The 71,450-nt window shown below is 48.7% G+C and overlaps 2 protein-coding genes across 2 annotated transcripts; one reads left to right on the top strand and one right to left on the bottom strand.

The window, feature by feature from the left end:
* Positions 1 to 30,375: 30,375 nt before the first annotated feature.
* LOC132212676 (NUT family member 2G-like) lies at positions 30,376 to 36,483 on the top strand. Its single transcript, XM_059658699.1, has 7 exons — positions 30,376 to 30,406; positions 32,191 to 32,908; positions 33,051 to 33,179; positions 33,651 to 33,790; positions 34,247 to 34,491; positions 34,960 to 35,076; positions 35,632 to 36,483. The coding sequence occupies exons 1-7, from the start codon at positions 30,391 to 30,393 to the stop codon at positions 36,481 to 36,483; spliced, it is 2,217 nt and encodes a 738-aa protein (XP_059514682.1). The 5' UTR covers positions 30,376 to 30,390.
* A 15,027-nt stretch (positions 36,484 to 51,510) lies between these two features.
* On the bottom strand, positions 51,511 to 69,164 carry LOC132212675 (putative spermatogenesis-associated protein 31C2). The gene is given in 8 exon segments (XM_059658698.1): positions 51,511 to 51,791; positions 51,793 to 51,950; positions 51,953 to 55,195; positions 55,198 to 55,406; positions 55,653 to 55,713; positions 56,279 to 56,342; positions 57,222 to 57,434; positions 69,069 to 69,164. Coding segments are annotated over 8 exon segments (4,239 nt in total). The 3' UTR covers positions 51,511 to 51,596.
* Positions 69,165 to 71,450: the final 2,286 nt, after the last annotated feature.

Here is a 71,450-nt window from a genome sequence, read left to right as displayed (position 1 = left end):
ATGCATGGGTAGGGTCCCTAGGCCTGGCCAGTGATCAGGGCCAATCCAGCTGCTGGCTGGGGCCTGCCTTCGTTCTGCGCCGCCCCCTGGTGGTCAGCGCATGACATGGCGAGCAGTCAAACTCCCGAGAGGGATGCTGCATATTAGCCTTTTATATGTGTAGATACTGATTTCAGAGAGGGAGAGAAGCATCAATAATCAGAATCATTGACTGGCTGCCTCCTGCAACCCAGGCATGTGCCCTGACCAGGAATTGAATCATGACCTCCTGGTATACTCAACCACTGAGCCACTGGTAGCACTTTGAAGAATTTTCTTAGCAAGGCCACCTGATGACTCTTTGTCTCAATTGGTACAGTCTTTCACACACCAGCTGAAAGGAAAGCTGGGAAGTGGCTTAGGCCAATTGCCAGGCTGAACAGAATCAACCTCACTAGTAAGGAGACAGAAGGTGAAGTGCACAGGTGATTACAGCAGCAGGCATTAGGAAAAAAGGCATGAAGATTTTGACAGGTTCTGTTCTACCCCTGCCATTAATACCTGGGCAGCCTCAGTTGGGCAGGATCCTTCCCAACCCCTCTGGGCTTGGTGAGAAATTCTCAGTTGAGACAAGAGGTTCAGTCAGAGGGCTGTATGGGACTTGACACCTTAGCAGAGAGTTGATAGGACATATGTATATTACCTCTGGCACAGACTGGTACATAATTGGAACTAATGGAGCATTTTTTCCCTTAAATTGTTTAGAACAGATTTAGGTTTACAGCAGAAAGTACATAGTTCACATATACCCTGTGTCTAGCCCCCACCCGCAAACTTCCCCCCTATGGACCACCTGAAGACAGTGGTACATTTAATAAAGTATTTTTTTATCCTTTGAAGTTCTTTAACCATTACAATTAGGCTAAGAGACTTAGCTTATTGTCCCGTGGAAAGGACGACAACTCAGCAATGACCAAAGGACAGTTTCTTGGCTCCGAGTGCCAACGTTGACTGGAAAATTAGTGGCAGAAGCAGGTAGTTAAATTTTTTTAGAATTTTGCATAAACTTGTCAAGAGCCAAACCTGGAGGACTGAAGACAGTTGCATTAGACCAGCAGAGTAGGAAGAAATGCACAGTGAGTGTTCTCTACTGAAGACATAAACCAGCAAGTAGTGCTAGGCAAAGAAACCTGTAGACTTTCCTGAGTGCTGGAGGCCTGGTCCCTGTCCTCTTGAGCTCTGGAATGGGCATAGTGGGACTCCCTGGGTGGCAGGGGGCTGAGCCCAGGGACAGAGGGTGTTGGAGTTGGTGAGACCACAAACCTAGTGAAGCCTGTATACAGCATGGCACCTCAGCAGTGAGGCCTGGAGGCATGCTGTGGCTACCGACTGGGAGGTGCTGGGAAAACACTGGCGGAGGCCCCCCCTCCCCCTGCAGGAAAGGACTTCCTGCTAGGGGAACCATGATTTCATTGAGGTATGGAGTCTTAGGTAAGGTACCCTGGCTCCTGGTCTAGGGTAGATTGTGACCAGATCTGACCAATGAGATAGGAGTGGTGAAGGGGGAGGGGTTTCATAAGAGGAAGGTTCAGGAGGAGAAACAGCCTTGTGCTGCATTTTGCTGCTTTGAATTTGGTTGTGTGTGGACCAGAGCTACTGCAGCCATCTTGTGACCAGAAGATGAACTACCCCACAGTGAGAGGGTGTGTCCATATAGCTCAGGGAAAGCCCCCGTGTGCTGAAGTGTGAGGGAGAAGTGAAGGTGCTGAGGCTGATGCTAGGAAGCAGCCCTGTGATTGGGATCAGGACTATAGAGACTGGTTCTCTGGCATATGGAGGCTGTGGTGGGACCCTGAACGTGAGCACGTATGTTGTGGGGACATTTCAGAAACCTGGACCTTAGACGTCAGCCAGCAAGGACCAAGCTCAGATGATGTGTGAACCAGACACATTTCCCTGGTGCTATGTTAGCCTTTGGAAACTTAGATCACCCTCAGGGAGGAAAAGAGTAGGTGGAAAACTCTAAATTTGGTAAGACTACTAAAATTGCTTAAATAAAAAGTTATCTAAAATAGATGAGATTTCAGTTTTCTGCCATTAGCAGAAATGGGGGCTCAAGATACTCAGAAATAAGAAAATGTTTTAAGTTACATTTCTGTGCAACTGCAAATTTTGAACCTCTGCCATTGCCCCAATCAACTTACTATTCATAAGTAGAGGGCTTCTTTGATGATTTGCAATGAAATACTGATATAGAAACATTTTTAAAGCAAACTATATAGGGGATCTTTCTCACAGGTAATGTAGACTAAGTTTCTTGCATCATCTCATTTGATACACCTGGTATGTTATTCAGAGTACTTAATATCAGCCTGTTTCACACAACGGACTCTCGATAAATTTGGTGTATGTGTATGCAGTTCACGCTTTTCGTGGTACCTTATTAATAGAAATTTATGCAGTTGTTTCCTTCCTTTGCCTTGCCTGGTAGAGAACCATGCAAAGTGAGAACAGGTTCCAGTGTGAATGTACTGGGCAAAGCAAAAACTGCCTACATATATACGGACCCTTTGTTTCCTAAAGTGTGCCCAGCTCTCCTCTATGCCTTCTCTCCCCCTCCCCCCCCCCCACCCCCTTAGTCTAAACCTATTGGTCATGGGTCCTAATGGGGAACTAAGTCCTCCAAATGTCTAGGTTGCATCATCATCCAGCCCACTGTTAGCTGCGTAGGAAGCCAAATACCTAATCCTGAGGTGTATTTCAACCAAGTCTGAAAGTAGAGGAGTAACCAGCAGAGGTAGGGCACTAGTCAAAATGAGAAAAGGGATGGTTGAGAGAATCTGAAAAGATACACAATATTTGAGGTCTAGCAACTTCCTAGATTGTAAATGAGAAGCCTTATGATGATTTTATAAAGCATCCCCCAATTCCAAATCCTAACATAAGTGTAGGGGGACAGTGTGGTGAATGGCAGAGCAGAACATATTTGGATAATGGGGAAATACACTCTAGTTACTGGACAACTCCATTGAAAAAGAATATCTGGTTAATATATATTTTGTGATTGAGGGAATGGTGACCTAGTCCCTAGGAGAATCATGCAATATGCAATCCTTTGAACATGGCTTCTTTCACTCAGCTTTTTAAAAGTTCATATATGTTATATATGAATAGTTTGTTCTCTTATTGCTAAATAGTATTCTATTATATGGATAAATGACTTTATTTATCCTTTCACTGGCTGATGGGCATCTGGATTGTTTCTAGATTTGGCTTTTGTAATTGGTATTGCTATAAACATGTGCATATACATTTTTTCTGTGGACATCCGTTTTCATGTCTCTAGGAGACATACCTGGAGTGGAATTCCTGGGTTGTATGGTATGCTGATGTTTAACCTAAGGCAGAGAATTTCAACTGCTGTGCCATGGCAGGCACACGAGTGTGCCTCAAGAATTTTTAAAACATGTAATAGCTGACTATTTAGTTCAAAAACCACACAGTAATTCACACAAGTGGGTTTTTAAATAAGATTCTTTTCACTCAAAATAAAACTATGATCTCCATCAAATTACACAGAAATATTATCAAAATGTTTTATCAACATGACCAGCCATTACCTTTACTGCATGCCTCAGAGCGCCAGGCTGGGTTGTGGTGGTCACCTACATGGAAGGGAGATGTGAGTAGTCCCCATTTTGCAGTGTGCAGGTGGACACAGCCCTGCTTCCCTAGGCTTTTGCTTCTTCAGGTATTAAATTGCAGGGGTGGCCTAGATGGCCTGTAAGATACATTTCAAATAAAAGAATCTAAGTCGCTTGAGATCCCATCTTGAGGAGACACTTAGACTGCCAAAAGAAATGGATGAAAGTCAAACCCAGGTGCTGGAAGGGAAGTTTGCGAATCCGAAGTTCAGTGGACTTTTGATTAACATCTCATTTCAGGAAGTGCCACGGTACCAGGCCTGTAATGATGAGCGTTCTTCACCCCTCCAGTAGAGGGTGCACTCTTGCAAGCAGCTTGGTAGCCAGTTGCTTCCGCTGTGCTTTATCACTGGTTGATTTCGGGGCAGTCAACTTTGCATGAGTCATGGTATAGACACCTCTTTACTTACCCCCTTCTCTTTCAGTTGGAGCTCTGCAAGCCGGAGGCAGCACAGGCATTAGAGAGTGGTAGCTGTGCTATGAACATCTAGGTCTAGTGGTGTTTAAATGTATTCTTATAGATTATCTATAATAATAAAGGCATAATATGAACATTGACCAAACGGCCGAACAGCAGAACGACCATCCGGACGACCTTCTGGACAGAGCCACGGCTGCGAGGACCGAGGCAGCCACCAGGGCTGTGAAGGCCTACTCTTACACAAATTTTGTGCATCGGGCCTCTAGTTTTTAAATATAAAGGATCATGTCATTTGTTAATAGAGATAGCTAGCTTTACTACTTCTTTTCCAATTTTCATGACTTTTACTTCTTTTTCTTGTCTAAAAGCTCTGGCTAGAAGCCCCAGGATAATGTTGAATAACAGTGGTGTTAGCAAAGTAATGCTTTCAATATTTTATGGTTTAGTATGACAACTGTAGGTATTTCATAAATGCCTTTGTCATGTTGAGGAAGTTATCTTCTATTTCTAGGTTTCTGAGTGTTTTTCTTAAATTATTATAAAGGATATATTTTTAAATTATTATAAAAGGGTATTATATTCAGGTATTTTGTGAAATTGTTTTCCTGCCTCAATTGAGGTGATTCTGAGTTTTTACCCCATATATGCATAACCCATGGACCCAGACAATAGGATAGTGAAGGCCTATGGTGAGGGTCAGGGGTTGGCTAGAAGAAGTTAATGGAAAAAAAGGGGACATATGCATTACTTTCAACAATAAAGATTTAATAAAAAAAAAAGATGTGACTTTTATCTTTTGGTGAAGATGTGAGAAAAATTATCAGTATCTAGTGCTAATAACATTTATCTCCAAAAGCATTGCAAAAGTTTATAAAAAGAAAAATGCAAATTTTATTTTAAAAAGAGTAAAGAAGATTAAAACTAATATATACCTTGGGAGTGTGTACATCTTTAGATTTGAGAATGGCCACTGAATCAATCCCACACCGTCTTAGGTGCTGTCACACTACCTGCGCACTGTCCTGGGCAACGAAAGGATGGAGAACTGTTTCTTTAGGCTGGAGAAGTATGTGAGACTTTTTAAAAAGATGTCCCCTTGTATCTTACCTGAAAAGGCAACATTTTTATTGTATTCCCCAAGTCAATTATGTTTGTGATAATATTTCCAATCCAGACAAATTCATTGATAAATAAAAAAGAAATGCTTCAAGGGATTCTGTTGTTTGAAACATTGATGCACTTTTCTCAGTATTAGAAAATGTAATCAATATATTTTGAGACACCATCTAAGAGTTACATCCATTGAGCATTTGGTGACCTTTATCTGAGATAAAGCATAAATAAAAGTTAACATCAATTTCACAGAATTGTATGATATGTGTAAAACTACAGTGTAAATTAGTGTTGTACTGACATAAAGACAGACAGATTGAAATGGCCCCCAAATACACCCTTGACTCTATGGGCAAATGTTCTTCCAAAAGGTTGCCAAGACCACTGAATGGGAAAGAACAGTCTCTACAACAAATGGCAATGGGAAAACTGGATATCCACATGCAAAAGAATGAATTTGGACCCTTATATTAAACCATATACAAAAATGAGCTCAAAATGGATTAAAAAGTGGAGGCTTGCTCGGGGTGGGAATGGCTGGGGGTGAAGGGGGTTCAAAAGAGACATATGTAAAATTTAAAAAAAAAGATTAAAAATCTAATGTAAGACCTAATACGATATAATCCCTAAAAGGAAACAGGAGAAAAGCTTCATGACATTGTGTTTAGCAATGATTTCTTGAATATGACACAAAAAGCACAGGCAACAAAAGCATATATAGACAAACTAGAGGCCTGATGCACGAAATTCATGCAAGAGTAGGCCTTCCTTCCCCCGGCTGCTGGCACTGGCTTCCCTCTGGCACCCGGGAACCGGGCTTCCCTCCCTCTGGCTGCCGGCAGGCACCCGGGACCCGGGTTTCCCTCGCAGCCCTGGCTTCATCTGGGAGGACAGGAGGACATCAGGGAGGACGTCTGGTCTAATTAGCATATTACCCTTTTATTATTATAGACTAGAGGCCCAGTGCACAAAAATTTGTGCACTCGGTGGCGAGAGGGAGTCCCTCAGCCTGGCCTGTGCCCTCTCGCAGTCTGGGACCCCTAGGGAGATAACAACCTGCTGGCTTAGGCCTGCTCCTGGGTGGCAGAGGGCAGGCCCAATCCCTAGGTGCAGCCCCTGGTTGGGCTCAGAGCAGGGCCAATTGGGGAGTTGGGGCGCCGCCCCCTGTCACACTCAAGGCAGGGTCGAAAGGGAAGTTGCGGCGCCACCCCCTGTCACGCACAGAGCAGGGCCCATCAGGGGGGTCGGGGAACCACCCCCCGTCACACACAGAGCAGGGCGGATCAGGGGGTTGGGGCGCCACCACTGTCACACTCAGGGCAGGGCCGATGGGGAGGTTTTGGCTCTACCCCGTCACACACAGAGCAGGGCCCGGGGGGGGGGGGGGGGCGGGGGTTGGGGCGCTGCCCTCTATCACCCACAGAGCAGGGCAGATCAGGGGGGTTGGGGCGCCGCCCTCTATCATACACAGAGCAGGCCTGATCAGGGGGTTAGGGCACTGCACCCTGTCACACACAGAGCCGCAGGGCGATCAGGGGGTTTGGGTGCTGCCCCGTCACGCTGATCCCGGTGCCGGGAGGCCTTGCGGCTCCACTGATCCCGGTGCCGGGAGGCATATTACCCTTTTACTATATAGGGTAGAGGCCTGGTGCACGGGTGGGGGCTGGCTGGTTTGCCCTGAAGGGTGTCCTGGATCAGGGTGGGAGTCCCCACTGGGGTGCCTGGCCAGTCTGGCTGAGGGGCTGAGGGCCGTTTTCAGGCCTACGGGTGACTGAAGCTCCCAACTGCTCCTTTTTTTCTTTTTTTTTCTTTTTTATTCTGGGCCAGCTTTAGCTCTGAGGCCTCGGCTGCTGAAAACAGGTTTCTGGCCTTTGTTTACCGTCTGTATTTGATACAATGTTGCAGTCCGGCTGGCTGAAGCCCTACTGAGTAAAGCAGGTTTCTGGGGTTTTGTTTAGCTTCTAAATTTGCAACATAGTTGCTTAGAGTTGCAGCGGAGAGGCCGGCAAGGTAGGCGGGGAAACGCTGGAGTCCTCTGTCACTGAAACAAGCAAGCCTCATGTTAGTTTCAAGCTGCCTGGCTGCCGGCCGCCATCTTGGCTGACAGTTAATTTGCATATCTCGCTGATTAGCCAATGGGAAGGGTAGCGGTTGTACGCCAATTACCATGTTTCTCTTTTATTGGTGTAGACTAGAGGCCCGGTGCATGAAAATTTGTGCAGTGGAGGGGGTCCCTCAGCCCGGTCTGCCCTCTCTCACAGTCTGGGAGCCCTCAGGGGATGTCCTACGGATGGCTTAGGCCTGCTCCCTGCAGGGAGGCAACTGGCCAATCAGGGGAAGGCGATGCTCCCATCATGCCTCTGCTGCTGCCATGGCTGCCTGAGCCTCGGCCTGGCCCTTGTTGCCTGAGCCTTGGGCAGCCGCTGCAGCTTTGTCCAGAAGACGTCTGCCCTAATTAGCATATTACTTACCCTTTTATTAATATAGATGAGGCCACATCAAATTGAAAAATGTCTGCACACCAAAGAAACAGTCAACAGAGTGTAAAAGCACCTATAAAATGGGAGAATATATATATATTTTTTATCTGATAAAGGATTAATATCTAAAATATGTAAAGGACTCATACAAATCAACAACAAAAAAACAAATAAACCAACTGAAAAATAGTTAAAGGACTTGAATAGACATTGGAATAAAAAGAGGAGGCCTTGTTCACTGTTGGTGGGAATGTAAAATGATGCAACTGCTATAAAAACAGTATAAAATTTCTTCAAAAACATAAAAATAGAATTATCATCTGGTCAGAAATTCAACTTCTTAATATAATTAATTTAAAGCAGGATCTTCAAGAGATGTTTACATACTCCTATTATTTGCAGGATTATTTATAACAGTGATGAGATGAAAAAGACCCAAATGCCCATTGATGGATAAATGGACAAGAAACTGGTATATGTTACAATAGAATATTATTCAGCCTTAAAAAGGAATACAATTCTGTTGCATGCTACAACACTGATGAACTTGCAGCTGGCTCCTGGCCATGTTTGCTGTGTTCTATCTATACAGTAGTTGCACAATGTTTGCCTAAGGTCCAGCAGAGATCCAGGTTCATAGGATAATGAAACAGTAATGATGACACGGTAAGTTTCTCTTAAAACAAATTTTGTTCAGTTACAAAGTACTGTGTTTGATTCTGAAATTATGCACGTTTTAAATGTTCTTTGAATAGCAATATTAAATTTTTTTCTTGAAGGAATAGAAATCATGATAGAGCTTTTTAAATCTCATTTGAAAAAAAACACATAAAAGAAAGAAAAAGAGACAGAAGAGCATGAACTTAATTCTGGTGCACCAAGAGTTGTTTACTGGCCCAACAAATACAAACAGTGAGATTACTCCTCCTATGCAGAGGTCTCCAATGAGGTACACTGTGCCCCAGGAATTACACAAGAAAGTCAATTTGGGCGTGAGAAGAGCATATCAGAATCTACCTTTCTATACATGTATTCTTCTTTTAAAAAATGACAATGCTTTTCTGTCTTTACTGGGCAGAGCAGCAGTGGTACCCTCCCAAGGTTCCTGTCAGGTGGTCCCCGTCACATGGGACTCATGAGGCTTCCTAAGGGAAGAGGCTACTCGGAGAGTCCATCTGCTGTGAGCCCTGAGCATCCCTGTGCGTTCTGGATGAGTAGGACAAGGCCTAGATTGTACTTTATGTAGGTAGTTCTCAGGTTGTGTGTGCAGCAATGAGTTGGTCATGTATGACTAATTCTCAGCTGAGTGATAAAGTGATCCTAGAACCAATGGAGGAGAACAGCCTGGCCAGAAACAGAGCCACATATGTATGGGGCCAAACTGCCCTCCGCAACAAGGGAGAAAACCATGCTGAGACCCTGGGGCCTGCAGTCCAAGTTCTGGGACTCGGGCTGGAGCAGGTGCAGGGGCCTGCAGGAGAAAGCCCAGCCTGGGCTGGCTTCGGACCTGGTCCTGCCTGGACATGCAGGGGCCCAGCCTGAGGGCCACCAGTGCTCTCCAGTTGTGCAGAATCAAGATAATAAATTTCTTTTACTCAGAAAATTCCCTCAGGCAACTTTTGATCAAGCCCCACCTCCCTGCAAAAGCAACCAGTGATGTGCTTCCAGTGTCTGTAATTTTCCTGTTCTCAAGTTTTATGTAAATAGAATCTTAACGTGTGTACTTAGTGTCCATATTTCTTTCACTCATCATGTTTTGAGAGTCAACCATGTAATATGGATATACGAAAATGTATTTATTAATTCACCTGTGGATGGACATTTGAGTCGTTTCCAGTTTGGGACAATGAAGAATAAAGTTGTTGCTTTGAACATTTGTATCTTCTTTGGTGAAGTATCTTTTTTTGCCCAATATACTTGTTTGCCCACTAAGTTATGAGTTTTTTTTACCTGTAGTGTTTGAGTAAAAGGTAGGAAGAAAAGCAAGTTTGGCCAGATTGCCACAAGCAAGGGGGGAGAATGGTGAGGAGACATGGAGAAGGGGAGGCGATCAGGCAGGACTTTGGGGCACAGGTAAGACTTTGGACTTATGATTAGGTGGAATGCCATTGGATGATTTTGAGTGGGGAGTTTCAAATCAGGCTTACATTTAAGGGACCACTTTGGCAGCTCTGTGAATGGGCGGGGAGGTGGAGTGAAGACTGGATTGACTAGAGGTTATTGCAGCAGTCAAGGAGAGAGACTGGGTAGTTAGTTGCACTTCTGAATGGTTTCTCCCCTTTTTTGTTCCTGACATTCCAAACTGCATAATTTCAGATGCAGGAGACTGAGTGATTCCTTGATATTATCAACGAAATATAACCTCCTGGAGGCTTTACCTGGAACACAGTTTACTTAGGGTTGAGAGAGGGCTGACACCAGTGGCTCACTTAGCTGAGCCCAGTGGTTATGGTTGTAGTTGCAATATTATGGCTGTTTATATGGATCTTTTAAATTAGTGTTCTGTTTTTCCATTTTAGGCTATAATCTTCACCAGAATGGGAAATTTTTTCTCATTTATTTATGTATTTATTTATCTAATTCTCACCCAAGGTTATTTTTTCTATTGATTTTCAGAGAGAGTGGAAAGGAGGTGTGGTGGGGGAAGAAAGGAGGTGAGAGAAAGGGAGAAACATTGATGTGAAAGACACACATCAGTTGGTTGCCGCCTGCATGCACCCTGAAGGCGGCTGGAGGATCTAACCTGAAACCCAGGTATGAGCCCTTGACCAGGAATCTAACTGGCAACCCTTCCCTGTGTGGACCCATGCTCTATCCGTTGAGCCATACCAGTCAGGGCCAGTTATTTCTCTTTTAACTCACCATTGTATCCCCAGTCGTAGCATGGTGCCTGCCACATAGCATTTCCTTTTCTCAGTGTATTTTTGGAGAGAGAGAGAGAGAACCCACACAGGAAGTGGGGGGGCAATGCTCATTGCAAAGAACCTCGACAATGTTTCGACAATGTTTTCTGTTAGAGCAGCGGTTCTCAACTTGTGGGTCGCGACCGCTTTGGGGGTCGAACGACCCTTTTACAGGGGTCGCCTAAGACTATCGGAAAACATATATAATTACATATTGTTTTTGTGATTAATCACTATGCTTTAATTATGTTCAATTTGTAACAATGAAAATACATCCTGCATGTCAGATATTTTACATTACGATTCATAACAGTAGCAAAATTACAGTTATGAAGTAGCAACGAAAATAATTTTATGGTTGGGGGTCACCACAACATGAGGAACTGTATTAAAGGGTCGCGGCATTAGGAAGGTTGAGAACCAGTGTTAGAGAAACACCAAGAGGATGTATACTGTGTTCTTTTCTACTTTCTCAAGTTAGATGTATCACTTCATGAATGTTCTTTATCTAGCCCCAAATTATCTACATGTTTTTTCCTTATAACCATAAAGAGCAAGAATTGTTTTCTGGGAAAGTCTAAATGTCTCACAACCATTCAAGTACCATATTTAGTACATGTTTCTTTTCTACTATTTGTGTTTCTTGAAAATGTCCCAGTATTACTGTCTTGCATGAAGGAGACACTAACTAAAAATTTGTTCTTTGAAGCTGTGGGACTCTAAGTTGTAATGGACAGAAGGCACATTTTCCTAGTTCTGTTTCTCCAGCGTCCACCCTGTATCATGACACATATATCCATCTGATATAACATAAAGCCTCTGTAATTTTCAGCTTAAAAAAAAATAGAGAATAGACGAAAAACCAAGATGCTGGCATAGGTAAACACCAGAGATTGCTGCCTCACACAACCACTTCAAAAATACAACTAAAAGATGGAACGGACATCATCCAGAACCACAGGAATGCTGTCTGAGTGGAAATTCTACAACTAGAAGGAAAGAGAAAAGCATACTGAGACTCAGAGGAGGTGCGGTGCGGAAGTAAAATACAAAGGTGCAGAGATGCATGCGGAGAGGGCTGGCGGCTGAGGTCATGATTGTCTTTTTCAATCAGGAGGGAGTCTCAGGCTCTGAGCTCCAGTTCCGGGCAAGTTTCTAGGGACCCAGGCTCATACGGGAGAAACGGGACTGTCTGGCATCGGTCAGAACTCGAGGGCAGCTTTCTCTCAGAGGCACACACAACGATTGCTGGGGCCTCTGAGGAAAGGACTGAGAGCAGCCATACTGCTCGCTCCGCCCGCCCAGTTGATCCCCTGGGGCTCCGCCCCACCCAAGCCGTGCATGGAGGCTTTTGCATATGAAAGCCCTGCCCTTTGTAATCTGAAAATTACTTAACAAACTGCAGCTGCCCAAGGCCCCAGGGCAACTTGCATTGCTTTACAGCTGACTTCTGCAGGGTAGCCTCAGGCAGAGGCTAGATTAGCACCTCCTTAGATCCAAGAGCCAGTGTACCCAGTGGTCAGAGGGGGACCATCCAATTATAACTCCACAGATCCATAAGGGACACACTCGGGGGCAGACTCAGTGAGCACCAAAGCCCCACTGAAGCAAGTCTTGCCCCATAAGGGTGTCTTCAGCACAGAAGTTCTCCCATCGTAGACACAGCTGATTCTCACAGCCAATTGGCCTGGAGGTCAATTCCTCCCAGTGTTACCTACAACAATCAAGGCTTAACTACAACAAGACTGTGCACAAAGACCACAAGGGGGTGCACCAAGAGTGTCTACCTCAGGTAACTGGGGAGGCTGAGCCACCGGGCCCTATAGGACACTTAGCACAGAAAGCCACTGTATCGACACAGTGAAGCATAAAAAATGCTGAGACAAAGAAACAGGACACAAATGACAGAAATGGAGGAAAGCAAACAACTGGATATAGAGTTCAAAACCACACTTTTAAGGTTTTTCAAGAACTTTCTAGAAACTGCTGATAAATGTAGTGAGATCCTCAAGAAATCTAGTGAGACCCTCGATGTTGTGATAAAGGACCAACTAGGAATTAAGCATACACTGACTGAAATAAAGAATAATATACAGAGATCCAACAGCAGACCAGAGGGTCGCAAGAATCAAGTCAAAGATTTGAAATGCGAAGAAGCAAAAAACACCCAACTGGAAAAGCAAAAGGAAAAAAGAACCCAAAAATACGAAGATAGTGTAAGGAGCCTCTGGGACAGCTTCAAGCACACCAACATCTGAATTATAGGGGTGCCAGAAGAAGAGAGAGAGCAAGATATTGAAAACCTATTTGAAGAAATAATGACAGAAAACTTCCCCTACCTGGTGAAAGAAAAAGACTTACAAGTCCAGGAAGTGCAGAGAACCCCAAACAAAAGGAATCCAAAGAAGACCACACCAAGACACATCATAATTAAAATGCCAAGAGCAAAAGACAAAGAGAGAATCTTAAAAGCAGCAAGAGAAAGAAACCCAGTTACCTACAAGGGAACACCCATACGACTGTCAGCTGATTTCTCAACAGAAACTTTGCAAGCCAGAAGGGAGTGGCAAGAAATATTCAAAGTGATGAATACCAAGAACCTACAACCACGATTACTTTATCCAGCAAAGCTATCATTCAGAATTGAAGGTCAGATAAAGAGCTTCACAGAAAAGGAAAAGCTAAAGGAGTTCATCATCACCAAACCAGTATTATATGAAATGCTGAAAGGTATCCTTTAAGAAGAGGAAGAAGAAGAAAAAGGTAAAGATACAAATTATGAACAACAAATACGCATCTATCAACAAGTGAATCTAAAAATCAAATGACTACATAATCTGATGAACAGAATGAACTGGTGATTATAATAGAATCAGGGACATAGAAAGGGAATGGACTGACTATTCTTGGGGTGGGGGAAGGGGTGTGGGAGATGTGGGAAGAGACTGGACAAAAATCGTGCACCTATGGATGAGGACAGTGGGTGGGGAGTGAGGGCGGAGGGTGGGGTGGGAACTGGGAGGAGGGGAGTTATGGGAGGAAAATAGAGGAACAAATGTAATAATCTGAACAATAAAGATTTAATTAAAAAAAATAGAGAATAAAACATTAACTTATTGTTTTGCTTAACCTAAAGTTTTCCACAGAATCTTCTGACAAAACAGTATTCTTTATCAACCACCTATATATTGCTCTACAAAATCATGGCACAGGACCACTGAGTTACTGTGACCTATTAATGGAGGAGGTCAAAAATCGGAAGATACTTTGCAGGGTGAAGAGAATAAATGCAAATACAAGAATGTTTCCTTGTAGGATTGTGAACAGCTTTCAGATTATGTTAGTTTTAAATAAGCAAGTCTACCCTGCTTTCATATAAACGTTCTACTTTTAAGCCACTTCTGATAAGATAGTTATTATCATGAGAACATTATAGTGAACCTTTGCTATACTGGGGGTTAAGACATTAGGGTTCCAAGGCTCCCTCTGATTGGAGGAGGAGATTTTAAATTCCGTGAGTCTATGGGTCGTATCTCTAAGTAGCAACCTCTGTGCCTTACCAAACCTCAGGGTATTTGCTTCTCAACGTGATGCGTGTTACCCGCTGCCACTGCTTAGCTCTTAGGTCACAGTGACCTCTAGTCAGGTCTCTTCAATTGACTCAGTTCACTATAAAACTAAGCTCGACCACTGCTATGGCTGAGTTGTGTCCCCTCCCAGATTCCATATGTTGAAGTCCTAACTCCCAGGACCTCAGAATGTGACTGAGGAAACAGGGCCTGGAAAGAGGTACTTAGGGTAAAATGAGGATTTTGTATCCTGCAACTTGACTGTATTTGTTTCTTACAGTTTTTTGGTGGAGTGTTTAGGGTTTTCTATATACAGAATAATGTCATCCGCAAAAAGTGACATTTTAACTTCTTCCTTCATTATTTGGATGCCTTTTATTTCTTTCTCTTGCCTTACTGCTCTGGCTAGGAATTCTAGCACTATGTGGATTAAGAGTGGTGAGAGTAGACATCCTTGTCTTGTTCCTGATCTTAGAGGGAAAGCTTTCAGTTTTATTGAGTACTAGAGGCACGGTGGACAAAATTCGTGCACTGGGGGGGGGGGGGACGGGTGTCCCTCAGCCTGGCCTGCACCCTCTCACAGTCCGGGACCCTTCAGGGGATATCCAACTGACAGGGAGCAGGCCTAAGCCAGCAGTCAGACATCCTTAACGCTGCAATGGAGGCGGGAGAGGCTCCCACCACCACCACTGCACTGCCAGCTGTGAGCCCGGCTCAGGGCTTCTGACTACAATGCTCCCCCTGTGGGAGTGCACTGACCTCCAGGGGGCAGTTCCTGCATTGAATGTCTGCCCCCTGGTGGTCAGTGCATGTAATAACAAGTGGTAAGTAGCCTTAGCATATCATTAACATATTATGTTTTGATTGGTTGAACTGCCAACTGGATGTCTGGACACTTAGCATATTAGGCTTTTATTATATAAGACTAGAGGCCCGGTACACAAAAATTTGTGCACTGGCGGGGGGGGGGGGGGGTCCCTCAGCCCGGCCTGTGCTCTCTCGCAGTCTGGGACCCCTCAGGAGATAACGACCTGCTGGCTTAGGCCCACTCCCGGGTGGCAGAGGGCAGGCCCAATCCCTAGGTGCAGCCCCTGGTTGGACTCAAAGCAGGGCTGATTGGGGAGTTGGGGTGCCTTCCCCTGTCATGCACAGAGCAGGGCAGACTAGGAGGTTGCGATGCCACCCTCAGTCACGCTCAGGGTAGGGCCGATTGGGGGGTTGGGGCACCGCCCCCTGTCACACTCAAGGCAGGGTTGATGGGAGGTTGCTGCGCCACCCCCTGTCACGCACAGAGCAGGGCCAATCAGGGGGTTGGGGCGCTGCCCCCTGTCACTCACAGAGCAGGGCCAATCAGGGGGGTTGGGCTCCGTACCCTGTCACGCACAGAGCAGGGTCGATCAGGGGGTTGGGGAACTCCCCTCTGTCACACACAGAGCAGGGCCCATCAGGGTGTTGGGGAGCTCCCCCCTGTCACGCACAGAGCAGGACCAATCAGGGGGTTGAGGAGCTACCCCCTGTCACTCACAGAGTAGGGCCGATAGGGGAGTTGGAGCACTGCCCCCTGTCACACACAGAGCAGGGTGGATCAGGGGGTTGGGGCGCCGCACCCTGTCACACTCAGGGCAGGGCCGATGGGGAGGTTATGGCTCTACCCGGTCACACACAGAGCAGGGCCCGTGGGGGGGGGGGGGTTGGGGGGCCGCCCTCTATCACCCACAGAGCAGGGCCGATTAGGGGGTTGGGGCGCCGCCATTGTCACGCTCAGGGCAGGGCCGATGGGGAGGTTATGGCTCTACCCGGTCACACACAGAGCAGGGCCCGTGGGGGGGGCGGGTTGGGGGGCCGCCCTCTATCACCCACAGAGCAGGGCCGATTAGGGGGTTGGGGCGCCGCCATTGTCACACTCAGGGCAGGGCCGATGGGGAGGTTATGGCTCTACCCCATCACACACAGAGCAAGGCCTGTGGGGTGGGGGTGTTGGGGTGCTGCACCCTGTCACACACAGAGCCACAGGGCGATCAGGGGGTTTGGGCGCTGCCCCATCACGCTGATCCCGGTGCCGGAGGCCTCGTGGCTCCACTGATCCCGGTGCTGGGAGGCATATTACCCTTTTACTATATAGGATAGAGGCCTGGTGCACGGGTGGGGGCCGGCTGGTTTGCCCTGAAGGGTGTCCTGGATCAGGGTGGGGGTCCCCCTTGGGTGCCTGGCCAGCCTGGATGAGGTGATGATGGCTGTTTGCAGCTGGTCACACCCCCTTCAGGGTGGGGGGTCCCCACTGGGGTGCCTGGCCAGTCTGGGTGAGGGGCTGAGGGCTGTTTTCAGACTGGCGGGTGACTGAAGCTCCCAACCGCTCCTTTTTGTTTCTTTTTTTTTTTTTTTTATTCTGGGCCAGCTTTAGCTCTGAGGCTTGGCTTCAGCTCTGAGGCCTTGGCTGCTGAAAGCAGGTATCTGGTTTGTTTGGGTTCTATAATCAAAATACTGTTTCAACTCCAGCTCTGAGATCCCGACTGGCTGAAAGCAGGTTTCTGGAGTTTTGTTTAGCTTCTATATTTGTAACAATGTTTCAAACTGCAAGCTCAGAGGCCGGCAGCGGCAGGCAGGTGGGGAACGTTGGCTTCCTCCGTCACTAAAGCAAGCAAGCCTCCTGTTCACTTCAAGCTGCCTGGCTGCCGGCCGCCATCTTGGCTGGCAGTTAATTTGCATATCACCCTGATTAGCCAATGGGAAGGGTAGCAGAGGTACGGCTAATTACCATGTTTTTCTTTTATTAGATAGAACTAGAGGCCCAGTGCACGAAATTCGTGCACTGGGGGGTAGGGGTCCCTCAGCCCCGCCTGCCCCCTCTCACAGTCCGGGAGCCCTCAGTGGATGTCCAACTGACGGCCACAGTCTGGCAGCAGAGGCTCGGAGCAGGCACCGTGTGTGTGTGTGTGTGTGTGTGTGTGTGTGTGTGTGTGTGTCCACTGGGGGCCTGCCCCCAGACACACCTCAGAGGCTTGGAATAGGTGCCCCTCTGTGTTGATGTCTCAGGCTCCTGTCCTCGCCTGCATGTTGTTCTCTCCCTTGAGCTGTGGCCAGGGCGGGGTGCTGCCTGTGGGCCACGCTTGCCTGCTTGCAGATCACTGCAGCGACCTGGGATCAGGCCCTCCTGGGGGCTGCCTGCGGGCCGCACTTTCCTGCTCACGGATTGCTGTGGTGACCTGGGAGCAGGCCCTGCTGGGTGCTGCCTGTGGGCCACACTTTCCTGCTCGTGGATTGCCACAGCGACCCGGGAGCAGGCCCTGCTGGGTGCTGCCTGCTGGGTGCTGCTTGCGGGCCGTGCTTGCCTAATCGTGGATTGCCGTGGCGACCTGCGAGCAGGCCCTGCTGGGGACTGCCTGCGGTCCATGCTTGCCTGCTCGAGGGCCGCACGACCTGCTTGCGGGTCACCGAGGCAATGCCTGCTGGGCTCATGTTGCCAGGGTGACACCGCCAGCATCCTGCCCCGCCACTATGGGCACCGCCATCTTTGTTATGGAGTGACACTTAATTTGCCTATTACTCTTTTATTAGATAGGATGATATTGGCTGAGGGTTTATCATATACTAGAGGCCCAGTGCACATAAATTTGTGCACTTGGGTGGGGACTCCCTCAGCCCAACCTTCACCCTCTCGCAGCCGGGGAGCCCTCGGGGGATGTCCAATTGACGGCTTTGAAGAATCTGCCATGGTGTGTGAGGGGGTATGGAGAGGACCCCATTCATAGCAAGGAATGAAAGGGGCCTCTAAGAGCTGAGAGCAACCCACTGCTAACATCTAGAAAACAGGAACCTCAGTTTCTGGCTGCAAGGAAATGAATCCTGCCAATAACCTGAGGGAGCTTGAAAGCAGATGTTTTCCTAGTCAACCCTCTGATGAGACTGCAACCTGGCCAACACTGGATTTCAGTCTGGCAACAAAACGCTTAGGTAATAAATATGTGTTGTTGTAAGCTGCTAAGTTTGTGGTAATTTATATTGGAGAAATCTGTATGTTAAATAAAAAATAGTTTACAAAAATGATTATGATATGATCTTGTTTAAAATTTTACTTCTTAAAAAAATCTTTATTGTTGAGAGTATTACTGATGCCCCCTCTTAACCCCCTCCCCCTTCATTGCCCCAATCTACACAGATCCTGCACCTCACCCCAGGCCTTCACCACCCTATTATCTGTGTCCATGGGTAATGCATATTTATAATAATAAAAGAGTAATATGCTAATTAGACAGGATAGACCAGACATCTTCTGAACGTCCTTCTGAACAAAGCCATGGTGGCGAGGGCCAAGGCAGAGGCAGTTAGGGGCGATCGGGCAGGCAGGGGAGCAGTTAGGGGGCTATCAGGCTGGCAGGGGAGCAGTTAGGGGGCTATCAGGCCAGCAAGGGAGCAGGAAGGGGCGATCAGGCCAGCAGGGGAGAGCAGTTAGGGGTGATTGGGCAGGCAGGCAGAGGTGGGTAGGGGCAATCAGGTAGGCAGGCAGAGGCGGTTAGGAGTGATCATGCAGACAGAGGAGCAGTTAGGGGCATCAGACAAGCAAGCAGAGTGGTTAGGGGCGATCAGGCAGGCAGGCAGACTAGTTAAGGGCAATCAGGCAGGCAGGCAAATGAGTGGATAGGAGCCAGTGGTCCCGGATTGCAAGAGGGATGTCTGACTGCCAGCTTAGCCCCAATACCTGTGGAGTCCTGGACTGGAGAGGGTGCAGACTGGGCACAAATTTTGTGTATGGGGCCTCTAGTCTATATATATAAAAGTCCAGCAACAGGAACGGCAGAAAACCAGAATGAGCGGTGGCTATGATGCGCACTGCAGCAGCCAACCAGACTGATCCAGGCCCCAATTGCCCCCCCACCCGAGTCGGCCCAGCCCCCTATTGGCCCCCAACACTCTGATTGGGGGCCCCTCCCTCCTGCCGAACTGGCCCAATGTGCCCCCATTGGGGTGGGCTGGCCGGACCCCGCCCATGCCGAATTCGTGCACTGGACCTCTAGTATACATATAAGTTCCAACCCTCTTCACTCTGAGATTTGCCAGTCTGTTCCATGTTTCCATGCCTTTGGTTCTATTTTATTCATCAGTTTATTTTGTTCATTAGGTTCCTTGCTCATTTATTTTGATTTTTTATATTCAATTGTTGATAGATACATATTTATTGCCATTTTATTGTTATATTTTTAATTTTTTTCTTCTTAAAGACCCTTCAAGGTTTCATGTAACACTGATTTGGTGGTGATGAAGTCCTTTAGCTTTTTCTTGCCTGTGAATCTCTTTATCTAACCTTCAATTTTAACTGATAGCTTTCCTGTGTAGACTAGTCTTGGTTGTAGGTCCTTGCTTTTCATCACTTTGAATATTTCTTGCCACTCCCTTCTGGCCTGCAAAGTTTCTGTGAAGAAATGAGCTGACAGTTGTATGGGTGCTCCCTTGTAAGTAACTAACTGCTTTTAAGATTCTCTCTTTGTCTTTAAACTTTGCCACTTTAATTATATGTGTCTTGGTGTGGGCAACATTGGCTTTTCTTGTTTGGGACTCTCTGCACTTCCTGGACTTATAAATCTACTAGAAGCCCAGCGCGCGATTCAAAATCTCGCGGTACCACCCACCCTCGAGTCACTGGTCTGGCCCTGCCTCCCTCCCCAGGCCCCGCAGCAACCACCGGCCGCTGCCAGTATGGCCCTGCCTCCCTCTCCAGCCCTTAAAGCAGCCGTGGCTGCTGCTGATCAGGCCCTCCCCCAGTGCAGGCGTGCAGAGGCCCCTGCCGACACGCTGCCAATGCTGAGCGCGTAACCTCCTCCTATCTGGTTGACCCATTATGGTGTCATGGTTAATTAGCATATTTCTCTATTATAAATATACTAGAGGCCTGGTGCACAAAAATTTGTGCACTCGGGGGGCTTGGGGGGGTCCCTCAGCCCGGCCTGTGCCCTCTCGCAGTCTGGGACCCCTCAGGGGATGACCACCTGCTGGCTTAGGCCCGCTCCCCAGGGGATTGGGCCTAAGATGGCAATCAGACATCCTTCTGGTAGCCTGGCAGCCCTCGGGGAATGTCAACTTGCCAGCGGGGAGCAGGCCTAAACTGCAGTCGGACATCCTTAGCGCTGCTGAGGAGGCAGGAGAGGCTCCCACCACCACCGCTGTACTGGCAGCCATCAGCCTGGCTTATGGCTGAGCAGAGCTCCTCCCATGTGAGAGTGCCCTGACCACCAGAGGGCAGCTTCTGCATTGAGCGTCTTCCCCCGGGTGGTCAGTGTGTGTCATAGTGATCAGTCATTCCCAGTCCTTCTGCTGTTAGGGTCAGTTTTCATATTATCCTTTTACTATATAGGACAGAGGTCTTGTGCACGGGTGGGGGCCAGCTGGTTTGCCCTGAAGAGTGTCCCGGATCAGGGTGGGGGTCCCACTTGGGTGCCTTGCCAGCCTGGATGATGGGATGATGGCTGTTTGCAGCTGGTCACACCCCCTTCAGGGTGGGGGGTCCCCACTGGGGTGCCTGGCCAGTCTGGGTGAGGGGCTGAGGGCTGTTTTCAGGCTGGTGGGCGACTGAAGCTCCCAGCCTCTCCTTTTTTCTTTCTTTCTTTTTTTTTTTTATTCTGTGATTAATTTACCTTCTATAGCTGTCACTGGAGCTGAGAGCAGGCTCCAGCTCTGAGGCTGTTGTCGGCTGAAAGCAGGTACCTGGGTTTATTTAGATTCTATAATTGAAACTCTGTTGCCATCACTGGCCGCTCTAAGCTCTGAAGCCGCGCTGGCTGAAAGCAGGTTTCTGGGGTTTGTTTAGGTTCTATAATTGCAACATTGTTTCATCTGGAGCTCAGAGCTGAGCTGCGGCAGGCAGGGAACATTGACTTCCTCCATCACTGGAGTAAGCAAGCCTCATGTTCATGTTTGCTTCAGCTGCCTGGCTGCTGGCCGCCATCTTGGCTGGCAGTTAATTTGCATATCGCCCTGATTAGCCGATGGGAAGGGTAGTGGACATAGGGCTAATTACCATGTTTCTCTTTTATTAGATAGGAGGACTAGAGGCCCGGTGCATGAAATTCATGCACGGTGGAGGGGTGTCCCTCAGCCAGGCCTGCACCCTCTCTAACCTGGGACCCCTTGGGGGATGTCGACTGCCAATTTAGGGATCAGGCCTAAACCAGTAGTTGGACATCCCTCTCAAAATCTGGGACTGCTGGCTCCTAATCGTTCGCCTGCCTGATTGACGCCTAACTGCTCCCCTGCCAGCCTGATTGCCCCCAACTGCTCTCCCTTGCCGGCCTGATCGCCCCAACTGCTCTCCCTTGCCGGCCCAATCACCCCAACTGACCTCCCCTGCTGGCCCGATCGCCCCCAACTGAACTCCCCTGCCAACCTGGTTGCCTCCAACTGAACTCCCCTGCCAACCTGGTTGCCCCCAACTGCCCTCCCCTGCTGGCCTGATTGCCCCCAACTGCCGTCCCCTGCCAGCCTGATCGCCCACAACTGTCCTCCCCTGCCGGTCATCTTGTGGCAGCCATCTTGTGATGATGTCACGCATGACACCATCTAGGCTTTTATTATATAGGATAGCCAAGACATGGAAGAAACCTAAGTGTCCATCAATAAATGAATGGATAAAGAAGTTGTGGTACTGCAAACAATACAATTTTACTCAACCAAAAGAGAGAATGAAATCTTGCCATTTGCAAAAACAGAGATAGAATTAGAGGGCATTATGCTAAGTCAAATAGGTCAGATGGAGAAGGGCAAGTACCATGTGGTTTCATTTAAATGTGGAATCTAAACAACAAAATTAACCAACAACAAAACAGAAGTATATTCACAGGTGCTGAGAACATTTTGAAGGGAGGTGGGAAGGATGGGCGAAAAAGTGGAAGGGATTAATATCTACAAATTGACAATTATAAAAACAGCCACAGGGATATAAAGTCAATAATATTGTAAGAAATACGTATGGTGTCAAATGGGTACTAGACTTATCGAGGTAATCAATTTGTAAGTTATATAAATGTTTTATCACCACGTTGCACACCTGAAACTAATATAATAATTGTATGGCAACTGTAATGAAAATTTCCTTAAATTATTTTTTTAAAAAGAACAGAAGATTCCTTCTGTCTATGGAGAGACAGATTAATGACTACACTCCAAAAAAATATCAGCCGCAGAAAATCCTACTCTGTCCAACCCCAGCCATTCTAGCATTTTGCATTAATTGCACCTGGTGGGGGATTTTCAGTGCTGATTCAGGATACCAAGGTACTCCTGTTCCTCGCCCATAAACTCAGAGCCATGCCTTCCCATTTCAGAGCCAAAGCCAAAAAATTTTTCAACAAATAACCCCAAGAACATCTACCTTGTATACATTGTACTGCATGTTTATTTAAATATGTAACATTTTAAAATATAAAACTAGGACTGGCTCCATTCTGGCATCAACCCACAACATGATCAGTACAACACACTGTCATTTTATAGGGGCTAGGTTATGGAGAAGGCAGTGAGAGCTACTAGGAATCTGCTTATACTCAGACAAGCAGTTATTGGGGCATTCAAGCAAGTGAGGGGTACATTCTGTGGCAGGAGGATTCACCACGGGGGAGAGAAGACCAGAAGGAGACTCACCATAAGGAAGGAAGACCCAATAAATTCTTGGGAGGGATTAAGATAGGCAGGAGGCAGCTGTGGGGTCAGCTGGTGGCTATACTCATCATGTGGTTCCCTCTGGTGGTTTGCAGATCAACATGGAATAGAGAAAAGAGGGTCAGTGCTAAAATCATCCTGGGCCTTCAGATAACAAAGGAGAGCCTGTCTAAAGTGTTCAGAAATGTCAGAGACATATATGTCCTCATAGTGGGACTCCCCTATCTCTCCAGGTGTCAGCCCCGAGCCATCCTGAGGGACAAAGCCTCTTCACGTCCATCTCTGTCATGTCACTGACCCCTAAAGTCCTTCTTATCCAAAAGGATTGAGGTTTCCATGGAGATAGGTGGGTTAAGAACTAGTGACATCGGGAGAACCAAGATGGCGGCGTAGGGAGTAGACCTGTGCATGCTGCCTCCCACAACATCATTGAAACTACCAACTATAAGACAAACAACCACCATTCAGAACCATGGGGAAGTTGGCCCAGTGGAAATTCTACAACTGGAAGGAAAGAAAGAAGTGCAGTGAGACTGAGTAGGAGCCACAGAGGCGCCAAAAACAGAGGTACACATTCGCACGCCAGGCGGGCTGCAACTGGATGTGCGTTTGTTTTTCAATCGGATTGCTCGGGGCAGGTCTCTGAGGCCCCAGACCCCACGGGGAGAGGTGGCACAGCCTTGCAGTGGTCGGAAAGCGAGGGAGGCTCTGGCACGCAGCTGCTCACCGGCACTGGGGGACTCGAAGTCCCGGTGTCCTGGAGAGGTGAGGAGCCACGGAGACGCCATTGCTATTTGCTCCGCCCTGGTGACTCCCTGAGACCCAGCCCTAATCAATTTTCATCCCCATCCAAGCTGTGCCAGGGGCACAAAAAGACCCACCTGCGCTTTTGCAGCCTAACCCAACAAATTGCAGACTTCAACTCCTCACACCCATGGGAGACACACTCAAGATGCAGACCCAGGAGCGTAAGGTACAGACCTGTGCCTTCTGCCTCCCACAACAACATCGAAACTACCAACTATAGGACAAACAGCTATCATACTTCCGTATGGGAAAGCTGGCCCAGTGGAAGCTCCACAACTGGAACCAAAGAAAGAAGAGCACTGAGACTGAGTAGGATGTGCAGAGGCACCAAGTACACAGCCCAACCCAGCAGGCTGCAGATTTCGGCTCCTCGCATCCGGGAGGGACGCACTCAGGGGGCGGAGTCTGGTTCGGGGCAGGCCGGGGCCAGGCCCGGCTGGGCCGGCGATGTGGAACCGCTGTACCAGCAGGCACACAAGCACACCCACCGGTTCCAGTCATGCGTGGGACGCTGGGGGACGGCAGACAGGCAGTCTGTGCACTTGGTGGAGGGCGAAGTCCGAGCAGGCGTACTGGATGTTCAGCCACCAGGAATGCCTGGAGATTTTGTCTGGTGGGGAGCCGCCCAGCAGGGGACAGAGTGCCAAACTTCATGTTTCCCCAGTGAGGCTGGGACACCCCAGTGAGGTTGAGACAGCCCCAGTGAGGCCAAAACAGCCTGGGTGATGTCAGAATGGCCCCGGTGAGGTCGAGACGGCACCGGTGAGGTCAAGACGGCCCCGGTGAGGTCGGGATGGCTCCAGTGAGGTCGGGACGGCTCCAGTGATGTCGGGACAGCCCTGGTGAGGTTGGGACGACTCCGATGAGGTCGAGACAGCCCTGGTGAGGCCGAAATGGCCTCGGTGAGGTCGGGACGGCCCTGGTGAGGTTGAAACAGCCCCAGTGAGGCCGGGACGGCCCCGGTAAGGTCGGGATACCCAGGAAAGGTCGAGACAGCCACGGTGAGGTAGGGATGGCCCTGGTGAGGTCGAGACTGCCCTGGTGAGGTCAGGACAGCCCCAGTAAGGTTGGGACGGCCTTGGTGAGGTTGAAACGGCCCCAGTGAGGTCGGGAAGGCCCTGGTGAGGTTGAGACAGCCCCGATAAAGCCGAAAGGGCCCTGGTGAGGTCGAGACGGCCCCGGTGAGGTCGGAACGGCCCTGGTGAGATTGGGACGACTCCGATGAGGTCAAGACAGCCCTGGTGAGGCCGAAATGGCTCCGGTGAGGTCGGGACGGCCCTGGAGAGGTTGAAACGGCCCCGGTGAGGTCAGGACGACCCCAGTGAGGTTGAAACGGCCCCAGTGAGGTTGGAACAGCCCCAGTGAGGTAGGGATGACCCCAGTGAAGTCGGGACAGCCCTGGTGAGGTCGGGACAGCCCCAGTGAGGTCAAGATGGCCCTGGTAAGGTAGGGACAGCCCCAGTGAGGTCAAGACGGCCCCGGTAAGGTTGGGACGGCCCTGGTGAGGTTGAAACGGCCCCAGTGAGGTCGGGACGGCCCTGGTGAGGTTGAAACGGCCCCGGTGAGGTTGAAACGACCCGGTGAGGTTGAGACGGCACCGGTGAGGTTGAGACAGCCCCGATGAAGCCGAAAGGGCCCTGGTGAGGTCGAGACGGCCCTGGTGAGGTTGGGATGACTCCGATGAGGTCAAGACAGCCCTGGTGAGGCCAAAATGGCCCCGGTGAGGTCGGGACGGCCCTGGAGAGGTTGAAACGGCCCCGGTGAGGTTGGGACGATCCCAGTGATGTTGAAACGGCCCCAGTGAGGTTGGAACAGCCCCAGTGAGGTAGGGATAGCCCCGGTGAGGTAGGGATGACCCCAGTGAAGTCGGGACAGCCCTGGTGAGGTCGGGACAGACCCAGTGAGGTCAAGATGGCCCTGGTGAGGATGAAACAGCCCCGGTGAGGTTGGGACAGCTCCATTGAGGTTGGGGCAGATAATGGGGACCAGTATAGACTGATGAACAGGGGTAGATGCAGAGGCAGAGCAGCATTGAACAGACTGTCAAACTACAGTGGGAAGCCTGGGGAGGGTTTGGGGGGTGGTTAAGAGATCAACCGAAGGACTTATATGCATGCATATAAGAATAACCAATGGACACAAGACACTAGGGGGTAGAGGAGACCGGGGGAATGTCAAAGGGGGGGGGGCGGAAGGAGACATATGTAATACTCTTTGTAATACTTCAAGAAATAAAAATTATTAAAAAACAAAAAGAACTAGTGACATCACTGACCAGCCTGATACGCAACACAATTCACCACCTACAACCCATGTGAAGGCTGTTCTTGCCCACCCACCTTATCCCAGAAAAGTCAGTAACACCAGTACCTGACCAGCTGATTCTTACGGAGTTTGCCAGGGGGAACACTTTGCCATATGACCTCCTGTCCAGGAAGCACCCCCATCTTTCTAACTGCAGCCTGTCAGGCCAGCAGTACACCTGTGAAGGTTCTGTTCTGCACGGCTATCTGTCTACCAGGCCCACCCATCTAGGGCCCCAGATGCCAGGACCATACAAATGCTAAAGAATAAACAAATATCCACCTGCCTAAAGGACAGGCACCCCCAATCCATCTGTAGAAAGGGGGGCAAGAAATCACCAACATTTATGGAATTCTTTGGCCCTAAAGAATGGACCAACCTGATTAAGAGCAACGTAATGATTCATAATGACCAGGGTCTATGCAAGGCCCGCAGTCCCAGATGCCTCGCTCCCAATTCACATAGAGCCTCCCATACATATGCCCTCTGTTACCTGAATATTCCTGCTTCACACACACATACACTGAGACACACACACAAGTGGGGTGCTGGTGAATGCTGATCACTCTCAGGAGGATGCAGGAAAGCCTTCATTTGTGTTGAGTACCTGGTACAAATATTCCCAGCATGCCTAATTTCAAGCTACCCAAATGATGAACACAGAGCCCAGAGAGACATGCACCATCAACTATCCCAAGCTAGTATGAGCCAGTTCCAGCACACCCCATTCCCTGTCAAATGATTATGTGCATACAATGCACTTACACCCTGCATAGGAACCTCCACTCCCACCCAGATATATAAACAAAAATTAATTTACATATATGAACACACATGTACATTTCTACCCTCACTCTCCTGGAATATACAGATAGACCACCTCTTACTACCTATGTTGTTACAAACAAACCCCTAATCATCCTGAATATTCACATTCTACACCTACAATTATATACACACACACACACACAACATGGGCCTGTATATAAACATGGACAACCAACACACCACCCAGATATAGATATAGATGTAGATATAGATATAGATATAGATAGATATAGAGATAGAGATAGAGATAGAGATATAAATTCACCTAACACACTCTGAGAGGACACGTACAAGCAATACCAACAAATTCTGCAAGCATTACATTCTGGAACAGATACAAAGCGGACCCTAAGTCTCCTGATACACTCACGAATCCCAAATACACACACCCACAAGCCACTCATGAATATACACCCCACACATTCAGATAGATACACGCAAAACACAAAAGCACTGACAAGCCCTTAACTCTCACTAATATGCATACACAATTCTCACACACCTATGGAAACACACGCTTGCAAAAATTCTCAAGCCCTGAATATACAGACCCTCAAACACTATGCACTATGCCACCTCTCCAGAATACAACCTCATCACCTCGCCTCTTCAGTATGTAACAAAAGCACACTGTACACATTGTTTTCTCTGGCATCACTCTGAATATACAGACCACTGCTTGCTAACTACTACCAAATACATGTAGAAACACTTCAGTATTCTCCAAAGAAATACACTTTATGTACAACTAAGAACCCCATACACCGTATGAACAAACTGATAATTCATGCACCTGATGATAGATATAAACACAGACCAGTATACCTGGGCAAGACACGTAGAAATATCTCCAGCAAACCACATATGAAACAACTTCCAAATTCCAAATTCCCCCTAGCTAATGAGTCAGCTCTCACATCCACAAATAACCTTATCAAACACCTCCCATACATAGATACCATCCTCCATCCCCTGTATAAGCACAGAAACCATCTCTCCCTCAAATACTCACACCCTCAGTTCCCAACATATGTAAGCCTTAGGGCCCGACTGAAAAATGCAAACACGGAGCTCCAGCAAACATCCTTCCGCGGCCATGGCCCTGGAACACACAGTAAACTCCACACACACACTCTCCACAAGCCCCAAACAGACCCCCCAATACCCCGTGCCCTGCAAACATGCACACCTGTCTCCCCATACGTATGTCCCAAACACACTTCATGCCACATACACACCTGCGCACACATAACCCCTCCCAAATTCCCCAGAATTCACTCTCCCATCTTGTGAACACACAGCCACACCCCCCACACCAAACCGCACAGACACTCTTGTTCACCGGCATATACACCTCCGCACCCTCCAAAGTCAGCCTCCACCTGCACATTCAGACACAGGCATGGCCGGGGCGCCCCGTGGCCAGACGCCCACAGACACAGCGAGCGCCCACATGGCGCACACACCTCAGACCCGCCGCCAGTGCCCACGCCCCGACCCAGGCTGCCCGCACCCCGGCATTGGCAGCAGCCGCATCCCGGTCGGTCGGCAGGTCGCCCCGCATGGCGGGGACGGGGAGGTGCCCGCGGGCCGAGGCCCTGAGGAGGGAGGCCCGGGACTGTGGGGAGTGGGGGCTCCGCCCCGTCCACTCATTTCAGGGACGCGAGCAGCTTCTGCCGAACCGGAGGCGCTGTCAGAGGCGGAAGAGCTGCCGGGAGCCGCGCTGTTCAGAAAGCGGGGGACACAGACCGACCCCGAGTTGGACGCTCACAGGCATCACTGGGCCGTGTAGGCCCCCATCACTGACCCCCAACGGCCAGTGGCTGTCACTTCCCGGTGAAAACACACAGAATATGTGAGGGTGGGGGCTGAGCACAGACCCGGGCACAGAGCCCACAGGGAGAACCACAGAGAAGAGGGGGCGCCTGAGGGGAGAGGGCCCCTTACCTCCCTGTTTGCCTAACGGACTCCGGAGGCCGCCATGCCAGGCCCCGCGTGCAGCCTGGGCGGCCGTTGGGGACCCACCTGCAGTTAGCGCATGCGCGTGCCTGTGGGCACCAACCGCCCCAACGGATGCTGGGAGCAGTTGCAGGACAGAGTCCCGCCCCCAGGGGGCGTGCCCGTGCGTCCTGGCGCGAGGCACCCTGGGAAGGGCCCAGGCTGTCCCTGCAGGAGAGGAAGGAGTGGAGGGCGGGGCCCTGTGAGGCCTCCTGCAGGTCCTCCTCCCAGGAACCTCCCAGCGCGTGTGCAGGGAGCACTTGCGACTTTAAAGTTGCAAACGCGCAGTCCATGCACCTGGCTGCCCCTCGGGACAGAGTTTGGGAGAGGCCGGCCTGAAGCACTGTCCTCGAAGGGGCCAGTGCCTTCATGCCCTTGGACTGCAGGTCCGTGGTTTCCAGAGAGAGTAGGTCCTTCCTCCCAGAAGTCCGGGCGTTGCATTGCACAATTCCGGCCAAGAACTTTAGATCTGGACACACTCTAAGAGATACCTGCCCCTGACCCTGTTCCTCCTGTTTTAATTCATTACGTGGAATAAATATTGCTGCACAGATGTTTCCCTTGCAAGACTGTTGTTTTAACATTGATCAAGACATGACTATCTGGGCCAAATTCTGTTGACATGGCAGGTAGCATGGGAACAATGTCAACCTACCCGCCCTCCTTTTTTGTATGATATTGCAGAATTTGAGTTGGCAATAGAACGTATATATAGTAGCAGAATCAACTTACTGACTTGAGTTTGTCATACTTTCTAAAGAAACTGAAATTATACCATCATCTTTCCGGTCATTTGCAAGAGGGGAAGGAGGCAGGAGAAAGACTCCTCACTACATTTTCCATTTTGCACAATTAGTGAACTATGCAAAGGCATTACTTGTTTAAAACATTAAAATCACTCAAAAGGTAAACAGTTAGACAGTGAACAACATAATACTCTGAGAAACAAAAAGTGGTGATGTCTGGTCTTGCCCGGATGGACGGGAGCCAAGGGGATGGTTTGTAAGGCTGGGCCGGCTGCATCTGCAGGGCTCCCAGCACTGGGCGGCACTTGGGGCAATGGGACTGCTTCCTGAGGAATGATGTGCACACAGCCACCGAGCATGCTGCCTCTGCTGGGTCAGTCCTAATTTCAAACACTGGGTTCCATGTGGCCATAAGTTGCCATATTTCTTCAGGCTGCATGTTCTGAATTTTGTTCAGAAAGTGTAGCCTGTGTTGAAGTCAACCAAGACCAGATAGGAAGCAGGTTGAGGGACCCAGAAATAGGGTGATGGATCAAGAACTGAAATAAAGTCATCAGGTGACTTTGGGTGCCTGGAACTTACCTTAGAGAAGGTCATTACTGCTAGTGTGTCTTTAAATTTGTGAGTTTAAATTTGAAAGGAACTGCTGGTTCTCGCCTACCTATCAGAGCCCTCCATGGAATGCCCCCCCACCCCCACCCCAGCCCATTGGTCCTCGGCCCCTCCCCCGCTGCAGAAGGTCTGGAGCCTACATTCTACAGTTCAAATCCAAACCTTCCCTCCACTGGATGCTGAGCAGCTGTTGGAGCAGCTCACTCTCTGGATTCTCCACTTGACTTTTCTCATTGTGGAGGCTCCTAGGCAGCAGTGGTCAGTGAATGAGCCTGCAGGGATGGCTTCAGTAGGAGGTAAGCCTATAGATTGGAGGGGGGATGTTTTAAACACGGAGCTGTCCCTCAAAACTTGGGGTTAAACTGTGACCCTGGGGAAACACGGTTTGACTGAAGTAGGGGAGGGAGCCAGCACTGGACCTCCAAGGACCTGTCACCCAGGGAGGCTGGGAGCCCATGGGAACCTGTGAGGGCACTGGCAGGAGGGCTCCTAGAGGTGGGTCAGGGTGGCTCAGGGAAATGCCTGGGTGTGGAGAAAGGACGGCAGCAGGCATGTGGGCTCTTCCCAGAGGGGAGACAAGCCACTGCCATGTGTGTGGGGGGAGTAGTGGGCGATGTCCTGGGGGTGGCACAGGGAGGGTCACGGGAAAGCCTAGTCCTGTGTGCTGTTCTTGGGGCACCTGGAGCTCGCCCCGCAGTATCTTTCTAAGGGACTTGACCTGAGTTCACTAGAGCTAGTGGGGGCTGTGGGAGGGTCTTAGCCAGAAAGCTGTGCAGTGGGGCTGTCTGTGGCCAAGTCCACAATGAAATGTCCTCTCGAGGGCTAGGCTGGAAGGTCCTCCAACTGCTGCAGCCCGGAACTTCTCCCCTGCTTCCGGCCCAGAGCTCGCTCCTCCTCAGCCCAGGGAGCTGCTTGTTGGCTTGGATTCCATAGGGGCAGGGGGGCCGGGTAACTTCAACCAAGATAGGGCCTGCCTCCCTGAGCTGTCCCAAATCGTCCCCCTGTGGCCACCCAAGTCTTCATATCAACTTCCTCTTGTCGAGCATCTCATGGTGCACCCTCTGCCCTGCCCTTTACCTTTGAGATGAGGGGATTGCTCATAGTCCACGTTCCTGCTTCAGGGACAGAAAACAGATGTGGAGCCTGGGTGGTGTTTAGACAACTGTGTCCCACAGTCACCGGCTCACACCTGCTTCCACTGGGCCTTCACTTTCCACTGTTGGGAGCTAGAAGGGGAAGGACCACAGACATTCTGCAGTCCCATAACCCATCTAACAGGACAGCAGCTATGGAAGTTTCTGGAAACCCCTACCAACAGCCCCACTTTGCCTCATTCCGTAGTTCTTCACTAACCATCTGCAGCCATTGCTGGCTGTGAAATGAAAAGCTCCTGAGGGGCCATTAGTCTGAGCGCTGGGGCCGAGTGGCAGGACCTGGCCCGTGTTGAGTGTTCACTGTTGGTTCTGACACACATGTGCATGCTGGTCAGTGCGTTCAAGGGTCAGATCAGGGTCCCTGTGCCTTCTTGTGGGGAGACATTACTCAACTGTTTTTGTGTTGTTGTGCAAGCCCAGGACAGAAAGGGGGTGATTTATTGAGAAAAGGGAAGACTGAGGAACAGATGGGGCCCTAATATTTTACACACGGCCTGTTCTCAGAGCCGCTTTGGGTGCCTAGAGCTTACCTTGGAGAAGGTCACCGGAGTGGGTCCTGCCTGGGGTCGTTGCCCCCAGAGCAGACTGCTGCCCAGGGCCAGGCCTGAGGCTGGCAGGGTCGGTGCCAGGGAATCCTTAGGGCGGCTCTCAGGGTCAGCGCTGCCTGGGGCAGTTTCTTCTCGCAGACCGTGGTCAGGGAGCCTTGGAGATGGGGAGCAAGCTCTCCAGTGGAATAAATCCCAACTGGAGGTCACAGCGTGACAATGACCTGAGCACATGTGCCACCTCCGCAGTTTGCCCATCTCAATGGCCCTCCCCTGGGAGACTCACTGCTCTGATTCCCCAGTGGCTACGGGGGGCCGAGAGCGCCTCAGTGCTGTTTGCTGGTTCTCCTCCTCCCTTCACCCTTTCCTTTGTCTCAACAGCATCTGCAGTGCTGGGAGCAGATGTGACCCTGAAGCCTGGTGCCTCCATGACTCCTTTCACGGCACAGCCCTTTCCCCCGCCCACTACTGGCCCCGCCCACCGGCCACCTTGGGAGCAGCACCTGCCGCCGCTGAGGACCCCGTCATTCCCTCCTGGCCGCTCCCTGGTGCTGCCCGCTTTGCCCAGGACACCTCTGGTGGCAGGAGATGCGGGTCAAGGCCCCATTGGGCCTGGGGCTTGTAACATCATGGACCAGGTCAGGTCAGAAGGGGGACGACTACAGCCCTCCCAGACTGAGACCATTGTCCTGACTCAGGCCCCCCTCAATGGGAGTGCTCCAGGGGCCATCTGTGGGGGTGCTGTGTGTCCTGCACCCCTCTTCTTGGAAGCCACTGCGGTGGAGGCGATAATGCCCGCCTCGGCTTTTGGGGGCACCCAGGCCGGCGATGGAGGCTGGTGCCCCGGCCTTCCTCCTCAAGCTCCACCACCAGCTGCCCAGCTGGCCCCCATCGTCCCCCGAGTGGACCCTGGATCACGGCCACACGGGGCTTCCAGGGAGGGTGGCCTGGCCGCCTCCCAGTCCAAGGCCTCGCTGGATGACGCCTGTAACCCCAAGAGTGTGTATGAGGACTTCCGTCGTTGGCAGTGCTTCAAGGCCCTGGCCCGGGGGCACCTTCCCCAGAGTCCTGATGCGGGAGCTCTTTGCTGCTTCCTCATGTGAGTGCACTGGGCAGGGCAGGGGGTGCACCTGGAGCTTTCAGTCCTGCTGGGTGGGGGTGGGAACCTGGCGCCACTGAGCTGGGGTGGGCAGGCGGGTGGAGGCCAGGCTGCAGCCATGACTGACCCTGAGGCATTACAGGCCAGCGCTCCGGTCCCTGTCCCGCCTGAGGCCCACCATGACGCTGGAGGAGGGAATAGGGCAGGCCATGCAGGAATGGCAGTGCAAGAGCAACTTTGACCGGAGGGTCTATTCTGAGATGGCAGAAAAGTGAGTCAGGGTCCTTGGTCCCCACAGCTGGGGGTGGGGTGGGGGCGGGGCTGACTGCGGGGCAGGGTCCAGCTGTGAGGTCCCATCAGAGAGGAGGGTGGTGGGAGGGTGTCACTCAGCACAGGGTCCCCACAGCCCAGAGGCACTTCTCTCCTGGGGAAGCCTCTCCCTCAGCTTCAGAGTGTGGGTGCTTCTGTCCCACCTCCCGGGAGCTCCCCCCTCCTCTGACCCTGACCCGTCCTGGGCTGGACATGAAGGCTCAGGAGAGGCTGGGGAGAAGGTGCCCAGCCCCGTGGGCAGACTCCAGCCAGAGGGGCTGTGCAGGAATGTGCTCAGCCAGCCTCCTGCCTCCCCAGTGTCCGGGCCCTGACAGCCCCAAGGCCCTGGCTCTCCCATCCCTCCACCCGCTGCTGCCTTTCTGGGCTCCCAGCGGCCTCCTTCTCAGCACAGCTGTGCCCCCCTCACCCCCAGGTTCATGGAGTTTGAGGCGGAGGAGCAGATGCAGTTTGAAAAGTTCCAGTGGAAGAAGGGGGCGCACACCCAGCCCCCTCCTGCCCCACCGAGACCTGATCCTCGGGGGCCCCCAGCCCCAGCGAAGGGTAGGCAGCCAGGTAGGCCAGCACGTTCCCACGGGAGACCATGACCAATGGCAACAGGGCCTAGGGCAGGCCAGTGTCCCACCCACATGGGCCCTTCTCCTTCAGGGGGGCTTTGGTCTTTCAAGGGAAACAGCCCTGAGAGTCGGGCCTCTGACCCTTTGTCCCCATGGGGTCTGGACCCGGTCCACTTTCTCATCCCCTCTCCCCGCTCCCTGTCAAAGGCCCCACATGAAGTCTGCTGAGAAGCGGCTGGCTGCGGGGCCCCTTGGAGATTCGGTGGCTCCACACGTCCTCACACATGACTCTCTTGGGTGCTCTCCTCTGGCCTCCCCTCACATAGTCACAGGCTTCAGGTGGCCCTGACCCAGCCGCACCCATATTAATGCCCCAACACTGCCCTCAGCATCGCATGCCCTGGAGGTGGGAGCTTTATCCCCTCACGCTCCCCCCTCTTCCCTCTCTGCCCAGCTCGCACTCCCAGGAAGGCTGTACCCAGCACCCAGTGCGCCTACACAGCCCAGCCGCCCCGGGAGACTGAGTCCCGCAATGGGGTCCCCCCTGAGGCCGAGCAAGAGGACATGGACATCATGGATGGGCTGCCCGTGGGGGCGCCAGGTGGAGGATGGGAAGATGAAATAAAGGAGTGTCTGCAGGACGAGGGTCTCCTGAGCTACCTGGACCAGCTGTGCTCCCAGGAAGACTTTGTCACCCAGGTGGGCTGGCTGGCAGCTCCGGGTCTATAAGGTCCCAGAGGGAGGTGCTGCAGCACCCAGACCCGGGGTCTCCCAGGCTGATGGGATTGGGCTCTGCTCTTTGTTCCTGAGCTGGGCTCTTGAGAGTATGCGTGTCTGTGTGCATGTGTGCGCTTTGTGTGGGTGTGGTGTGTGCTGTGTTCCTGTGTGTGTATGTGCATGTATGTGTTTCTGTGTTTGTGTATGTGTGTGTGTGTGCTGTGTTCATGTGGGTGTGCCCGAGTGTGTATGTCCATCCATGTATGTGTTTCTGTGTATGTTTGTGTGTGTGTGTGTGTGTGTGTGTGCACCTGATGACCATGATGGAGTAAAACACCCGCCTGAGCAGGAGGACGGGTGGGTCTGGGCTTTCCCACTTGTGCTCCAGGCCCCGCTGACTCCCAGTTTGCTCCCTGCCGAGGGGCTCACAGCCGCTTCCTTCTGTCCCAGGTGGAGGCGGTCATTCACCCCCAATTCATGGAACAAATAATTTCCCCAGACGCACAGCAGGATCCCTTGGCGCTAGCTGAGGAGTTGGAGCAGGAAGAAGGGTTCACTGCTGCCCAGGTGAGCCAGGGGAGGGTGGGACCTTAGGGAGACAGAAGGGGGACCCCAAGTGAGCCATAGGACCCAGGGACCCCAGGGGAGTTAGAGGAGGGACAGGCCCTAGTGAGTCAGGGAGGGAGAGAGGGTGGTAGTTCAGGGGTGGGGGCCCTCAGGGAGCCAGGGGAGGGTGCACCCCGGTAAACCAGGGCAGGGAGCAACCCAGAACCAGGACACACATGCCTGTGTCCACGCCACCCCTGCCTGCAGGCACCACGTGTCGAGGGGCCAGCCCTGGGTGGGAGCAGGGCAGGACGACAAGAAGGAGAGGGCTACAGAGAGGAGGGGGTGGGAGCCCAGAAGGGGAGGCGACACAAGGCTGGGAATATGGCACAGGGGACAGAGGAGAGACACATGACTGTGGTGGATTCCAGTCACGGTGTCACCTCCCCCTCCCCCCCCAGTGCCATTGTCCCATCACCCATGCTCCTCCTACACACACACACACACACACACACACACACACACACACAAACACTCACGTGTGCAGCGCCAGTCACTGTTTCTTCTTCTTCCCAGCTGGTAGAGAAGCGAGTCCTGGCCTCCAAGGAGGGGGGCGTGCAGGCACCCCCAAGTCATCCCCTGTGGGACTCAAGTCCTTCCGAGTCTGTGACCCACCAAGATGCCCAAAGGCGTGACCGTGGCCCCCAGCTGGGGGTCAGTGACAAAGCCTGCCCACCAGAGACCGACTTCAAGGACCAGCAAAGGCGCGGCCCCGCAGGCGCCCACCGGCCCAGGCCCCAGGCCTTTGCTGTCTCTGCGGGGCGTCAGGAGCACCCACCACTCCGGGCGCGATGCCCGCCCTCGGCTCCCCAGGGCCCCGGGCCTGCTGACTGTGCACTGGGCCCCGGGGAGGCCCGCGTCCCCCGAGAGGCCCCTCCTGTCGGGGAGACTCGCGGGCCAGCGGACAGGCCCCGTGAGGAGGAGGAGGACCTCCGCAGCCTGGCCTTCCTCTGGGCCTCTCCCGGCCGCCTGCTGCCCTGCGCGCTCTCTCTGAGTCCTGTCCCCGCCTCGGGCCTGGCCTGCCCTGGAGGTCGGGGGCCCCGGGGCGCGGCCCAGTCCCAGTCCCTTCAGAGAAGAGGCCTCAGCCGAGCTGCACCTGCCGCGTCCAAGTCTCAGAAGACCCCCCGCCCAGGGGCCGACCTCGGGGTCTGTGGGCGGCCAGCGCTGGCTCTGGGGCTGGTGCCCTCCTCACAGCCTCGCAAGAGGAAGTGTGACCCGTCTGACCCAGGGAGCGGGAGGAAGCGGCACTGCAGACAGGATGGAGCAGAGGGGTGTGCCCCCCACTGCCAGCGCCCCGAGGGGCCCAGACTGCATGGGGCCTGGCTGTCCCCCAGAGGAGCCAAGGGCTCCTTCTCATCGCAGGGCTGATCCTGCTGCTCCACTGACATGGGAGGATGGGAGGCAGGGAGGGAGGGCGGGACCCTTAGGGTGGGGGTGGGCCTGGGTGGGGGTAGGAGGGAGTGTGGGACCCTTAGGGCGGGGGTGGGCCTGGGTGGGGGTAGGAGGGAGTGTGGGACCCTTAGGGTGGGGGTGGGCCTGGGTGGGGGTAGGAGGGAGGGCAGGACCCTTAGGGTGGGGGTGGGCCTGGGTGGGGGTAGGAGGGAGGGCGGGACCCTTAGGGCGGGGGTGGGCCTGGGTGGGGGTAGGAGGGAGGGCGGGACCCTTAGGGCGGGGGTGGGCCTGGGTGGGGGTAGGAGGGAGGGCAGGACCATTAGGGTGGGGGTGGGCCTGGGTGGGGGTAGGAGGGAGGGCAGGACCATTAGGGTGGGGGTGGGCCTGGGGTGGGAGTAAGAGGGAGGGCACGACCCTTAGGATGGGGGTGGGCCTGAGTGGGGGTAGGAGGGAGGGCAGGACCATTAGGGTGGGGGTGGCCTGGGGTGGGGGTAGGAGTAGCACCTGTGGGGCATTGTGGGTCTGTTATGAATAAAGATAATTTTGTTTCAAAATGCTCTGGAGGCCGCTGTGTCTGTACTCGGGTCTGCGCTGCTCCTTGGAGAGGGGACCTGAGAGGAAGGGAGGATGCGGGAGGTCCTGGGCGCTCTGCATCCACAGGGGACCCTCAGCCCCTCCTCCTGATGGACAGGGACCTCTTCCTGCTCCTGGGAGCACACAGCTCTCCAATCCCCAGGGACCCCTCCCACCACTTCTGCTCCCAAGGCCAGACTGTGTCCTGACCCGAGAGGGAAAGGCTGGGCCTCAGGGGCACCTGTCCCCCATGGGCCTCCTGCAGGAGGAGCATCCTCTGTCTCAGTGGGTGATTGAAAGTGGAGGGGGTGGGGCGAGGCTGGAACAAGGGGGTGACAGGAGAGTCATGGCGACAAGCCTGTTAAAGGTGGGTCACGGGGAATGGCAGAGGGTGGGGGGACGCCAAGTCCCTTGGGGGGTTTCTGTGTGGGACGATCGTGTCCAGCTGGGGGAGGAGGACCCCTCTGCTGTGGCTGGGGGAGGGGCTCAGGGACAACGGGGATTCCAGGACGCCCACGACTGCTGTCCCTTCCCTCCCAACCAGGGCTGGACTCTTGTGTGATGGATGCTGACGCAGATTTACATCCGCGTGGGAAACAGGTGCTACTCACACCCTGTGGGGCCCTTTCACAAGCCCGACCAGCAGGGGCGGCAGGGGCCCAGGTGCGTGTGGCCCCAGGGCTGGTGGCAGCTGAGATCCCGGCTGAGGGAGGGGCCCCGTCACCGGCTGTGGGCACTGCTACCGACCCCACAGACAAAGCGGGGACCCGACCCCGGATGTAAGCGCGAAATGAGCCAGCAGTGAGGGACGGAGCTGAGCCAGGAGGAGACCCCTGTCTGCAGAACTGCCTGTCCCAGCTCTGCTCCCACGTGGCCACGCCCTGGCCCTCACCCCTGCCTCCTGGCCACTGCCTCTTCCCCAGGTTCAAGTCTGATTCCTGCCCTGGCTCAGGTTGGGTGGGACGGCTGAGGCTCCCGAGCTCGGCCCCAGCCCACCCAGCATGCAGAGCTGTGGCCCGGGCGGCGGTCCAGCAGCGGCGATGGGACCAGCAGCGGCGATGGGACGGGGCGGCAGCCGCGCAGTGAAAGGAGGCCTGGCCCTCTGCTGCCCCACAAAGAGCTCGGGGGAGAATGGACTCACGTCAGGGCCCTCACCCCTCCCACCAAACCGCAGGTCAGCCCTCAGGTCCTCCTCTGCTGCCTTCCCTTGTCCCGTGTGGCGGGCAGCACCCACTCTCCCAGCCTCCTGGGCACTTTGTGAAGGAGACTTCTCCCCTGGGCCCGTCTTCCCCGGCCGCTGCCCCTCCCTGCCCCGCTGGATCTCAAACGGAGAAACGGGCTCGGAGGTTGTGCCAGACTCTGTGTGTGTCGTGGGGCTGGTCCAGAAGCTGCCTCCCCTCCCGGGTGAGCGTCCCCCCCATGAGCCCCGATGTGTCCCTGCCTGGGTGGCAGGCCCTGGATGCAAATGTGTGGGTGACGGACAGAGCCTGGACCCTCGGTCACTGGTGCGAATTAGTCCTGGGACTTCTCTGCTTTCAGGGTCTCCGTGGTGAACCAGGGTAACTGCTCCCCGTCCCCGGCCCCCCACCTCTAGGGTTGTCAGGAGCACTGAGTTGTGTTTGAAGGGAACACACTTGCTCCACCCCTGTGTGCCTTGTCACCATCATCAGGTTCACACCTGGCCCCGGGTGTCTCTGCGCCTGTCCTCACTCGCCTGCTGTTTCTGCCTTTGAGTCATTGTTTGGGTGAACAGTTCCCAGGGGGAGGGCAGAGCCTGGCTGCCCCCACCTCAGAGCCCTGGGAACCCCGAAATCTCCCTGGCACCTGCACAGTGGGGCCGACTGGAGGCCTATTGCTGCTTCAACTGTGGGCGAGGCCAAGTCCACGGGGTACGTGGAATCCTGGAGAGATTTGCACATTAGCGTTTGGAAAATACTATGGTAGGTGCAATGTAAAGAAAAGGGAAGAAGTGTTTCATATTTCCCTGCAGCCAACCTTCCGTATTACAGGAAAATAAACTTGACACGACACCCTGAGGGCAGCGCATAAGGTAGGAAGCAGGATAGCGCTCCTAGTTGTGCTGCGCCAGCCCAGCAAAGGGTGAACCTGAGGAGGGGCTGTGAAGCATTGACAAAAAGACAGACCAGAGAATACAGCTGGGGCTCAGTGGATCTCCCGTGCCTGGATGAGGACACAGAAGACCCAGCCTGCAAGCGGATGCTTTATTTTACAGTCTGATTAAAACAAGGGTAGATTAACATGTATATAAATGTTCTTGTTTTGGCAACACTTGCTGCACCTCCCTCAGCCCATTAGCTACTTAGGAAGGAATTAGGGAGGGCTACAAGGTCAGGCTTAATTATAATAGGATAGCTCTGCCCTCCAGGTTGGGACTTGTTTGTGACCCTGCCACAGGTCAGCACGAGGCTTGACCCTAGAGCTGCTCCCTACACCAGTGACTGAAGTAGAATCTGTGCAAACAGCAATGCCCTCCCGTCACTCCTCCAGGGAAATCACAGTGCTCATACGGAGAAGGTGCTCCCTGTGTGCTCAGCGCTCTCTGCTGCTCCACTTCCTTATAGCTCTGGTGGGGCTGGGAGTGGGGAGGGAACGGGGAGTAATGTTGTAATATTACCTCCTCCCTTAGGGAGCCTGGGAGTGAGTTCCTTTCCCCTGATTTTCTGTGAGGAGAGTGGGGCTGGGAGGTCTGGGGACTGCGTGCAGGTCCCACAGCAGGAACTGGGACAGCCTGGGAGGCACCAGGCAGGTTTGGCTGCAGAGACTTCCTCCTTCTCCAGGAGGACTCAATCCCCTCGAGGAAGCCCTGGCCTCCTGGGGAAATCCCGGAGACATGGGACGACCTGTCACCGCCCTCGTGGCTCGGAGCGGCATCTCACTGCGGATGGAGATTGCGTTTCCCTGATGTTGAGCACCTTTTCTGTGCTCCTGGCCACGTGTACATCTCAATGGAGCAGTGTGTCCTCATCGTTTGCCAAGTTTAGTTGGTTTGGCTTTTATTATTGAGCTGTAAGAGTTCTTTATATATTCTAGGTAAAAGTGTCTTTCCAGAGATAAGGTTTCCACTAAATTCTCCCATTTTGTGGGCTGTCCTTTACTTTCTTGATAGTGTCTTTTGAAGAAAAAAAGTCTTTACTTTTGATGAAGCCAAATTTATTTATTTTTTGTTCTTTTGTTGCCTTTGTTGTCATATCTAAAAATCTATTGACAATCATGTATTGTGGAAACGTATTCCTATGATTCTTCCTTCTTTACTCCATCTTTACCATTTTTAAGTGTACAGTTCAGCGGTGTTAATTATATTTACACTGCTGTGCAACAGATCTCTAGAAAATTGTCATCTTTCAACATTGGATCTCTGTACACATCGGACCCTAATTCTCCCTAATTAGGGAATATAGTCAATAATATTGTAGTATTACCTCCTCCCTTAGATCTGCACAACCACTTTTCTACCCCCTGTTTCTGTGACTTTGACTACTTTAGATACTTTGCGTGAGTGGAATCACACACAGTATTTGTTTTTTTGTGACTTGCTTACTTCACTTAATGTCCCAAAGGTTCATTCACCTTGTAACATGTGATGCGGTTTCTTTGTTTTCAAGGCTCATGGTATTTACAGACCACATTTTCTTTATCTGTTCATCTGTTAATGGACTTGGGTTTCTCTTGGCTATTGTGGAAGAAAAAAAAGGAGCAATGAATGTGAGTGTGCATATATTTCTTTGAGATCCTTCTTTGAATTGTTTTGAAGAAAGGGTTGTGGAATCACATGCTAATTATATTTTTAATTTTGAGAAAATTCCAAAACAAAAGAGCTTATGGTTTTATTATAGCTATGTGTAACCAAAATTATATATAATGATAATTTGGGGGGTTATATATAGTATCATATTGTATATATCATTTTGCCTTGGTCTTCTTTCAACATTCTGAGTTCAGGGTAATAAAAATTATATATTGGATCTCATTTAATTTTGGCATTATATATAATTTCGCATTGTGTGCATATATTAAAAATAACATAATATTTGTTGTTGGACTTTTTAAAATTATAATGTTACAGGATAATCAATTGTAGATGCTAATTTTTCCCATTCAAGGGTTTTGAAAAGTACTTTCACCTAATATACTTTATGTAGTTGGTATTGAAAATTATGCCATCATTTTATAACGCTTTCTTTGTAGGTGTTCATCTTCCTTGCTGATATTAAAATTGTCTTTTGTCTTTTGAGTTCAACCATTTCAAGAGGTGCAACTAGATTCAGGTTAAAAAATGTCTATCCTGCCAAAGCCTGTTTTGCTCAGTGGATAGAGCATTGGCCTGAGGACTGAAAGGTCCCAGGTTCGATTCCAGTAAAGGGCATGTACCTTGGTTGCAGGCACATCCCCAGTGGGGGGTGTGCAGGAGGCAGCTGATCAATGTTTCTCTCTCATCGATGTTTCTAACTCTCTATCTCTCTCTCTTCCTCTCTGTAAAAAATCAATAAAGTATATAAAAAAAGTCTATCCTTCTTGTGATTGCTTTTGATTCATTAATTGACAATATACATTCTTCATCAACTCAAGAACATAGTATTATCTTTTCAATGTCGCATTTCCTCATCTTATCTTGTTTCTACTCCTACAACTGCAAAGATATGTACATCTTACGTATTTTTATGTGTTCATCTGCTCAGGCTGCTATAAAAAATACCATAGACTAGGTGGTTTAGACAACATTATTTATTTTGTTCTTTTTTAAAAATTCAATTTTTAAATATGCAATTACAGTTGACATTCAATATTATATTACTTTTATAGCATAGAGGTTAGACATCTATATAACTTATAAAGTGATTTCCCTGGGAAGTCTTGCATTCACCTGACACCATATTTAGTTATTACAATACTAGAGGCCCAATGCATGAAATTTGTGCAAGAGTTGGCTTTCCTTCCCTCAGCTGCCAGCACCGGCTTCCCTCTAGCACCCTGGATTCAGGCTTCCCTCGCAGCCCCGGCTTTGTCCAGAAGTACGTCTATTCTAATTAGCATATTATATTTTTATTATTATAGATTATTGACTACTAGAGGCCCAGTGCATGAAATTTGTGCACAAGGCGGGGGGTTCCCTCAGCCCAGCCTGCACCCTCTCCAATCTGGGACATCCCTCTCACAATCCTGTACTTCTGGTTCCTAATCGCTCACCTACCTGCCTGCCTGGTTGCCCCTAACTGCACCCCCCACCCACCAGCCTGATCGCCTCTCACTGCCTCTGAGTGCTGGCCTGATTACCCCTAACTACCCCCTCTGATGGCCTGGTAGCCCCTAACTGCCCCCTGCTGCCAGCCAGGTTGCCCTCAACTTCCCCTTCCCTGCTGGCCTGGTCACCCCCAACTGCACCCCCCACACTGGCCTGGTCACCCCAATTTCCCCCCCAGCCATACTTGACATCTCCAACTGCCCCCCTTAACCAGCCTGGTTGCCCCCAACTACACCCCCTGCCCTGCCAGCCTGGTCGCCCATGCAGCCTGCTGTTCAGTCGTTTGGTCGTCCCTCACTAACCACCCCCACTGGCCTGGTCACCCCATGCAGCCTGCTTGTTCAGTCATTTGGTCATCCCTCACTAATCCCGCCTGGTCGTAGGCAGCCATCTTGTGAAGGCATGACTATCAATTTGTATATTACCTCTTTATTATATAGGCTATTCCCTGAGCTGCACTCTATATCACCATGACTGATTTTTAAATGTCAATTTGTACTTCTTAATCCATTCACCTTTTTCATCTACCTCCAAAATCCCCCTCCCATCTGGCAACTACTTGTTCTCTGTATCCATGAATTTATTTGTTTTGTTTGTTTATTCTGTTTCTTAGATTCCACATATAATTTAAATCATATGGCATTTGTCTTTCTCTGTCTGAATTATTTCACTTAGCATAATATGCTATAGGTCCATTTGCTGCAAATAGTAAGATTTCACTATTTTATGGCCAAGCAATATTCCATTGTATATATGTACCACTTCTTTATCCATTTTTTTGATTGGAGCATTTAATCCATTTACATTTAAAGTAATTAATGATAGATATATAGTGATTGCCATTTTATTAGTTGTTTTCTGGTTGTTCTTGTAGTTCTCTTGTTCCTTTGTTATCCTCTTTCTCTCTTCTGTTGAATGTTATTGACTTTCTGTAGTGTTGTGATTCAATTCCTTTTTATTTCTTATATTTCTCTTGTATATTTCCGGTTTGTGGTTATCATGTGCTTCAAAGATATCAAGTTATGTTTATAGCAGCCTATGGTCACTTAAATTTGAACACATTCAACCTCTCCATGTTTATGTGGTGTGTGTGTGAGTGTGTATCCCTTAATTTACTGCTGTATTTACATATGATCTTCCTACTCTTACATTTTAACCTTTGTACAAACTTTAATGTTGGTTGATCCACTGCTTTTATTATGTGTTTTCCTTTGTCAATGAGGATATTTTCTTTGCAATATTTTCTTATTCATATTTTTTATTTTCCTTCTTTTTCTTAAAGAAGTCCCTTTAACATTTCTTATAACTCCTTCAGTATTTTCTTGGCTGGCATACCCTTTAACTCTCATTTGATTATCAATGGTAGTCTTACTGAGTATAATAACCTTTGTTGAAGGTTCTTACTTTTCATCACTTTGAACATTTGGTGCCAATGCCTTCTGACCTGCAAAGTTTCTGTTGGGAAATCAGCTAACAGTCTTATGGGGGGTTAGCTCCCTTTTACATAACAAACTGTTTTTCTCTTGCTGCTTTTCATGTTCTCTCTTTGTCTTTAACTTTCGCCATTTATTTATGAGGTTTCTTGGTGTGGGCCTTGTTGGGTTCATCTTTTTAAACATATATATTTTTTTATTGATTTCAGAGAGGAAGGGAGAGGAAGAGAGAGATAGAAATGTGTATGTTCCCCCACATCCCGTGTGGTTCAGGGTTCAGGATCTGGAGGAGGGTCCGCATGCAAATGAAAGCGACAAGACAAGAAATAATTTGGAAATATTGGGGGCCAGGTGAGCAAACCCTACTCAAGGGGAAGGACTTCCACTGGTGCCCAGGCCTCGCCAGCCTTTTATTCAACTTTGGTTACACATAAAGCCCTTAGGCAGGCAATTGCGGTAGCAGACAGACTATGTTAAAGGTCAGTAAATATTAGAAGGATTTACTCCGAGACTATTTGATCAGGAAATAGTTTGAGCCCCCATTGTCTGGACTAGACAATCGGTGCATAACTCTGGCCCTTACCATGGGTTCAAGGTTCACCAGTATTCCGAAATCCTTGTTTGCACTTCTCTGATAGTGAAGACAATGGGTGGCTTCCTGCATAGAAACATCAATGATGAGAGAGAATCATTGATTGGCTGCATCCTGCATGCCCACTGCTGGTGATTGAGCCTGCAACCTGGGCATGTGTCCTTGACCAGAATCAAACCCAGGACCCTTCAGTCCACAGGCCAATGCTCTATCCACTGAGCCAAACCAGCAAGGGCAGGTTCATCTTGTTTAGGATTCTCTGTGCTTCCTGGACTTGTATGTCTATTTCCTTCACCAGGTTAGGGAAGTTTTCCATCACTATTACTGCAAGTACATTTCAATCACTTGCTCTGTCTCTTCTCCCACTCTTACCCTTGAACAACACTTGATGTCCCAGATGCCTGTGAAACTACCCATTTTTTCTTATTTTTTGGATTCTTTTTTCTTCTTGCTGTTCTGATTGGGTGTTTTTTTACTACCTTGACTTATAAATTGTTGATTTGATCCTTCATTTCATCTAATCTTCTCTTGATTGCTTCCAGTATTCTTCATTTCAGTATATGTGCCCTTCATTTCTGGCTGGTTCTTCATTATATTTTCTATCTTCTTTTTGTATATTTCCTATTTCTTTGTTAAAGTTCTCACTGAGATCATCTGTTCTTCCCCTAAGTTCATTCAGCATCCTTATAACCAGTGTTTTTAACTCTGTATCCCATAAGTTGCTTGCCTCCATTTGATTGAGTTCTTTTCTGGGAATTTGTCCTGTTCTTACATTTGGGACATATTTCTTTGTCTCCTCATTTTGGTTGCCTCCCTGTGTTTGTTTCTATGTATTGGGTAGATCTGCTATGTTTCCCAGTCTTGGCAGAGTGACCTTATGTAGTAGGTGTCCTGTGAGGTCCAGTGGCACAGTCTCCCTGATTTCCCCAGCAAGCGCCCCAACAATGTACCATTGTGGATTCTGTGTGCTCTCCTGCTCTAGTTGCACCCTGATTGCCGTTGGCACTTCAGTTGGTGAGATTGACCCCCAGGTTTACTGGGTGTAAAGACTGGTCATCACTACAGCACCAGCTGTTGTGAAGAACCCGCCCTTCTGAGTGGGATTTGTTTCAGCAGGGCTGGGGCCTGCCAGTTTCACCCTTTTGGTGTTTTCTTTCTGGCACTAGTTGGGTGGTGCTTTGGTGTGGTCTCAAGATATCCACCAGGTATGAAGAATTCTCATATAACATAACACAGAAATCATTTTTCTACTGGAAACCTTGTTATTGGGTTGAAACTTCAAAAAGGTTGTTAGGTGAACATGGGATAAGAGTAAAATTGGAAAGGGTTTTTGCATATATTACTCAAAAAAATTTCTAATAGTACACCCCATCCAAACTGCCATAGAGAAATGATGTCTACCTAGTCTGAATTTTCCATAACAGTGCTGATTTAAAACACTAAGTATTTAAATTTTGATTAGAAAATCTGAATACAGACCAGCTGGTGTGGCTCAGTGATTGAGCATTGACTTATGAACCAGGAGTTCACAGTTTGATGCCCAGTTAGGGCACTTGCTTGGGTTGCGGGCTCAATCCCTGGTGCTGGAGGCAGCTGATCAATGACTCTCTCTTATCACTAATGTTTCTCTCCCTCTCCCTTCCTCTCTGAAATCAATAAAAATATTTTTAAAATATGATTACAATAACTATAGAGTACATATTTCCAGTGAATAAAATACAATATTTACTTTTAAAAAAAATATATCTTTATTGAGAGGAAAGGAGATGGGAGATAGAAACATCAATGATGAGAATCATCAATTCCATGCCTCCTGAATGTTCCACACTGGGGACTGAGACCACAACCTGGGCATGTGCCCTGACCAGGAATTGAACTGTGATCTCCTGGTTCATAGGTCTACACTCAACCACTGAGCCATGCCAACTGGGCAATAAAATTCAGTATTTATATCCAGTTCTGAGATGTGAAAATAAAGTAACAAGAATCCAGGCTATAGGAAAGTATCACACATCATCTCTACCCTGGGTTTGGCTTTCCATCCAATCTCCCAATCTTTTCATGACCCAAAGAAACCCCCATCGCTTTCTCTCTAATGAAGATGTTTCCATAGTCTCCTTAACTACTTTCCCTCTCACACTTGGTGATGTTTCAATTGGCTTAGCTTGAGTCAACTGCCCATCCATCCGCTGGTAGCAGAGGGTGTTTAAATTAAGAATGCCACCAAGACTGCACACAAAGTAAAATAACTCCTCCAAAGCAAGGAAGGAATGGATACTTGTGGTCAAAGGATGCAAACTCCTTGGCAGGGCATAAATGACCCATCATGACTAGGCACTGCATAACTGCATCCTCTTCTACCTCCTCTCTCTTTATACTCTCCCGGCAGTTGAATGTGCCACCCTCTATGCCATTTACATACTTTTGTACTATCATTCCCTACACTTAGCTTGGTCCCCTCTAGTTCAAATTTCAAGACCTTGTTCAGTTATCATCTCTTTAAAAAGTCTTCTCTGACAACATTCTTCCTTCCTTGCTTCCCCCCCCCAGGTTGGATGCCCTTCTCACATGCTCCCATACCACCCAGAGTTTTCATATGTTCAAACTGTCTGTGAACTTTCTTTCTCCCCATACATCGTGGGCTCCCTAAAGGCAGGGCAATGTCTAACTTACCTCACTAATGCCTGATGCTTGATGGAGCAGCAAGTGTATTGGTATTTAGAGTTTCCAATTCTTCATTATTTAGTCTAGAAAGGTTATATCCGTCTAGGAACTTATCCATTTTTTCTAGGTTATTAAATTTGGTGGCATATATTCTTTCATAATATTCTAGTAGGATCCTTTGTGTATCTGTAATGTCTGTGGTGACTTCTCCTCTCTCATTTCTGATTTTGTTTATATGGGTCTTTTTCCTTTTTTCTTTAGTGAGTCTAGTCAGGGTTTTATGAATTTTATTAATATTTTCAAAGAACCAGCTCTTTGTTTTATTGTTTTTTTTGTATAGACTGTGTGTTCTCTATTTCATTCCATTCTGCTCCAATTTTTATTATTTCCTTTCTTCTGCTGACTTTGGGTTGTTTTTTTCTTTTATTTTCTTTTTCTAGTTCTTTAAGATGTCATGCTAGGTTGTTTACGTGGGATTTCTCTTGTTTCTTGAGATAGGTCTTTAATGATATAACCTTCCCTTTTATTACTGCTTTCACTGAATCCCAGAGGTTTTGATATGTTGTATTGTCATTCTCACTTGTCTCTATATATCTTTTATCCTCAACTTTAATTCAAATGATGAAAGAATAATCACTTATTTGAACCCCATTAAGATAGTCAACTTAGAAAAGATATTTTCCTCTATGAACTTTTCCCCAATCGATCCCATTTTATTCTGATTAATAAACTTAACCAGCATATGTTGCACCGTAAAAAAAGATCTGGAGAATGTTAGATGAAACCATGACCATATTCCATCATTTTATGATTCAGTGACTTAAGGGAGCAGAAAAATTGATAGTTACACACTTGTTAATTATGGGGAACAGAAGGCAGGATTACTTTTCATTGAGATAAATAGGCCCTGGTGTCAGCCCTGCTCCCCTTCGAGAGAGGCCTGAGGCTGTCATCCCGATGGATCATTTGAGAGACTGAACCAGATACACACTTGACAACTGTCATTAAAAGAGACTTTACCAAGGCAAGGGCAACTGGCTGCCTATTGGCAGTGAGAAATAGGAAGTCTCCGCAAGTGCACCCTTTGGAAAGTGCTGGATACATGTGAGGCCTGTTATTATTTTTTATTACAATACAAAGGATGATTGAATGAACACTGCCTTCCACTTGGATGTTAAGCAGTCCTTCCTCAGTACCTGCATTAGGCTATAGGTGTGTCAGCGTGGCTTCAGTGATATGTTTTGTAATATTTCAACATTGTTTTAAGCATGCGTCCTTTTCAGCTCTGTAATTATTGCACAATGCATGCTGCCTTAGAAAATATGCATTTCATAGAATTATTTGAAAATAAAATCCTAATAGGTCATCCTTTTAAGTACGTTAGCTGAACTTTAGGACTGTCATATCCTGGAACATGTGCAATAATATTTTTTGAGGGCATTGCTACATTTTAAGGAATAACATGCTTAACAAGTATAATTTTGCCAGATGATATAAGAACATTGACAGGAATATGACTTATTTGTGAAAAGTGCTCATGAGTGTTTGTTAAAATAAATAAAACTACCACCACAAATCTGGTGCGAGCTGTTAATGTGCAAGATGCTGTGCTAGTGAGCTAGCCTCCTGGGAGGCGAGTGTGAAGTCCAGAGGACTCGTTCCTGGATTCTTTCGTTCCTAGAGTCTATCTGTTGCACACTGTCATGATGTCCCAAAGTAAACAAGTCATGTCAAGTTCAGGTCTTGTCCCCAACAAAATAAAAATGTGACAGTGATAGCATTTGGCTGGACAGTTACTGAAAGTGGACGAAAGAGATTTTGTCTCATTGGAGACTATGTTTTAGTTGTTTTTTAAATTTGCGATTCTCCAACTAATGAAAACCCGTGGAACAATTAACGTTACAAATCTACACAGGGAATTTGTAATTTCGTGTTCAGAGGCAATGATACTACAAAAGAACAAAATTTACCAAGCATCCCCCCCCAAGCAGACACCCCACTTAGTGTAATACTAACAGTGTCTTGAGGACCTCAAGGGGGCACAGCTGAGACCTCTTTGGTGCTGCCAGGTGGCTAAGGGGTTCATGTGCCCTAGGAAGGACATGGTGATGCTCAGGATCCTGGCACATGGATGTGAGGTCCGTGCCAAGTCTCTGTGGGGCAGTGGGAGTCTGTGTCCTGTCTCTACAGGAAGTCTCTCTGTGAGGTCTTGCTGTGAAGTATCTCTGAGGCCACATGTGGCCCCTGTGTATTGTCTCTGGGTGAGGTTGGTGTTGGAGGGATCTTTGGGAAGTCTCTGTGACATTGGTGTGGGGTTTTAGTATGTGGTCTCTGTGGAAAGTGTCTGAGAGAGGTGTCTGTTGAGAGATATCTCTGTGAGGTCTCTGTGGCGAGTGTCTGCCAGTCATCTTGTGGGAGGTCTCTGTTGGGTGGTGTCTCTGAGGTCTCTGTGTGTTGCTTTTCGGGGGGGGTTGTCTGTGAGGTCTTTGTTGTCTCTGTTGGGCGGTGTCTCTGAAGTCTGTGTGTGTTGCTTTTGGGGACATGTCTGTGAGGTCTTTCTTGTCTCTGTTGGGCAGTGTCTCTGGAGAGAATCTCTGTAATATCTTTGAGAGAGGTCTCTGTGGAAAGAGTCTCTGTGAGGTCTCTGTCTCTGTTGGGCAGTGTCTCTGAGGCCTCTGTGTGTCTTTCTGTTGGGAGGTGTCTCTGCATGTCAGCTCTGTGAGAGAGGTCTCCGTGGAGAGGTCTCTCTGTGAGGTCTCTGTTGGGAGGTGTCTCTGTGTGAGGTCCCTGTGTGAGCCTCTCCACAGTTGGCCTTCCTGCACCTTATGGAAGGCTGAGCAGCAGCAGATGGGCAGAGGGACTTGCCCCTTCCTGTTTCTCATTTCACCAGCGTCCCAGTCTGTGGCACTTCTGACAGGATCGTGGGGTCCATGCCCAACTTCCTGCACTCCAAGAACTCACCTCTCTGTGCTCCTGGGAGCACCCAGCAGCAGCCAGGCTCAAGGTCCTGAGCTCCTGAGGGTGCAAGGCACTCTGCCCTGGGTGTCACCCTTCCCACAGGTCCTGGCTGAGCTGTCACTGCTGCCCCCATCCTCACAGTCACTCCAGAAACATTACTGTCTTTCTGCTTCAGGTGTGGCTGGGGGCGGGGAGGGGGCAGCTGCACTAGGCGCAGAGCACAAAGGGACCCCTCCTGGGCTGCAGCCCCCATCCTGGGCAGGTCACTTCCACTTTCCCGTGTGCCACGTCCTGTCCGATGGCCTCTGCTGCCCGGCTCTGGGGTGAGCGAGACTGGAGACCGGTAAGACTTACGTGATGGCAGCTGGTCTCTCAGCCTTTTGAGTCCCCATATCTCCCACAGAGCAGTGTTGGTTCATGTGTTTCTCTGAAGGTTCCCATACTGGGTGTGGCATCCCGAATTCCCTAGTCCTGGCTTTCCCACGTGTCGTAAGTCATCCTTTCAGGAGGTGAGGATGCGCAAGCTTATTAACTACTGTGAGGACATTAACCCTCCCTGTTTTACTTTTTTGAGTTTGGCCCTAGAGGTGGCTTCTTTAGGTCTGTGGTCAGGGGGCTGGGGTGCAGCCCTTCCCCCCAGCCCCGGGCTGGTAGATGGCGGTGGGACCTCGGGCTCCTTGGCCGCTGCACATTGGTGAACACTCTGTGCCACTTTGCCTTCTTCCTTGGATCCAACCTTTTCAGTTCTTTACCCACATTCCGCCTGAGGTTCATCGTGTCCCCGTCAGATACTAGTAGGCGCCACACAGTCACGCTCCATCCCACCCAGCCAGAACTGCTTCCTTAGGATTTACATAGAGGAAGGCAGGTGACCCATGACCATGGCCATTCATTCATTTGGGGCAGAGGTGAACTCAGCCCTCAGCAGACTCCCTGACGCTGCCACCTATCCACAGAGTGAAGAGTGCCTTCCTCGCTGGGCTCTAAGTGTGGGAAAGGCAGGGGTGGGGAGGGTGAGCTGTATTTTATCCAGGCTAAGCTAAGAGGGGTTCACAGGGCCATCTCCACCCCAGCCTTCATCAGGGAGAGAAGGGGTCTTAAGGGCAGATGTTATCAATTTCACAGCAAGAGCTTGCTTCTGAACTCAGGGCCCAGCAGCCTCCACACCATTACCCCCACCCCCCAAACTTCCATCCACTTTGCTCTGATACTTTCTGGAGCCTGAGTGGGAATGTCCAGCCCTGTGATGTCCCCGTAAACCTGTCCCCTACAGCTGCATCAAGTTCAAAGTAGAGCGGAAGCAGGAGAAAGATGGGTTGAACCAGATCCTGGGGTGGGGTCTCCATGGGTTTTTCTCTTTTTGTTTGAATAGTTTTTATTTGTGAAAACATATGGTGCAATGAAGGGACTTGAGATAAGGAGTGAGCTTGCAATGCCACAGTCAGTCTCCCTCTATGCCCCTCCCTTCTAGAAGCCAAAGTGCACACCGAGCACACCGAAGACAGAAGACACTGCACCACCTCTTAGGAGGAAACAAACATATATTGAGGAAAATTAAATATTTTGAATGGGTTGAGAAAATGGACTGATTTTTTTCATGGAGACATGTTTATGGTCGACCAGGCAAGACACCCACCCGAAAAAGGCAGTGCCTCGGGCAGTGTTGATGGTGGCCCAGGGCACCTGGCACCTTTGGCCCATACTGGCAGAGATGGACTGGAGACAAAATCATCTTGGGGGGCAGAGATGTGAGGCAACTCAGGCCCAAGGGCTCATCATTGAATCGGATACTTTCCAAGGACTCTTGTCTGTCGGACTTGCCCTTCCCTAGTGGAACAATTCTGGTCCTTAGAGTTGGCCTGCTGACTGCAGGCTGTATGACTCATCGCTCCCCCTTTCTCTGAGTAGAAGGGAAGCCTGTTGTAGCAAAAGCACCCACACACTGGGGCTTGGGGTTCCGTATGTGCTCATTTAACACTGTGGTATGAAGTCCCTGGTAAATGGCAATTTTCTCCTCTAGAATCTGTCCTACAGTTGTTATGAGTGTCTGAGCCTCAGGGATCTTGGGGTCCATAATTGATATGCTTTTGACTGGTCCTTGGCCCTGGGCAGGGGCTAAATTGAGCTTGTAGTTTAGCAGAGCATCCTGACCTTTGAGTTTTTTATTAGAGAAAATCCCCCGAAAAAAGAGCCTCATTCTTTGTCTGAAGAAACTTTCTGGAGGGCCCTGTTTCTTCTCTGGCCCCTGCTGAAGGTATTTCCTCCCAACAGAGTCTACTGTGCCCATAGCCATGGCAGAGGGGGTCTTTCTAATGGTATAAGAAGTCCCCAATTTCTCAGGCCCTTCTGCCTGCTGTCTTGGGTTGGGCCTCCTACAATTCTCTCTCTTACAGGCAGGGACGATCATTTGTCTCTGATTCTTCCAAGAGTCTTGAACATTTGAGATCCTGGGTTCCTGCTTCCCTTGGCTGCTCCTTTGGGGTGTCTTAAGGCCACATAACACATGGGAAGCTAGCCTGACTCCAGGGCGCTCTCTCTGGAAGTGGCAGTGGTGCACCTGAGAAGCCAACTTGTCTGCAGCAAGGGGCTTGTGCGCGGGACAGTCTCGAGGTTGGTTCTTTGACGGTACCTTCACTTTGGACTTAAGTTCATTGGTGGCCTCATTTTTAAGGCATGGCTCTCCTGGATCTTGGAGAACAGACATTCTAGGGAATAGGGAGCCACTACTGGTCCCTGGAGCTTCCACATTCCTCAAATGTGCATTGATGTTTTGGGATGTTGTCTGTACATTTGTTCCCAATTCTGGTTGAAGAGCAGGGGACATACTGGCCTCCATTGTCTCCTTCACCTCGTTGGCCCTCAAAGACTGGGATCCTAAGTTCATCTCCAGCATTGTTACCCTATTGAAGGGGTCTTGTGAGGCCCCGCTCCTACTCTTCCCTCTTGGCTCGTTCCTGGCCATTGCTGAACTTGGACTGAGATCTAAGCTGCCCCGCTCGGCCCACTCCACCTGTCTAGTCGGATAGGCCTTTGCAGGCCCATGGTCAGCACCAGGTGGGGTCCCTCCCAGAGCACTCTGCATGTCCTCACACACAGGTGAGGAGGCAAGGAGAGGCCTTGCCAGGGTGGGAACTGAGTCTTCTGTCTTCACTTTCTCTCCTGGACAGGCCTGAGGAGGTTTTCCTGGGAACTCAACAAACTTGACTATCGAGTAGGCCCCGGATACACGGCTGGATGAAGCGGGGAGGGGGAACTGCAGAATGGGTTTGGCCTGAGCCCTTTTCAACTTAATGAGACTCATGGGCTTGAGGACCTTGAGGGGCAGGCCCCACCGGTGCTTCACCCAGAACTTTGTAACATGTGCTTCCAGCACCTTTTGAATGTCTGTATCAAGAAAGAAGGCCCCATGGGAGGCGTTCATGCAGGGTTCCCAGCCATTTAAGATTCCCAGATTTTTGGTTTCCATGTGAGTGTCAGCCTTGGCATAAGAGTGGCTGACAGGAAGCCAGGGTCCATGCACACTCATCAGGTCCTTGCTCATCTGTCCCAACTTGCTGCCCAAGTGGCCTTTTAGCCTGTTTTCTAGATTTTTGTCTAAGTTCCTCAGTAAATCACTTCCAGAGTCCCTTCTCCAAAGCATTTCGTCACTTTCTGACTCCTCAGAGTCTCTCCTCTGAAACATCACTAGGGAGCGTTCTGAGCCCCTGGAGAGATCTTTTGGGACCTTCCCTGTATCGGGGCTTAGCTGGAGCCCCACGTTCTGTGCGTGGTTGCTGCTTTCACCTGTGAGTGAAGTGGGCTGTGAGGGCTCATGCTTGTCCTTTGCCTGACATGTCCCTGGTAATTCGCTCTGATGTTGCCCTAGTTCTGGAGGTTCTCTGATCTTGGGGGACAGCTCCCAGTTGTGTTTCATATGTGAGTTTTGGAGATGTGGCTCCAGCTGCTTCCGGGGCTCAGGACCGATTGGAAAATTCTCAGGAAGGATGCTGTCCTTGGAAAGGTTGGCTGTGAAGACACTGAAGGCTTCCTGAGATCTGTTGACTACAGAGGATAAATCCCACCCACTTTCTACTTGCTTCTGCAACAAGGGCCTTTCTGGATGTTGAATCTCAACTGGGATTAAAGATTGTGGCTTGTTCTGGGCCATTGGGCATGGTACTCCACAGCCGCTCATCTGAGGTGGAGAAGGTGGTAGGCTTGGTAGAGAGGATAGGAGATGGCCCCGGGCCTGGACCTGAGCCAGAGGTGGGGGCTGTAACTGAAGCATGGTTGGAAGCAAGGGTGGAGATTGGAACTCCAAGTGAGACATGTGCTGGGAATGGGAAGGCAGTGGAGGCACTGTAGCCTGCAGTGGAACTGGGCAGGCACTCGAGATGCCATTGAATAAGGAAGGTGGAGGCTGTAATGTGGAAGAGCCCTTCGATGTCCAGGCAGTAGCCTCCAGGGATTCGCTGTGCAGGGAGGGGAGACCCCAAAAAAGCTGGCTGTAGAGCTGCAGAGGACTATGCAGCTGTTCTTGTTCATCCTCCATGCTCCAGAAGGGTTGGGGGGTTGTGGTGTCCTGCTCAGCACCCAGTGATTTCCACGTATTCCCCAAAGGGTGCGGGTGGTAGTTCGGGTTCATTTGCTTTGTATATAATGCATATTTTTCATTTTCTTTCAAAATCGTTATGTTGATTCTCTTTGCGATGTGTTTCTCCAGGCGGTTCTGCTCATCAGAGCTGAGCAGAGAGAGGCCCCCAGCCTCTGCCTGTCTGTCTGTGGGGTCTTCCTGGAACGAGGCCTCTGGTGGGTGGTGAGACAGGCGCTCTTGCTGGGACTCCCACTGTGATGAGGCTGAGAGGCATGAGGCTTTGGCAGCCACCTGCCACCGGGACAGGGCTGAAATGGAACAGTTTGAGAGGCCAAGGCCTGAGATGGCTGGGGTGGGAGAAGCCGTCCGAGGTGTGTGTGGACATGAGCTCTACGGGGTGGGGCCCAGTGTCAGTGCCACTGAGTCACACTGGGGAAGAGTCAGAGTGGAGGCTGGTGGTGGGGAGGCAGAGGAGGCTGTGGGAGGTGGAAAGTGGGCCCCTCAGTCAGGGGGAAATAAAGGGGAACAGGAAAGTGCAAGTGGCTGGGGTGAAAGGTCATCCAAGGGAAGGAAAGGCTCTGGTGGCCGAGAGGCACTCAGGGATGAGTGGGAATGAAGGGAAACTGAGGAGCTGGCGGGCCTGGTGACAAGGTGGAGGCCAGAGGTAACGGGTACTCAGTCACAGGAGCCAGAGAAGCCGAGGGGGACATGGTGGGAGCAGCATCTTCCACACGCTCCCCACAGGGCCTATTGGCTCCAGCAGGCGCTGCTTTGCAGAACTCACCAGAGGGGTCTTGACGGGAGTGCTGACGAAAGCTGCCCTGTTCAGGGGGCCTCTCCAGGTGGCTGCAGGAGATGGGGGCACAGGCTGCAGCCAGGAGCAGGCGGGCAGGCTGGGCGGGGTGGGCACCTGGGGCCCAGGTCCTCTCCATGGCCCTGACCCTGACTTCCCAGTGCTCCTGCTGTCCCTCACCTCAGGGCCATAGCCACACCCTGTCCCAGGGCCCCTCCCAGGTCAGAGCCAGGCGGCCTAAGGTGACATCATGGATTCAGGAGGGGGAGGACCCTGGAGAGAAGGGGAAGATTCTTTACCTTCCAAGAAGATTGATTGGGCTCCGAGCCTTTTCCAGTTCTGGCAGGCACTCTCTGCAGGCTGGAAGTCAGGGGACTGGGTCACATGGTGCACCAGGCCAGGGGGTCTTACAGGAGGCTGAGTGCCATGGCCCTTTAAGAGTGACACCCAGGAGAGCTGACTCAGGAGCCCAAGCATCAGGGTCAAGGCCACATGACCTCTGACAGCGATGGCAAGGCTCAGGACAGGTAGTGCTTTGTCATTTACAAAGTGTTTCCTATGCACTACCCCCTGCGGCCCTCCCTACTTCCCTGTGGGGGAGAAAGGGCAGGGGCGCCTGGGAGGAATCTGAGCAGAGGTGAGCAGCACGCCCACAGCGGTCCCTGGAGGCCCCAGCTCCCAGTCAGGCAGTACTGCTCCACTGCAGCCCAGATGCCCCTCCTGGGACCCCTGCTAGGGAGACTCCCATTCCCAGGCCCTAAGGCTTCGTTCCCAGCACGGAATCTGGGAAGCATCTGCCTTCTCCCTCCTTCCTGGAGCCTCCCGAGGGCTCTGCTTCCTGAGAGGCGGCTCTGCCCTGGCATCCTCGGGGACAGGCAGATGGAGGCAAACTCCCAGGCAGGGCTGAGGGAGGGCAGCAGCTCACCTTTCAAAGCTCCACTTTTCCTCCTGCTCCTGCTCCTGTTGCTCCTCCTCAGCTCCGCTGAACGCTGAGACAAGAAAAACGAGGGGCTGGGACCCCATTCTCACTCTCCTCTCTAGACAAGCAGCAGACGCTCAGGGTTCGTGAGCAATATGACTCTACATTTACCTACCTGGGACTCTGGTTTTTCTTTTACTTATTACTATTTTTTAGTATCAGAGTGTCTTTAATGCTGAAGTATTCTGTGGAGTCTTAGCTTTATTGTTTCTTCTCCAAAAGTATTGAGAAATTCATGGTTCAGTGAGTATTTATGATAGAGATAAAACCATGTTGATTTAAAGCTGGCTTTTACTTAGTTGTAAAGTGGGTAAAATATTTTGTTTTCTTCTTTGAAGAATGCAAAAAAGAATTTTCTATGTGAGATGCACCATTGATTTCTTCTATCTCTGTTTCTCAGCTCAAGAAACACACACATCCTCAGACCTGCAGGCCCGCCTGGAGCTCCCTCAGGCCACAGCCCGCCCCAGCCCCTGCTAGCGGCCCCCAGGGGCTCCCTCAGGTCCCTGCCCTCAGATCAGCCCCAGAGGGGAGGCTCGCCCCAGACACCTGCCGAGGAAGGCGGTGGGGAACCAGGTCTCTGGGCCTGTCCCCCACAGGTCCAGCCCTGAGAATTCCGTCCTTGGCCTCTGGTCACTGTGTTTGGGGCTGTGCCCGAGAGCCCCCACCACACCTGGCTTCCTGGTCGGAGATCTCTGCATAGAAATCCTCCCGCCTGCTCTATCCCCTGCCCTGCCTGGCTGGTCCCTAGAGGGATGAGGTTCTAGTCTTTCCTGAGAGCAGTTGCTCTTTCTTCTCATCGCAGGAGTCTCCCTGGGTCATTCAGAAAAGTGGGAATAAGAAGAGAAAAAAGATCATTTCTGTTGGGTCTGGGCCAAGGGATCCTTACCTTCCTGGTGTTTCTATGTTCCCTCGGTGGTGGGGAGGGTCCATCACTCTCGGAGCCTTGGACTAACACAAGGTACAGCAGCACCCCACACACGATGCCCACAAAGACATCGATCACCCAGCAAGGACTGGAGCGCTGCCAGGTAGCAATGGCGCTTTTCAGAGGGAAGAGAAGGCTCTCCATCATCTGAATCGCACTGCTGCCCTCAGGCAACTGAACACTGTCAGCTCACTTTGGGCAGAAACCCAGGCCTGCATCACAGAGCTGTGGCCTTGTCATAAAGGTTCCTGCGGGTGGGGGAGGGACAAGAAGAGGAGGATGCCCATCCCCCACCACCCAGCCCCACATATCCCTGTACCCTTCTGGACCTTCTAGATCTCTCCTTCCAGCTCTTCTTCATCCTGCCAGAGAGATTTTAGCCAATTTTCTATTAATTTCATCTGGAACCTAGATGTCACCTGGTTCCCTTTGTCCCTAAGAGATATTGACTTGAGGCCCATCAGTTTCATAAACCTTGAAAATCTGAACTTGAACCTGAAATTGTGGCTATTTCCCAGGGATTTTTATTTTATTTCTTCTGTCCTCAACCCCAGTTTCTGCACATCATGTTTTTGTCTTGTATAAACCCAGGCTCAAAACTTTTACACTTACTTAGTTTTGTGAATTCTTAGTGTTTGTTTAGTCACATTTTCAATCAGAGCTACCTACACACAAAAAATTAAAATTTGTTATTCAAGATGTATAAATCTAAGTATAAAAGAGTTATATGTAGTCAAACCTTTAAATAATAACTATAAATTTGTAGCACTTATAATTCTGGAGTTAATAAAGCTTTAAACTGCACAAAGACCTTTCGGACATGTACACACACACACACACACACACACACACACTCATCCTTTTACAAACCAATCCAGTCTTTTCAAATCCAAGAATCCATAATTTTTCTACTTAAAACTTTTTTTCAAATGTTGTGTTGGCCCAGTCTTCACTCTCCATATATGTTTTGAAACATGCCGTCCTAGTAGTCCCTTAGGGCTGCTAGAACAAAATACCACAAACTGGGCAGATTAAAAACAATAGAAATTTACTTCTCACAGTACTAGAGGCTGGCAAGTCCAAGGTCAAGGCATAAGGTCACCTTCTGGTGATGGCCCTTTCCTGGTTCATAGCTATAGCCTTCTCGCTGTGTTCTCACCTGGTGGAAAGAGGCTAGGGACCGCTGGAGCCTTTTTTATAAAACACCAACCCCATTAATAAGGGCTTACAAGTACCACTCAATGGCCCTATCATCTTTAGGAGTTAGGATTTCAACATATAAATTTGGGGACAATACACAAACATTCAGACATGTGCACATGTGCTACACCCAGAAACCAGGAATGGGTCAGGGTGAGCTGAGGTACTTAAGGTTTGTAGGGTGGAAGGCGAGACAAGAGCTCAAAGCCTGGGGCTGATTCAGGTCTTAAGCAGCCTCTTCGGATATCACTAGTGTGTTCTGTCCATATTCGCTTTTCTGACTGTGCCCGGCCTTTCTATGCCCTCCCCTCCAGACGTCTGGAGCCTCAAGTCCAGCCTGAACCATCTAGAGAGAGCTTATGGTACCATACAGACTTCCCTATGGTACCCTTCGCCATCACTGCTCTAGATCTTCTTTATTAGAAGCTCACTTCATTCTAAGTCAGTAACCATGGTTTCGTTTGGTTTATAGTAAACGAGGATGGTATGGTTTATGCTAGAACCAGTGTGTCTCATGTTCCTTCACCCCTTATGCACTCCTTCTGTTGAATGTTGTTCTCTTAATCCAAGGTAATATTATATGCAATACAATGTATTGGAAAAATGACTGAATCCTGCTGTTCTAAAAATGTTACATAATATTAATTTTTTTCAGTTAGAAATCACTTAGCAAGAAGTGTGTTGGGATTCTTTTAAAGAAAAATAGCAAGGCCACAACTATAACCTAAATTATAAATTTGTGAAAAAATTTGGGAAAGTGGATGAGCCTATTAAATGGATAAAACAATACATCAGAAGATAAATTGTGTTTTCTCTATTTCTTTCTTTATTAGAATGGCAGAAACCATCACTTACCCACCATAAATTACATACCAAAGTTGAACTGTGTTATCAAGATGCACTCTTCTTAATATATCTACTTCTCTAACACATATAGGCATTAACTCAATGTGATAGAAAATATATTTTAATTGAGTCTTCTGAAATGCATAGAAAAAGTAAAGAAGAAGGAAAGTAGGTAACTGAGGAGGAATCAGAAAAAAGTTGGGAAAGTATATAAAAGTCACATTTTCAAGTAAGTTGAACGTCAGTCTAAGGGGAATAACTTTTATCTTGTTTTAAAGAAAACACATGTAAGGTCTCTTAGCAGGTGACCAGAATTCTGTTATAGAAATATTAATCTGAAAGAAGCATAGGGAGTGGAGCTTGGAAAACAACGGTTTTCATGTATTGGCAAATTCTTTGCTAGGTTACAAAATTGATAAAACAGGCATAACATCCTTTAGAAACCAGGGTGTCTGTGTTTTCCTCATCATAATGCATTCTTGTATCACAGTGCCTTGTATTCTGCTTCACATCACCTTGCACCTTTCTTATTCCTGCAATTGTCATAGTAATTCACAAATGCAGCATGATAGCACCTCACTCATCATGGGAGCTGAATTGTCCTAGAGTGTTTCTGATTCAAAGGCCTAGGGTGTATAGAATAATTCATCTGACATTCAGACAAGTGCAACCTGAAGGTGCAAGGCAGTTAGCTTTGCTGTGGGCCAACTGATTCCATTGAATAGAAGATCTGTTTCATCATTTGGATAGAAAATTCTAAGCTGTATTCAACATTGCTCCTCAAAACGTTCTGAAGGAGAACACTCTCAAACCTGGCCCTACCCTCCTGCCACTTGGGACACTTCCTTAAATCAACCCACTTTCTTTTTTTTCTGAGGTTAGTTTTTCTACAATAACAGTGAAGGACTCTAAAATAGCCTGGCTGGTATGACTCAATCATTGAAAGTCGACCACTGCACCAAGAGATCTCTGATTCAATTCCTGGTAGGGTGCATGCCCCGGTTGTGGGCTCAATCCCCAGTAGGAGGTGTGCAGGAGGCAGTGGTCAATGTTGATGTTTCTCATTGATGTTTTTCTCTCTCTCTCTCTCTCTCATCAATAAAATATATTATTTTTAAAAAGCACTCTAAAACAATGGTTTTCCCTCTTACATTTTTCTGTCCTCAACCCCTCCACTCCTGTTTCCTGGGATCACTTCCCGACAAACTACTTGAATTCAACCACTTATCTAAGTCTTGGCTTTAATGATGGTGGTTGGATAGACATCAAGGCTAACACAATATTTAAATATGACATTTAGCCCGGCCGGCATGGCTCAGTGGTTGAGATTTAACCTATGAACCAGGAGGTCACCATTCTATTCCCGGTCAGGGCACATGCCCAGGTAATGGCCTTGATCCCCAGTGTGGAGTATGCAGGAGGCAGCCAATCAATGATTCTTTCTCATCTTTGATGTTTTTTATCTCTCTCTCCCTCTCCTTTCCTCTCTGAAATCAATAGAAATATATTTTAATAAATAAATAAATATGACGTTTATAAATGATTTAGGATGCATCTAAGGACAATATTTTTGTAATAAAAAGATTACCAAAATAATACCTGATCAATCAAGCATCAATTTATATCTAAGATGTTATAACTTCTTCTGTATCTATGGTTTAAGTAATGTTAAATTATACATGGTAAAGAAAAATGGTTCATCATTAAAACATCACATATTTAGCTATAATTAAAGTAGAAATTTTTTGCAATATTCAGAAATTACTGTTCCTTAGAGGAATAAACTTAAAGCTGGTATTTTAGTATCACCATATTAAAAGTAAACTGTTTCATAGAAAAAAATAAAATGAAAACAAGACAAAACACTGACACAGAGTCTTCAAGGATGAGTTCTGAACCAGAATGGGGGCAATACATACAGCAGACAAAAAAATTTATTACTGTGGAAATGAGTTGGCAAAGTTCTCATAAACTACAATAAGGTACATAGCACATAACCTTCATCAAATGGTTTATTTGTACATTTCTGTGACTTCTCTATTGTTGCTATTTATTAACTTTTCCTCTAGTATTCAAAGCATAGTGTTAACTCTATCTCCAAACTTCAAACATCATAATTTGAGAGAACATTTATGAAAATTCCATGAAGGAAATTTAGACAAATATATTTAGTGAAAACTTGAAAATTGTTTGAGATTTGGTAGGGATGCTTTTTCTTTTACTCTATATTCAGCAGACATTTACTAATGTCACACTCTAGGGCTTCTGTCTCTGTTGCACAAGTAAGGCTACCATTATACTTATTTTATTTTAAAGTTTGTATTTCTTTAACCTGCAGTGTTTTTTAAAGAACTAAAAAAAAATGACAAAAAACACTGGCATATTTATTAAAACTGCATTATTGTTGCTATTACTGCTTTGTGTTTTAGAGTATTTTATGACTTGCAAAGCATACTAGTGTAAAATAGTTGGAATGAAGGCTACATTAGAAAAAGTAAACAGTAGGTTGCCAGAAGATCAAATCAGCGATTTGGAAGAGAAGGTCACAGGAAACACCCAAACAGAGCAGTAAAAAGAAAAACATTAGAAACATCAGGATAGTTTAAGGAACCTTTGAGGTAACATGAAGTGAAGCACATCCACATTATAGGGCAGTGCCAGAAGCGGGAGAGAGCAAGGGATGGAGAACAGATTTGAAGAGATAATGATTGAAAACTTCCCACTCTGGTGAAAGAAAAAGACACTCAAGTCCAGGAAGTGCAGAGACTACCAAGCAAGATGAACCAAAAGAGAACCACACCAAGACACATCATAATTAAAATGCAAGAGGTTAAAAGATGAGAGAATCTTAAAAGCATCAAGAGGTAGGCAGTTACCTACAAGGGAACTCCCATAAGACGGTTAGCTGATTTCTCAACAGAAAAATCTCAAGCCAGAAGAAATTAAAATGAAATATTAAAAGTGATCAACCAAAGGACATATATGAATGCATATAAGCCTAACCAATGAACACAGACACCAGGGGGGTGAGGAGCATTGGGAGGATAAGGACACATATGTAATACTTTAATCAATAAAGAAAAAAAATAGAAGTGATGAAAAGCTAGGACCTACAACCAAGACTACTTTACCCAGCAAGGATATAATTTAAAATTGTACGAGTAATAAAGAGCTTACCAGACAAGAAAAAGTTAAAGGAGTTCATTACCACTAAATCAGTATTGCAAGAAATATTAAAGGGTCTTGTTTAAGAAGAAGAAAGAAAAAATAAAGAGGGACATAATAAACAAGTAATATGCAAATTGACCCTCACTCCGTCACACCATCACAAGATGGCTGCGCCCACAGGGGAGGCAGGGTTCCCATAACGAGCTGTAATGAGAGATCAGCAGGGACCTGAGGCTGTGCTCCCCGCCCAGTGGGACTTGATGGGGGACCTCAGGCCACACCCACTGCCCTGGTGCCGGGCTGGGCACCAGGTCAGGGGACCTGAGAGTGTGCTGGGGAACCTGAGGCTGTGCTCCCTGTCCAACGGGGCTTGATGGGAGTGGGGCTGGCTGGGTCAGGATCTCGCCCAATGCGGGTGGGGCTGGCTGGGTCTGGGTCTCACATGATTTTGAGGTGCATGTGGGTGGGCTGGGACTTGACTCTGGGTCCAGCAGCGTGCCCCAGACTCTGACAGGAGGAAGATTTTAATATACATTTTACTAATTTTCTTTCTTCTCTGACACTTCTATTATAGAAAAAGGGCAAATAGCAATATTAAAAAATTTCCTCTAATTAATTCCCTTTTAATGTGCAAGAATTTCATGCACCGGGCCACTAGTAAAGAATAAAATGGCAATAAAGATGTAATTATCAATAATTACTTTAAATGTAAATGGCTTAAATACTCCAATCAAAAGTTATGTAAAAGAACCACCTCAGAATAAAAGATACACAGAGACCAAAAGTAAACTGATGGAAAAAGATATTCCAAGCCGAAACCGGTTTGGCTCAGTGGATAGAGCGTCGGCCTGTGGACTGAAAGGTCCCAGGTTCGATTCCGGTCAAGGGCATGTACCTTGGTTGCGGGCATATCCCCAGTGGGAGATGTGCAGGAGGCGGCTGATTGATGTTTCTCTCTCATCGATGTTTCTAACTCTCTATCTCTCTCCCTTCCTCTCTGTAAGAAATCAATAAAATACATTTTTAAAAAAAGATATTCCATGCAAATGGAAATGAAAAAAGTAAAAGCTGTGAAAGTAATACTTATATCTGAGAAAACAGATTTTAAAACAAAGGCTAAAGTAAGATACAAGAAATACACTAAACAATGATAAAGGAAGCAAACCAACAAGAGTATATCATTCTTGTACTAGCTAATTTGGTTCAGTGGAGAGAGCATTGGCCTGCAGACTGAAGGGCCCTGGGTTTGATTCTTTTCAAGGGCACAAGCCCAGGTTTGGGCCTGATCCCCAGTAGGGGTGTACAGGAGGCAGCTGGTCAATGATTCTCTATCATCATTGATGTTTTACTCTCTCTACCTCTCCCTTCTTCTTTGAAATCAATAAAAATGTATTTTTTAAAAATGTATGTAATTCTTGTAAATATTTATGCATCCAATATAGGAGCACTTAAATATATAAAGCAAATCTTCATGGATATAAAGGGAGTGATACACAGTAATGCAGTCATATCTGGGGATTTTAACATCCTCCCTGGCATCCATGGATAGATCTTCTAGAGAGAAAATCAATAAGAAAACAGCAGTCTTATATGACACATAAGATAAGATTATTCAATTGATATGGTTAGAGCATTTTAGTCTACAGCAGAAAAATATACATTCTTTTCAAGTGCAACATGGAACATTTTCCAGGATAGAACATGTTATGACACAAAAAAGTCTCAATACATTTAAGAAGATTGAAATAATATTAAACATCTTCTCTGAGCTAATGGTGTGAATAAAACTAAAAAACAAGCAAAGACGCAGAAGCTAAATAACATGTAACTAAACAAAAAATGTGTTAACAATGCGATTAAAGGAGAAATCAAAAGATACCTTGAAACAAATGAAAATATGAACATAACAACCAAAAATCTTCAGGACACAGCTAAAGAATTCCCAATGGGGCCCTGTCCGCTTTGGCTCAGTGGATGGAGCGTCGGCCTGTGGACTCAAGGGTCCCAGGTTCGATTCTGGTCAGGGGCATGTACCTTGGTTGCGGGCGTGTCCCCAGTGGGGGGTGTGCAAGAGGCAGCTGATCAATGTTTCTCTCTCATCAATGTTTCTAACTCTCTATTCCTCTCCCTTCCTCTCTGTAAAAAAATCAATAAAATATATTTAAAAAAAAAAGAATTCCCAATGGGGAAATATATAGCATCACAGGCCTACCTGAAAAAGCAATGAAAGTATCAAATGAAAAATCTAACTATGCACTTAAAAGAGCTAGAAAAACAACATGCAAAGCTCAAAAGTGAGAAGGGAAAAATAAAAGAAAGATCAGAGCACAAATAAATAAAATGGAGTCTGAAAACACAATACAAAAGATCAATGAAACCAAGAGCTAATTCATTGAAAAGTTAAACAATATTGACAAACTTTTATCTAGATTCATCAAGAAAATAAGAGAGAGAACCCAAATAAATAAATCAGAAATGAAAACAGAGAAGTAATAAATGATACCACAGGAATACCAAGGATTATAAGAAAATACTATGAATCACTATATACCGAAAAATTGGAAAATCTGGACAAAATGTGTAAATTCCTAGAAACATACAACCTTCCAAAACTGAATCACTCAGATTCAGAAAATCTGAATAGATAAATTACAACTAATGAATTTGAAGTAGTAATAAAAAACAACAAAAATGAGCAAACAACAAAACAAAACAATTCACAACAAAAGTCCTGATCACTTCACAGATGAATTTTACCAAACATTTAAAGAAAAATTAGCATATATTCTTCTCAAACTATTCCACAAAAATTAAGAGGAGGGAAGATTACCAACCTCATTTTGCAAGGCCAGCATTATCCAAATACCAAAAACAGATAAAGACCCCACAAAGAAAAAAAATTATACACCAATATTCCAGGAATGCCAGGTTAGTATAATATCTACATATCAATAAACATGGTACACCACATAAACAAGATGAAAGATAAAAACCAAATGATTATATCAATAGATACAGAGAAAGTGTGTAACAAAAATCCAGCACCAATTTATGATAGAAAACTCTCAGGGAAGTGTGAACAGAAGAAAGATACCTCAATGTAATAAAGGTCATATATCATAAATCTACAGTCAACATCATATAAAATGGGCAAAAACTACAAGTGTTTCTCCTAAGACAGGGATCAAGACATGGGAGTCCGCTTTCACCACTCTTATTCAACATAGTCCTAGAAGACCTAGCCACAACAGTCAGACTAGAAGAAGAAATAAAATGTATCCAAATTGGAAAAAAAGAAGTAACACTGCCATTATTTGCAGATGAGGTGATCCTGCAGATAGAGAATCCTAAAGATATCACCCCCCTCAAAAAAATAACAAGAACTGAAAAATAACTTCAATAAAGTAGCAGGATACAAAATAAACATCCAGAGACCACATTTTTATACCTCAATAATATCAGAAGGAGAACTAAAAAAAAAAATAATATCACTTACAATTGCATAAAAAATAAATAAGTAAATAAATAAAATACCTAGGGAAAACTGAATCAAGGATTTCGTAGGGCATTGGAAACTAAAGAGATAATAAACAAATGGGACTACATCAAAATAGAAACCTTCTGCACAGCAAAAGAAACCATCAACAAAACTAGATAGCCCACTACATGGGAGAACATATTTGCCAATGTTACCACCGATAAGGGTTTAATCTCCAACATTTATAGGGAACTCATACAATTTAAAAAAAGGAAGATAAACAATCCAATCAAAAAATGGGCAAAGAACCTAAAGAGACACTTTTGAAAAGAGGACATTCAGAAAGCCAAGAGACATATGAAAACATGCTCAAAGACACTAATCATCAGAGATATGCAAATCAAAACAACAATGAGGTACCATCTCACACCTGTCAGAATGGCTATCATCAACAAATCAACAAACGACAAGTGCTGGAGAGGATGTGGAGAAAAAGGAACACTTGTGCACTGCTGGTGGGAATGCAGACTGGTGCAGCCACTATGGAAGACAGTATGGAGTTTCCTCAAAAAGTTAAAAATGGAACTCCCATTTGACCCAATGATCCCACTTCTAGGAATATATCCCAAGTAACCAGAAACACCAATCAGAAAGGATATATGCATCATTATACTCATAGCAGTACAATTTACCATAGATAAGATTTGGAAACAGCCTAAGTGCCCATCAGCAGATGAGTGGATTAGAAAACTGTGGAACATCTACATGATGGAATACTATGCTGCTGTAAAAAAGAAGGAATTCTTACCATTTGCAACAGCATGGATGGAGCTGGAGAGCATTATGCTAAGTGAAATAAGCCAGTCAGTGAAAGAAAAATACCACATGATCTCACTCATTTATGGATAATTAAGACCATTATAAACTGATGAACAAAAATAGATACAGAGGCAGAGCAGCGTGGAACAGACTGTCAAACTACAGTAGGAAGGCCAGGGAGGGTTGTGGGGCATGGGGTAAGAGATCAACTTAAGGAATTGTATGCATGCATATAAGCATGAGCAATGGACACAAGACACTGGGATAGGGGAGGCCTTGGGGAATGTCAAGGGGGGAAAACAAGGAGACATATGTAATACTCCTTGTAATACTTTAAGCAATAAAACAAAATTTAAAAAAAGACCTATACTTGAGAAATTATAAGAAAATGAAGAAAGAAATGGAAGAAGATACAAATAAGAAATCCCCACTGATTTTTACAGGCAGTTGTTATGCCACTGCCTCTTCCCAGGTCTGGTGCTCTGGAATGAGGAGCCCAGTGAGGCATTGAGACACCTCATAACTCAGGGGCTACCTTTGCAACTGAAATATTCCTGAAGGTTCTCTACTGCCACACAAGGGTGTGGGGCCAGCCCTTTCAGGTCTCTTTCCTACCACCCTGGGTTTGGCTTTGTCTCTAACCCTTGGTTATAAGGCTGATGTCCAACTAGTCTTCCTTTGCTTGATCAGGTTGCTTGTTCTATCATTTAGCTGTCATTCACCTTTGGTCCTGGGAGGAGATGAGTGCACCTTCCACCTACTCCAAGCCATCATGCATCCCCTACCATCTGTGTATCTTCTGTGGTGAGGTGACTGCCCAGATCTTATGCACATTTTAAAATTGTTTTTTCCCTAATTTTTGAGGATTAAGAGTTGTTGTGTTGCTTTTTTCAAAAATATATTTGGATACCGCTTCTTTGCCACATCCTGTCTTAAAAACACTTTCCCAGAATCTGTGGCTCATGTGCAGATTGGCGAGAAGACATGTTCAAGAAAATGTCCTCCTCTGAACTTTCTAATGTTCCCCCATCATCAGGGACTTTAAAATTTTAAAAGAACTAAATAGCGTACTTTACTCCATAGATGAGGGATACATGGATAACGTTGAACATATGTAATTATTATTATTAGAACTATCAAAGTCATACATGCGTTACACAAAACAATCAACTCAAGAAGTAGATAGATTTGCAAGATCCTAACCAGAGGTGACTTGACCATCACTTGTGGACTAGTGTGTATATCTCACTTCTGCCTCTCTCATGTCTGTCACAGGCAGAGTCATAGGCACATGTGTATGTCTGTTTCGGTACTGCCAGGGTTCAGGAAATGTGGAGAAGGCTGTGCATAGATTAAATAGGAGTCCAGAGACAAAATATAATTTTGAAAGGCATATGGGGGTCACACGAGCCTAGTTTAAAGGAAACTAAGATCTCCTCATCTCAGGACCCCATGCTTTTTATTAACACCAATTGTCCTGAGGCGAGGCAGAGATATACACTTCCAAGGGTCAGGGTTCCATATGCAGAGTTCATTGTCATATTGGGGAGAATTAGCCTACAACTGTTCAGGTGTTTGGCCCCTGGGAGGCAATAACATGTAGATTAAGATGCCCTGAGCTGTCTGGCAGCAAAGGATCAATTTAATGTATCATATTCAAGTTTAGGGAAATGCCATCAGCCATTCCCAGATTCAGCCCTACTGTGATGCTGGAATTGGCTTCTGGCATGTCTGCCTGTTGAAATCAGATGTAAGGGGTTTAGTGGGTGGGATGCTCCATTCAGACAGTTGCTCCATGTATCTCCTGTGAGGACCCCGGAAGTCTTCATCTCTTGACATGTAGAGACACCTGCACCGAATTGAGCACCTGCTCAGCTTCCCTTAAACACGTGGACCAAGATTGGTGGTCCCAACCCCCAGCCGTGGAACTCAGTACTTTTTCAAATTCCTGCCTATTTCATCAATGCTCTGACAGGGAGTCTCAAGAATACATGTCTGAACAATTGTGCAACAATTTCTGTGGGGGAACCTCGCAGGGGGAGCCCTGCCACTGCAGCTGTGCAATGTGGGGCTTTGGCAAGTCCTGCACACTGTTCTCCCAGAGGAGGGGCTCTCCCCTTCCTCCCCAGGGCATCTGCTGGGGTCTCTGCTGCCTCACTTTGTCCCCAGGGATGGTCCCCACCAGCCCAGAAGCCTGATCGGGGTGGTGGGGCATCGCTGGCATGTAGAGGCCTGTGCACTGCCTCTCATGTTGGAGGTGCATGTGTTTGCCCTTTGTCCCTTTAGAAAACACCAACCTTTGAGAGTTTTTGAACCACAGGGCTGACACACTTGGGCCTAGCGTTGTGTGGAACGCTTTCCAGCTTGTGGTTTATCTTTCCAGATTTCTGCATTTTTCTAGTTGTTTTGGGCACAGGAAGTGACAGCCATTGACTGACTGGCTTCTGGCCCTGGGGTCCAATTTAGTGCAGTGGTTTCTACCATGAGATTATGCACATGCTTACTGAAAGGGCTTTCTTTCCTCCATCTAATCTCTAATCACTGCTCATGTCTGAGGAGATGCTCGGGGTAGGGGACCCAGAGGTGACCTCACTTCCTGACGATGGGGCCCAACAGAACCTGGTAACCACGCACCACATTCTATAACTGCCCCTTCCCGTCTCACTCGGACAGAGACAGTGGAGAGGACACCATGTTTTCGTGTTGTCTCCCAGTGTGCCGAGGCCGAGGCCTCAAAGGAGGCAGCGAAGAGAGTGTGTTTAGACGTGCCCGCCGCTGGATGACGGCCCAGCCCAGACGACGCCTGTGGCCCTTTGCCCGCCGGGATGCGGAGGTATCACAGGGAGGCTTAGGGCAGTTTTTTTCAGACCGGGCCACCACTCTGATCCCACCTGAGCAGCCCTGTCCCCTCTGTGTGTGTGTGTGTGTGTGTTGGAGGGGGCGCAATGGGGGTTCACGTGGGGAGGGCCTGCCTGGAATAGGAACAGGTTGAGTTGGGGGGTCAGGACCAGTCATGTTTGCAGCCCAGGTCAAGGCTGGCTGGGTGGATGTGGAGTGTGAGCGGCACCCTCTGCCCGAGGTCTATCCTGAGCCCTGGAGGTGACTCTCATTTCCCCTGGGTGGAGGTCTGTGCAGACACAGGGCTGGGCCTGATCCAGGAGTAGAAGATCCAGGGGGCAGAAGCAGCAGCAGGGACTGGGGCCAGGCTTGAGGCCTCCTGACCTGTTGCTGGTCACTGTCATTGCAGAGCTCCACCCAGGTCAATGTGCTGCATCTGGTGGTGGAGGAAGACCCCTGGCCCCTTGATTGGATGGTGGGCCACACCACCGAGGGCCAGGAGAGCCCTGAAGAGTTTCTGGCCACCGAGGGGTCTGGGGATCCAGGCCCCATGGATGGATGGAGGAGGACTCCTCCACCAAAGCCGCTCAGAACCCGAAAGTCTCTAACCTGGAAACCGCTCAGTCCCAACACCAGGAGGGCTATTTTTAAGACCAGGTGGGAAGACCTGGAGCCCAATGAGACAGAGACCAAGGAGACGGAGCCCAAGGGTGAGGAGGTGGGGAGGGGGAGGTTGGGAAGAAATGGGTGGGGGGAATTTCAGGCGAGTTTCTGGGGAGGGATTGTTTTCAGAGCACCCCCAGAGCCTGGCCAGTCCAAAGAGCAGCCTCAGTCCACAAATATGTTGGGCTGCGGGTGGGGAGCACATGCTGTGGCGGGTCCTGAAATGTGCCCAGTGTCTGTCTTTGGGCGACAGATGGAAATGCAGGCACGTGGGTGATCTTCTCTCCTCTCCCCACTCCAGCACCGGCCCAGCAGGTGGACGTGGCTCCTTCTTTACCACCTAATGCTCATGCTGAGGAGCAGCATGCAGAGCTGGAGGTGTGTCCTCCTCCTGAGCTCTCACCACCGCCAGCAGCCGCTCCAGTTGCAACTGTTGAGCCAGGGCCGGCCCAAGAGGAAACTGAGTCCCAACCACCAGTGGATGAAGAACTCTCCCTGGAGCCCGTGGAGGTTCCTGCCTTGGAGGAGGAGCTGCCTGTGGAAGACCCAGCTCAAGGCCACGAGCGTGAGAAAGTGGGCAGGTGTCTGGGTGGAAGGATTGGGGAGGTCCATGTGAGCTTATGGAGAGAGGCTGTTGGCAGACACAAAGGGAGCACCCCGAGAGCCTAGCCAGGAGCAAAGACCTCCTAAGACCCCGCCTCTGCTTGACTGCCAGTGTGGAGCACATCCTTTGGTGGGTCCTAGGCGCTAGCTGTGTTCTCAGTTGGGGGGACAGATGGAAATGCCGGCACCTGGGTGATCTTTTCTCCTTCTCTGACTCCAGCACCAGCCCAGGAGGTGGATGTGGTTCCTATGACACCTGATGAACAACATGAAGAGCAGGATGCAGAGCTGGAGGTGTGCCCTCCTCCTGAGCTTTCACCACCTCCATCAGCTGCTCCAGATGGCGCTGAGGAGACAGGGCCGGCACCAGGTGCAACTGAGGCCATAAAACTGCTGGATGAAGAACCCTCCCTGGAGCCCATGGAGGTTCCTGTCTTGGAGGAGGAGATGCCTGTGGAGGGCCCAGCTCAAGGCCCAGAGGGTGAGAAAGTGGGGAGGTGTCTGGGTGGAAGGTTTGGGGAGGTCCATCTGAGATTATGGAGAGAGGCTGTTGGCAGACACAAAGGGAGCACCCC

The sequence above is a fragment of the Myotis daubentonii genome, chromosome 11, assembly GCF_963259705.1.
Source record: "Myotis daubentonii chromosome 11, mMyoDau2.1, whole genome shotgun sequence".
Classification (NCBI taxonomy): domain Eukaryota; kingdom Metazoa; phylum Chordata; class Mammalia; order Chiroptera; family Vespertilionidae; genus Myotis; species Myotis daubentonii.
This window is presented reverse-complemented; position numbering and strand designations above follow the sequence as displayed.

What these genes read in the sequence shown, in the direction of transcription:
- LOC132212676 (XM_059658699.1), top strand. An exon ending in TATTCTGAGATGGCAGAAAA is followed by an intron (nt 33,180 to 33,650) that starts GTGAGTCAGGGT and finishes CCTCACCCCCAG; the next exon opens with GTTCATGGAGTTTGAGGCGG. An exon ending in AAGGGTTCACTGCTGCCCAG is followed by an intron (nt 35,077 to 35,631) that starts GTGAGCCAGGGG and finishes TCTTCTTCCCAG; the next exon opens with CTGGTAGAGAAGCGAGTCCT.